Source organism: Vulpes lagopus, chromosome 13 (assembly GCF_018345385.1).
Source record: "Vulpes lagopus strain Blue_001 chromosome 13, ASM1834538v1, whole genome shotgun sequence".
Lineage (NCBI taxonomy): Eukaryota > Metazoa > Chordata > Mammalia > Carnivora > Canidae > Vulpes > Vulpes lagopus.
In genome coordinates this window covers 49,375,735-49,447,823 of record NC_054836.1, presented here as the reverse complement: position 1 = coordinate 49,447,823, position 72,089 = coordinate 49,375,735, and positions in this window count along the sequence as shown.

The window sequence follows — 72,089 nt, the reverse complement described above, 5'->3', positions numbered from 1 at the left end:
TGCCACAGGAATGGAGACACCTTCCCATGGTGTTAACAGGGAGAGAGAAGTACATGAAATACTCAGACTATTTTGAGCAGTATGGCTCTGTCTTCAAATAAGTCATTTGTTGATGTTCAGTATTTGATGAGAAGAGTGGAAGCTGCTCTCACAGACACGGAGGAGATAACAGAAGTTCAGAAACCTCTCAGGCATTCGTCTGCCTTTCTCTCGTGCAGCTGCCAAGACACCTTCACAAAACTCACCGTTTGCTCCTCCTATAGCTTTCCTGTTATGATATGCCTGCTAGTTATATTAGATTTCTTATATTTTTCCCCTTAGGTGCAAACACCAAATATTATTAAAAGTAGAATTAAAAAGGGGGTGCCTGGGTGGCTCAGTTGGGTGAAGCATCTGCCTTCAGCTCAGGTCATGATCCCAGGGCTCTCTGCTCAGTGGGGATCCTGCTTCTCCCTCTCCCTCTGCTGCTCCCCCTCTGCTCATTCTCTCTCTCTCTCTTTGTCAAAAATAAATAAATAAAAAAAATAGAGTTAAAAACTTTGTGTTGTTGGCAATGCTTCACAAGTTTAAGTGATTCTTGAATTTAGATGCAAGACAGACATTAATCACAATTATTATACACAGGTGAATAGTGTATCTTTTACCTTCTGAGAACAATGACATTCCCAGAAATGATTACCATTCTTTGTAGACTTAAGTTTTCTGCAGTTGCTGTTAGGCCTGAGCACTGTGTTTGAACCTGTTACCAGACAGCCTTACTATCTTTAGGTTGTAATTATCTTTTTTTCTGACTAGGGAATTAATCTTATTTGAATTTCTGTCTCCTCTCCTAGCCTGTGAATTCCATGAAAGTAGAATAAGTATTTATGTATTTCTTGTACCCTAGTGCCTGGCAAAATGTCTGGTATGAAGTAGGTGCTCAATCAATATTTGTCACTAAGATTGAAGCCCACAAAAGATATTTTCCCTCTCTCCATAAAAGTAAAGCCGGTAATTTTACGGACATATTTTTGAAATCTTATTTTTTATGATTGTGACAGTTACTGCATATGTCCTATAATTTTGCTCTTTTTTTTACAGAGGGAGAAATAGCTAACTGGTCTTATTATATAAAATATTTCGCCATAAAATTCGAAAGTAAATTGATTTTCTTACATTCTCAGGGCTTGCTCCAGGCATGGGAGCACATATTTTTAAATAAAACACAATTAGTGATTTTCATAAAAGCAGAAACCATTGACTTCATTTTATTCTCCTGTGTGAGCTGATGCTTGGTGACAGTTCCAATCCTCCATGGACTTGTCTAACAATTCTGACTAGGCAACTCTATATTGGAACAGGGTAGGAATATAATTGTGCTCTTGTTAAAACATGCTGTAATGTCAGGCACACTGAATTTTAATTCCCATGGTGGATCCAGATAATCAGGAAATTCTCCAGCTGCAGGAAGATTTTGAAATAGCATGTGACATTTTTACAGCTGGCCATAATTTCATGCTTTGCCACCTTTGATCAAAGTGTCACCTTAAATGAAGGCAAGAAGACAGAAAATGGTACTGTGAAATCCACAATGTACCCAATCCACCTGAATCTAAAGGTAAAACCCACAGACACTAACCATGCTCTTCCCAAAACTCACATATTGAGGGAAGCCAATTAGGTTAGAAAGCTCCCTATAGCTAACAATATATTTTAAACTATCTCTAATATTATTTTATAATTTAAAACTATCACAAGTAAATTCAAAGTATGAAATGAATTGTAGAGAAAGCATCAAGTTAATGGAAAGATACAAATTATTTATATACTGAATTAGTCTCATAAGGCATAAGAAGATACAGTTTCTGTAATAAATAATATATAAGTAAGCATTCCCCAAACTACAACAGTTACCTAACAAGCCAACACATGAGGATCAAGCAGTATGTATTGACTCCTTCCTGTATACAAGTCGTTCTCACTGGGAAATGATCACGGGTTAGTTTAGGAGGATGAAATATTTAGGAATATTAAATATTGAAGATACTATACTACTCGGTGTTAGGGAGGACATCACCTGCTCGCAAACCTCCTAGGTTTGGTACCATACATTTAGTTGTGACTCAAATATTTGCAACCTATCTTAGTCTGTTTTGGCTGCTAAAACAAAACCACAAACTGGGTAGCTTACCACAAACAGAAATCTATTTCTTACAGTTCTGGAGGTTGGAAGTCTGAGATCAGTGCGCCAGCCAGCATGGTTGCGTAGAGGGCCTCTTCCAGGTGGCAAGACTTCTCCTTGTATCTTCACGTGGTGGAAGGGGCCAGGCAGCTCTGTGAGATCTTTTTTTCATAGGAGCAAATCCCATTCACAAGGGCTCCACCATGATGACCTATGTACCTCCAAAGCCCCCACCTGCTAATATCATCAAACTAGGCATTAGGATTTTGACATATGACTTCTAGGGGGACACAAATGTTTAGACTATCGCACGATCTAATAACTGTAGTGTAAGTTTTAAAACTTCATATATCCCTGCTGCCTCAAGATCTCCCAAAATAGACTGTGAACACCCCATCCAAGTGACCAAGTGTACCCACATGATGAGGCAACCCCTGCTGCAAGTTCTTCTTCTTATATTCCCCTTGCTGGGATCTAGTATCATTAAATTATATCCCATCGTGCTTTTTGCCGTTCTGTGAACTCCACTGTGACCCCCACTTGTCCGTGGGTCTTGTGCTTTCTCTGCTCCCCACCAGCTTGTTTGAGCCCACTCCCTTTGTGCTCCCCCCCGCCATGTGGCCCATCATGACTATGCCTCTCTAGAAACTGTGAGTATATTTAACTTAATTTTCTTGTACCTCTCCTTTGTCCCCTCTTGTGGGTACATCTCACTGGCCATCTCATTAAACAATACAATGCAATGATAAAATAGGAACTTAGAGATTCTTCAAAGAGAGCTGTAAGCTACCTATGGATAGGCAATCTGATGAGTTAATTTTACAGATGAAGAATTTAAGACCTACAAGGCAGTGACTTGTTCAAAGTCTCCAGGCTCATGAGTAGTAGAGTAAATATCTTATATTTTTTTAATAGAAAACCCAGTATTCTCTTCTATAAAAACAATATGCTGCTGCTCTAAATATCAAGTTTTCCTGCAACTTTTCATGATTTTTACAACAGGTTGGCTCTATAAATTAAAATAGTAAAGACCAATAATTATTGCAAAGATTGTCCACACATTAATTAAACTCTGGGTCAGTTAATCTGCTCAAATAAACAAGCTTGTATAAATTATTTTAGGATTACTATTTTTACAGTTAATATGTTAAAACCAATGAAGCGGTTGTGTATGCAACTGCAAATGGCAAGGAACTCTTCCCTCCCTTTGCATTTTTTTGTTGTTATCTGTTATAGTGTAAATAGCTACCATAAACTTAATATTTGAAAACAAAAACCACACTTTTATAATTCATGATTTGCTGGGTCAGGAATTTGAGTAGGGCTCATATGTGAGGTGTTTGTTGTTGTTGTTGTTTGTTTGTTTTTCTTTAAATGGCATTTACCAGAGCCAGCCATTCTAGGGTATTCAAAGTGGTAGATAGATGATGGCAATGTTGGTCTCAACTGGGTCACTTTCTATACGTAGCCTCAGAGTCTCTTCATGTGTGCTTTTCAGCAGAGTCACTGGATTTCTTACATGGTGTCCTAGACCTCCTAGAGACTTAGTTGGAAGCTGCCTGTCCTGCTAAAGGCTAAGCCCAGAATTGGCATAGTGTCATTGCTATCACACTCCATCAAGGTAGGTAGAAGGGAAAGTAATGCTGCTAGGAAGACTGCATTGCTAATGTCTTTACCATTATCCTTAATCTTACACAATAAATTATCGGCAAAAAGGTTATATTCAAGTAGCTTTAATAATTGCATTCTTTTCCTTATACTTCTGATTTAGAATTTCTAAGTTTTCTTAATAAATGTTTAATAGGAATTTATACATGTTTTATGACATTCTAAGTTAGCCATGTTGAACTATCACTAAAGCTGCCCTTTTAATCTATGTTTGCAAACTATCAGATACACTAGTTTTTTTTTTTTTTTAAGATTTTATTTATTTTTTCATGAGAGACACAGAGAGAAAGAGAGAGAGAGAGAGAGGCAGAGACACAGGCAGAGGGAGAAGCAGGCTCCATGCAGGGAGCCTGATGCAGAATTCGATCCTGGGACTCCAGGATCACGCACTGGGCTGAGGGCAGGAGCGAAACTGCTGAGCGACCCAGGGATCCCCACACTTTAGTTTTATTTAAGCTTCCTACTTTTAGCAAGATTCACATTTTTGGGTTTTGCTGTCTATTGTTATATTGTAGGGTTTTGATATCATTGAGACTCAAATTCAGTTAAATCTGACCTGAAAAGCTTTTTTCCCCCACAACTCCTTGAGTGTAATGTATCTTTTAAAAGTGATTTTATGCGAAAACTATAGACAGTACAAATATATCATCTCAGATTGAAATTGACAGGAAAGGGAAGACAAAGCAACTATCCAATACTAGGTATATGGATAGAAATGTAGTAATCACTAGCAGGTAGTATATTTTATTTAACTGTTGTCACAGGAATAATTGGTATTAAATAAGTATAATTAGCTAGATTTTTACCGATAAAAGAATGTAGTCTAAGATGGGAGAATGATTGCCAAATCTGGGAAGGTACGCCTCCAAATTCATTTTTTTTTTTTTTTTGCTTTATGAGATTAGTGTATAATCTTGATTGGATATTTATATGTACTTGAGTACATATAAACTCACTTCACCATGAAAATATTATGGAAACTTCACATACTCCATAATCTATATGTAAAATTGAGGTAAAATAGGAGTAGAGTTCTGCTTATATTATACATTGGTTTGGATTGGTAAATGAAATAGAAAGATCAAATATTGCAAACAAGCTTCAATGTGGTTTTACTTTTCAAATGCATAGACAGTTTTTAATTAGTGGCTATGTAACAAAATATCTATTTAGATATTTTATTACAAAAACTCAAACTCTATGTATGATATTTCTCTGACAGAAAAGAACCCTGGAAGCAGTTGTAGCCAAAATCATATTTTCTCACATGGAAAAATGTGAAACCCCCAGAGATACTAATAATATCTAAGAAAGGAGCCAGGTGATTACCAAGGCTAATCAGGATTTCCAAGGACTCAGATAAATTTGAGACTATAATAGGATTACATTCTCTGCTACTCAAGCCATTGATATTTGCATATTACACTGGTAGGGTTTAGAAACTGGGATGGCTCTACTAAGCCCAGATTTGTGCCAGTAACAGAAGACAGAACTTTTCTTGACTTCCCTTTCTGCAAAGAAATAACAGAGGAAAAAATAAGCCACCTTCTAGGTAATTACTTTGAAATCTCATGATTCAATGAGATAGTCTGTTATCAAATCAGAGTGGGGGAAGAGAAAGTAATTTCAAGTGCTAATTATGGGAGATTAAAAATTCAGAAAGCAAAGAATACTTTATTTTTATAAAACTTACCTTTTAAAAAAATTCCACTGTTGAGAAGTCACATGAGGCAAAACTTGGGTAAAAGAAATGTTGTTCTCTCTTAAAAAGTGGGAAAGAAAGATGTTATATTACAACCCATCAAAAATAACACATATTATGAAATTAAAATTACATATCTTATGAAACATATGCATACATAAAAGCAACAAGGAAAAAAGCATGAATTCAATATTACAAACCATTTTCTTAGAGTTAACCAATTAAATTATAGTAGAGCAGAGTCATGTACTATTTTTGACTGAAAAGCATCTAAATGCTAAGTATGATTGCAAGACAGTTGATTGATTTGACCTGCCAAAATAGATCAAGGTGACTGATGGTGTTGAGTCACTCTCTAACCAGTTCTTCAGTAGCACATACACATTGTTCACACAAAAATAACTATTTCACTTTATTTTTAAAACCACATCCCCCCCCAACCCCCAGAGAATCAATTCTAAACACCTGAAAGAATGGTAGCCTACTCTCTCTATTAAAAGAGTCACTAGTTACACGTGGCTATTTCAATTTAAATATAAATAAATTTAAAATGAAAGAAAAATCATGTCTGTAGTTCCTCAGTCACATTAGTTCATTTCAAGCACCTACAGTCACATGTGGCTCATGGCTACCATATTGGTCACTGCAGATATAGATCCTTTCCATAATAGTAGAAAGTTCTATTGGAGAACACTGATCTTGATAATTTCTTTAGTTGGAATTGAGCTTCTATGTAAAATATTAATGGCTAATTAGTCTTGAAAGACCTTTCTAAGACACAGAAATTTTGGACAAAAGATTACTGATATTACTATAGTTATTACTTTCTCCAAATGGATGAGTAAAATACAAATAATAGAATTTTTTTCTTAATAGGCAAAGAATAAAAGCAGAAGTCATAGACTAGCATATGAAAATAAGCACAACATAATTAATAGTCAAAAAAATTATTGCAATAATAATGACTGTTTTTAAAAATCTGTAAGATTAGGGATCCCTGGGTGGCGCAGCGGTTTGGTGCCTGCCTTTGGCCCAGGGCGCGATCCTGGAGACCCGGGATCGAATCCCACATCGGGCTCCCGGTGCATGGAGCCTGCTTCTCCCTCCGCCTGTGTCTCTGCCTCTCTCTCTCTCTCTCTCTGTGACTATCATAAATAAATTAAAAAAAAAAAATTAAAAAAAAAAAATCTGTAAGATTAGCCAAACAAAAAGAAGTGTCCCTCTTTATTCATGGCTGGTATGAATATAAATTCAGCAAGAGATCTGATATCATCCTGTATTGTTAAAAAATACATGTTATGATCCACCTTTATGAATCTATCCGATAGAAATTAAGGCCTTGTGGTTTATTTAAAATTATTTATGGTGGCAAAACTTGGAGACAACATTAAATCAATGTACATCAATAAAGGGATAGTTTGATAAGTTATGGTGCACTCATATAAAAATTATACAGTGGTTTTTAAAAATGTGTTAGATTTTCCTTCTTTCATATGCAGAGATCATACTTTAACTACACAAACCTGATATATTTTTAAGTAAGAAACTGAATGGAAGAACAAATATAGAAAAATAAGAATTATGTATTAGAAGAATAATGAGGAAAAACAAAAATAATTACCAAATATAAAACCAAAAGCTGAATATATGTGCACACACACGCATGAGTACATGAACACATGAACCTGACAAAGTTGTGGAAGGTTAGAGACTAGGCTTTTTTTTTATTATTATTATTAATGAGAGACACAGAAAGAGAGGAGACACATAGGCAGAGGGAGAAGCTGGCTCCCCAATGTAGGACTCGATCCCAGATCCAGGATCAGGACCTGAGCCAAAGGCAGATGCTCAACCACTGAGCCACCCCGGCATTCCACACCGGGCTTTTAATATTAATATTTCTGAGAGTTAAGAAAGGAGTTTATAAGAAAATTATCAATTTTGTCCTTACATATTCTTTCATTGTCTCTCTTCTTCAAAGGAGCATACGTTATTTTGCAATTTTAAAATGTTTAATTAAAAATATTCACTGTGTATCTGCTATAAATAAGCCTGCTCTGCAAATCAGGAATATAAAAATAAATACTAAATAGATTAGACTTAGATGGTACTTTGTAAATTATAAAGTACTTTCAGGGATGCCTAGGTGGCTCAGCGGTTGACCCAGGGCGTGATCCTGGAGTCCTGGGATCGAGTTCCACGTCAGGTTCCCTGTAGGGAGCCTGCTTCTCCCTCTGCCTGTGCCTGTGCCTCTCTCTCTCTCTCTCTGTCTGTCTCTCATGAATAAATAAATAAATAAATAATTTAAAAAAATAAAGTACTTTCATGCATATTTGATCCGTACAAGGACCCCACTGAGGTGGTTGGGAAGAAAAAAAGGATTCCTATTTGAAAATACACTCAGTTAATAAGTGGTGGAGGCAGGATTAGCACCCAGGGTTCTGAATCTCTATTTCATTTTCTTTCTACAGTATCACAGCACCTGCAAGGAACATCCCCAAAGAATGAATTTCATACATGGAGAAACTGAGTCCTAAAATAGTTCATACATGTCAAGTCTTTCCAATTCTACTATTTTAGTACTTGTCTTGAGCATCATCCTGTCTTCTGCAACTAAAATCATTTTAAACATTTCCTCAAAAAGACAAGTTTATAATTAGGATAAAAAGTTTGTGTGTGAAGAATCATAACTTGCTTTTATCAAAGATATACTTTATGTATAAAAGAATATTTAAATGTTGGAAAATTATTTTTAACTGAAGTACAATGTTCCTGATTTTAGTCACTTGCAACAAAGAGTAACACCCTTTTGAAGAGATGGTGCACAGATAAATGCTTGTGTGCTGTTAAAGCTGGGGATATCCTTAGATATCAAGTATTGAGGAAAACACAGCATCTTTTTCAAATAATAAAGATAAAAAGGGAAATGGTAAGCACTGGCAAAGCCAGAAAGGCAGAGGTACAGAAAGAAGGGGGCAGGGGGTGGTGGTGAACAGGATGGCTTCATTTTCGCCTTTATTTTTCAGGTTAGGAAAACTTGTCCACGCCAAGTGCATTTCACTTGCAAATAATGTGGTATAAATGCATGAGGTGCTATTTTGTTATAATGATGAGTAAACTGAGGTCGATTAATGTAACATTTATCTGGAATGAATCAATTCGCATTTTAAAATAGTAATTCATGAACAGCAGCAGAGGCACCTATACTCTCACATGGAATGAATCAATTGGGACATCAGAGAGCTTGGTTGCACGGTACGCTACGCTGCACGGGGCTATCTGAGGTCTGTTTGCAGTATTGATGAATATTGTGATTTTTTTTTTTTAAACTGGCATCTTTGCAAACAAAGGACACCGCAGATCCTGGTGTGAACTTCAGTTGGAAGGGCCTGCAGAGGAAGGCTGCCTGCTTCCCCACCCAAGCCTGCACTTCAGTTCAGCCTCTGTCCGTTTTTCTGCTCAGGTTCCCATTTGCTTTTGGTCTCCACAGTAACGAGGCATATCAGGGAGCTCAGACACTTAGAAATATCATAAGCCAGCTGCTCTCTTACCCATAGGATTTCTGAAAAACTTCCAATGGGATAAATGGGCTAGAGTCCAGAGCCAAAATCCCCAAGTCTGAAAGGACAGAAATAGAAACTAAGAGCAGAGAGGGAAAGAAAAATAACATATTTCATTGACAACTGTTGGTGATTACTGTATCTGGCATCTTTGATTTTTCTTTTCCCCAGGTGATTGGTACCATTTGACACTCGATGCATGAGTTTTGGTATAAACTTTCGTTTGTGTTATTTTGTTCATACATCTGTTTTCAGAGATGGAGATAACTCACATAAGGCATTTTAAAGGAAGTTACATCTGTTGGAGTTGAACATATAATGCCTTTTGAAAGATAAAAAGGGAGAAATGGTGATCTCATGAATAAGAAAGGAAAAAGAAAGTAATTTGCCAAAAGGAACATCTGATTAAACTCTAAAGAGTGCAAGAAGATCTGAGAATATCACATATGTATAGATAAACCAGTGTGGGCTCTTCAACTATAAGGACACATTTAGAAGGATGGCTTATCTGCAATTCCAAGGAACCCAGTATCTTGTCCTGTGGAGTTGGGTAACTAGCTACTACAGATTTCTGAATTCAGATGGGAACTCTGCAGACACCAGTAGCCAAGTAGAAAAGACATGGAAACTTTCCCTACAAGTTTTATAAAAAGTCATTTACAGATGTCATTTAAAATGCAAGAGAGGTGCGGCACCAGTGCTCGGCCAGTAAGGAGGCAGAGGCAGTGGGAAGCTCCAAGAAAAAGAAAAAAAAAAAATGCAAGAGAAAAGGTAAATTTCAGTATCTCATGTGCTGAGTTCACTGTCAAATTTTTTATTTCTATAAGCATGGAAGATAAGTTGTAAGGCTTTACAAAAGCACACAAATATTTGGCTGAAAGTTTGATATCTACAGAATTGTCCGTTAATGCATACAATGCATATGGAAAGAGCATTAGATACTTACTAAAACTATGGAAAAATTTTATCAACATCTTTGGCTTTAACAATAAGAGCTGAAACAATCTACACTCTAATATTTAATGCAACTCTACAATAACTTCTTAGTGCTTATTGTTATAGATGTGAGGGTCCATTCTCCCTATTTCATCTTTTATTGGGTCCTGGATGTAATGTGTCACCTCAGGATAGAATCTGTCCATTTCAGCTTAAATACTCTGAGCAGATTCTGTGGCTAGTTAGACTCTTCTGGACTGTGGTTGCAATACTAAGAATTTTCCACGTAGTGGGATCCGTGCCCCTGGAGGATAGTGGAGACACAGCTGTCTTCTGCCTCTCTGCTCGCTGAGAGTGAGCTGTTGGTCAGTTCCCTGACAAGAGACACATCTCACTTTTCTTCCAAGTCATTTATCTTACTCACCTTCAAAGTGAAGAGAAGAATGCCTACCTCCTTGGGACACTTGGGTGGCTCAGTGGTTGAGCATCTGCTTTTGGCTCAGGGGGTCCTGGAACCGAGTCCTGCATCAAAGTCTCCGCAGGGAACCTCCTTCTCCCTCAGCCTATGGCCTGTGTCTCTGCCTCTCTATGTGTCTCTCATGAATAAATAAAATCTTAAAAAAAAAAAAAGAATGCCTATCTCCTATTGAAAAATATAGGGTAGGGGGAACACAAGAGTCAATCTGTCAATAATGATAATTTATGTTATCATGAGGCTTTAATGTGTTTACATACCTGGCAATTGTAGGTCACTTTATGAGAAGAAGCAGCAAAGTTTGAATTGCTTTCTTAGTTCCTACTGCACTGCTACTTCTATTGCAGATATGAATTAATTCAGTCTTTTAATTTTATGCTTTAATTATGAAGGCAGGCTATATACATATGGATAAAATAACAATCTAATGTACAGTATCTAAATGTGCCATAGATTGGAATTTACAGTTATTGATAAGGTCTGTTAAACTAGTCTAATTACTCTAATTTCCCTTAGTATTATTATCAACATTTAAAAATGCTTTTTTTAAGTTATGCTTATTATTTAATTATTCCCTATGCCCTGTACTGTTCTACAATGACAGAGGTTTTTTTTGTCTTATTCACTTGCCTGGTAATATTATGTATTTGAGAAATATTTGTTGTGGTGCCTGAGTGGCTTAGTCAGTAAAGTGTCTACCTTTGGCTCAGGTCACAGGGTCAGGCTCTGTGCTCAGCAGGGAGTTTGCTTCTCCCTCTCTCTCTGCCCTTCCTCTCTGCTTGTGCTCTCTCTCTCTCTCTCTCACTCTAATAAATACAATCTTTACTAAAAAAGAAATATTTGTTGAATGAATGAAAGAAGGGAAATATGAGTGTGTATTCTACAATAAGAGGGTAGAATGTTGTAGTAAAAGCAACACTTGTGGAAAAAAAGAATGAAATTTATTTTAACTGGAGGAATGTTTGAACAGTAAAGATAGAAAGACTGAAATGCAGGGCACCTGGGTGGCTCAGTGGTTGAGCATCTGCCTTTGGCCCAAGGTGTGATCCTGGGGTCCTGGGATCAAGTCCTGAATTGGGCTCCCTACAGGGCGCCTGCTTCTCCCTCTGCCCATGTTCCTGCCTTTTTCTCTGGGTCTCTCATGAATAAATAAATAAAATCTTTAAAAAAAAAGGAAGACAGAAATGCTCATATGTTCAAAAGACCATAAGGAGATCAATCTGATTTGAGTAGAAGATTCTGGAAGACAGTATAAGGAGACAGAGTTGAAGAATCAATATAGAGCCAGATTACCAAGGGCTTTAAATAATTCAGATTGTACTCTGTAGAATTAAGAGTAAAGGGAACATATGGGTCAAAGGAAACATACCTCCCAGTTTGGGTAAAATGATTACTATATATATATATATATATATATATATATATATATATATACACACACATATATATATAATACTGCTTATGAAGCAGATTAAGAAAAATAACTTTTCTATGTGATTCACACCTTTATTAAATCCTCTGAATAATTTGGAGCCATAAATCCAAATTCATAAAAAGTCAAGACCTTGAACAAATTTTCAATATCTGCAGAAGTAAAGGCAAAACTCCTGGGAAAAAAAGAAAGAAATGCATCATTAATATTTTCCTATCATATTCCATGGTTCACTATATTCTTTTCAAATCCATCTCAGAAGTTCAGAAACCCCCCATAGGCATTGGAATCTGGGGCCCACCAGGCTAGGGATGGTTATGACCTGGAGACAAGGCATTCAGGGAGGGTGTCACCAGCATAGGGGCAAAAGACAGAGTGTAATATTTACTGAAGGACTGCTATGTGCAAAGCCCTGGGCTTCAAAACGCCACCTCATTAACAGACATTTGATGAAGTCTAGGCAAACAGGAACTATGCTACAAGGGTAGGAGTAATGGAGACCCTCAGACATTTCTACTAAGTAAATCAAGACTTGAACTATAGAAGTCTCAAGGGCATAGCATGAGAGAAGACCACAATAAAACAATCTTAAGAGAAAATGGGCAGCTACTATCTGCCTAACATTTTTATTGAGGACAAACTATTGTCCTTCAGTTACTTCTCTTTTTTTTTTTTCAAATAATACTGCACATTTTCTCCAAGTTGTCTTATCTCTATATTTGGGGTGACTGTTGAGTCTTTCAAATCACTCTCAGCCATGTGGCGATGTGACATATTAGTCAACTGTACTTGAGTGAACACAGTTGTTACATGGAAGTTTCACGACAATTGTGATTAATTAATAGTGGAATCAAAAATCATGTAGGAATCAGTTTAAAGAAAGAATGTTAGCCATAGTTATAATTCTGTTAACTCCTGATAATTTTTAAAATTTTATTTCTAGTGCCCAAACTGGAAAATAAGTCACTAGCTGGAAAAATAAACATACTAATTCAATAGCTGAACATTCTTTTTAGCAATGCTTGTATCACAATGCTGGTAGAACAGAAGATGAAATTGTGATTTGCAAAGGTATTAAGAGCCAATCTCAGAGTGTTAGAAGTGCTTCTGTTAATTTATTTTGCTTATATTTTCTTTTAATGTATGCAAATAATGCTACAGGATTTTAGGTACGTGTATATATATGTTTAAAAGAATTCTTTCAAAATGTATAAAGTAAAATGTCTGAGTGATTACTTACTAGAGTCATAGTGCAATTCTTCTTCTTCCCATAAATTAAGTAATCATATATCTTTAAATTGATGGCATTAGATTTGATGAAATACAGTGTTTCAGGAGTTGTGCTAAGACCTCTGTAAGCAAAACTTTACTATACCCTCACATCGTGTCTATTCTGCAATCTATACTATACTCCAGATGTATACAATGAACCATACATGCTAAATCCATTTCCATAATCCTACATATAGTAGATGGCAGTTTCCTTAGAACCTATTAGCATCAAAAACAGAGATCAGCCTTGAACATTCCCTGATCAGACAAAGCTGGTTTCTTTTTTTTTTCATTTAAACAAAGCTTATTTTGTAAGATTAACTTAACCTGGGTCATTTCTTGCTTATGTCCCTGAAAATCATAAGAAAACCTTAATGTTTCCCGAGACTAAAAGGCGATAAACACTGACCAATTCCCTATCATCTATGAAACTTTGAATATTATAACCAATTACTGAGAAGAATAGCCACTGCCTTCTCAATATAGTAGGCTTCTTTATGACAATACACTCCTGAGTCTCATTCTATATTTTGATTTAAGTGATTCCTGTTTATAAACTGTCTTCTTGGTGTGTACACAATAAACATTCACTAATTGCTACTTCAATGATTCACTGGTTTTACTTCAGCTATTTCTGAACTTTTTACAAACCCCTATCCATCTAATTCCAAGATTTCCTCTAAATTCTGGTGGCAGAGGACCTCAAATTTCAGTATGCTTAACCATTAACCAGTGAGTTTGGTAAATATTTAGATTTCTGAATTCCCAAGATACTATGCTTCAATATATATAGTACAGACTGGAATATGCATCATGAACACACCTCTAAATTGATTTTTTAGCAAAAGGTTTACATATCTCACTAATATTCTTCTCTAATGGCTGATGGTGAAACACAAAAAAGGAACCTAGTCAGCCTAGTTGGGGCTGTACAGTCAATATCAGACAATAGTAAGGCGAGTTAGAATCTACTTCTCCAAGTTCCCTTGGCAATTGTATAAGATAAGACACCAAAGTCTGCAGGAAAATGGTAAAGGAACATGTAAACATTGAATGGCACCAGCTGTGAAGGTTAGACAGCTTCAGGGGCAGACAGCCAAGCAAGTAACTGTTCCAGCAGATACAGACAGAGTGTGAATTATTTAACCAAGTCACCATACATCTGAGTTGTAAAGATACTAAGAATAGTAAATCTCAAAATATTTAGAAATTTTACATAGCAAAAGAAACAGTCAACAAAACTAAAAGACAACCTACAGAATGGGAGAAGATCTTTGCAAATGTCCTATCAGATAAATGGATAGTATCCAAGATCTATAAAGAACTTATTAAACTCAACAGCAAAGAAACAATCCAATCATGAAATGGGCAAAAGACATGAACAGAAATTTCACAGAGGAAGACATACACATGGCCAACAAGCACATGAGAAAATGCTCTGCATCACTTGCCAGCAGGGAAATACAAATCAAAACCACAATGAGATACCACCTCACACCAGTGAGAATGGTGAAAATTAACAAGACAGGAAACAACAAATGTTGGAGAGGATGTGGAGAAAGGGGAACCCTCTTGCACTCTTGGTGGGAATGTGAACTGGTGCAGCCACTCTGGAAAACTGTGTGGAGGTTCCTAAAAGAGTTAAAAATAGATCTGCCCTATGACCCAGCAATTGCACTGCTGGGGATTTACCCCAAAGATATAGATGTAATGAAACGCTGGAACACCTGCACCCCGATGTTTGTAGCAGCAATGTCCACAATAGCCAAACTGTGGAAGGAGCCTCAGTGTCCATTGAAAGATGAATGGATAAAGAAGATGTGGTTTATGTATATAATGGAATATTACTCAGCCATTAGAAACGACAAATACCCACTATTTGCTTTGATAGGAGGGACTTGGAGGGTATTATGCTGAGTGAAATAAGTCAATTGGAAAAGGACAAACATTATATGGTCTCATTCATTTGGGGAGTATAAAAATTAGTGAAAGGGAATAAAGGAAAAAGAGAGAAAATGAGTGAAAATATCAGTGAGGGTGACAAAACATGAGAGACACCTAACTCTGGGAAATGAACAAGGGGTAGTGGGAGGGGAAGTGGGCGGGGGTTTGCGGTGACTGGGTGATGGGCAATGAGGGGGGCACTTGACGGGATGAGCACTGGGTGTTATCTATATGTTGGCAAATTGAACTCCAATAAAAAAAAATTAAAAATATTTAGAAATTTTAGAAATAACATCAGTTTGTTTTGTTTATATTTATTTTAATGTTTGCAAAGATTCAATATGATTGTATATATATGCATATATGTATATATGTGTACATATATATGTTCATATGTATATATAGATTTTAAAAGTTTTTTCAACATTCAACAGTATTAAAAAATGTCTAAGTTTCCAAAGATGGAACTGATGACACCTAATTTCCTTCAAAAAGCAATACCTCTATTACTTTGATATGTTAAATCTTCATGTAAAACAACAGTGATGCTTAAAAAATACTGTAAATTTTCAGATAACACCTGAACACACTTACCTAATTTCACTGGCTCTAGTTCTTTTTAAAATTTTTTAAAAGATTTTATTTATTTATTTGAGAGAGTGTGTGCATTAGCATGGGGGCTTGTGGAGGGGCAGAGGGAGGAAAACACTCCCCACTGAGCACGAAGCCCTATGGGATGAGATGTCCAGTTGGATCCCTGGGCCCTGAGATCAAGACCTGAGCAAAGGCAGACACTTAACCAACTGAGCCACTCAGTCACCCCCTCATTGGCTCTACTTCTTAAACAAACAAACAAAAACCTTTGCTCATTAAAATATATTTTAATAAATTCAAAAGAATATCAATGATATCCACAGAATAAGAATATTGACTATTTTCTCCCAGACACAGTATGGACATAATCAGATGGAAGAAAAGAGATACCCTATTTCCTTCCCTGATAATATGGAAATAAGTGAAAGGGAACATGGAAAGACTTTACTTAGAACCCTTACCAATTAATAAGAGCTGGAATCAGAAACAGATTCTGGGACATGTACAAATACCTCCCTCAGTCACCTTTGGGAACCACACCAAACAAAGACAGTCACACTGAATTTAGCTTTTGTGGTAGTACTTATGTTTGGCATGGATAGAAACACGCATCCCTTGCTACCACATAAAATGCAAAATACAAAGTTAATTGACACAGAAGTCAAGCTAATATTGGCTTCTACTCTTTTCCCAACAAGTTTCTGTGTTTCTAAATTAGCAATGTAAAGTTATGACCAACCTAAATATTTCTACTTTGTTTTGTTAGGACTGAACTATTTGAACATGTTAAAACAGACACTTGGACAGAATACAAGCAATTGGATAGAAATTATCTCAAACTTCAAATGGAAAAAAGAAAATGTTCTTAAAAATGTTTAATGCCTCACTAACGTGAGAAAACATACTCTAAATTAAAACGAGCCTTTTTATAAACTCTCAAAATTATTTCCTATGAAACAGAATAAAAAAAGAACAAAATAAATTGTAGAATGTTTGTAATTTTATTCTCAGTGATACTCAAGAAGAAACTACACAATTTTATAAAGAAATGTTGATTAGGAACCATTTCACCGAGTGAAATGAAAAATTGAGTGGAATTTTTAATAGAAGTTAAAACGTAAATGGAATTAAAAAGTAACAAATTGAAATAATAATAATAATAATAATAATAATAATAATAATAATAATAAAGCTAGTGTGAAATAGCAGCCAAACTTAAAACTTTTTCCATAAGAGAAGGGAAAAAAATGATGAGAGAAGATTTAAGAAGCATTTTTTTCTTCATTAATATAATATGGTTACCAGTAGAGGAGTAAGACAAAAATCTTTAAAGCATTGAAGAAATGGAAATTAGAATTTATTTGGCCAAAGTCTAGTGTGGAGCTGTAAGGACAAAAAATGAAGATAATTTTTCCCTGATGGCATTTACCAAATACTGACTCTCAGATTTTTTTCATTTTTATGGGGCAACAGGTATTAAAAATATCCACTTTTTCTGTCTACTATAACTTCCTTACTCCTTCCATTTATCTATAAAAGTCTTTTGTTTGATATAGCTTGGTTATTACAAGGTTATTTTCCTTTAGGGGATGACAGGAGTCTATTAGGCAGATCATCTAACTAGTGCTGATCAGGCGATTCCTGATTGACTGGTTTAAGATTCCATTTCCAGCAGAGCCAATATTAATTAAGTCTTGGATTGGTGATGTGGGGCCTAGCATATGGCATTCCATTTGGGACCTGTTGTTTTGCTTTTAACAGATTCTAGGGCGGGGAGAAAAGTCATCCCAGATATGAGGGTGGAGATACAGGAAGGACTGGGCAGTGAGTGCTTTCTATTCCAGGAATAATGGGACAAGTCATAAAACAAGTGAACAAAATATTTAAAAACTATCTCATTTAAGCCATCTAAGAGTTTCTTTAAAAAAAGATGAATTTTTAAGCCAATATTTAGGAGAAATTGGAAGTCAGAGAGGGAAAAATGATATTGGGGGCTGTTTTCCACCATGCTGACTAGCAATATCAGATGCTATGATGGACAACAGAACTCTCTATAGTCTCATGGGTTGGGGGGGGGCAGGACTTGCCAGACTGAGGTTTGGGAACCTAAAGGACCTCAAATTATAATTAAAGCTGAACTGAAAATAAGCCAGAGAGTAAAGACCAGCTGTGATCATTTCAAGGGCTGATTGTATTAATTAGAATCGTCATCTGCCTGCCAGAAGAAAAAGCCAGTCCTCTCTGAAGAAAATATTATCCAGAGGTGAAATGATCCTGAGAATCATTTTTTATGCAATGTTTTACTTACAAACAAAATCCATTAGGTATATAATGAGACACAATTTGAATACAAACAATAAAAACAGCAACAGAAAATAAAAGCACCGTAGAAGAAGCATGAAGCATTTTACCTTTCAAAACAAAGGATGAGTAATATAGTTAAGATATAAATACACAAGACAGAAGAATTTTGGCAGAGAATTGGCAATATACACAAAAATCAAATAAGTATATAATAAATGATGACAAAATCTCATTGAAGGGGCAGGGAGAAAAGGGGTTAGCCTAAGTAACTTTGGACATAAGTAGAGTCTATGAGACTAAAGGCAATGAAACTTTGCATAGCATTGTACTCTAGTTGGTATTTTTTTTAAAAGATTTCATTTATTTGAGAGAGAGAGAGAGAGAGAGAGAAGAGAGAGAGAGCACAAGCAGGGGGAGGTAGAAGGAGAGGGAGAAATGGGCTCCCTGCTCAGTAGGTAGCCCGATGATACCGATGCCTGGGCTTGATGCCAGGACCTTGGAATCATGATTTGAGCCAAAGTCAGACACTTAAACCACTGAGCCACCTCCATGTCCTGTTAAATCTGTTTTCCTGGGGATATAGGCTAACAAGTCTAAAACCACAATATGTTTATAGTGATATTAAACAGTTAAGTAAATGGATGGTGGATATGAGAGCCAGGTTTCTCAATGTTGTAGTGAGCAATCACAGATAAACAAAGAAACATTATATGTGATAAAAGAGTAAGAGTTGGAGACATCAAAATGAACTAATGACTTAGCTTAATGCAGGTGCAGATGTTACATAGAGAAATATTTATAAGTGCGTGTTAGTACACAGAGGTTAGTATCCATGCATATATTTCTTTGTTCTGTCAGCTAATGGGGCTAGAAGCAAGGGCACATCCACTGCATAGACCTTCATTTCTCATGCCGTTCTCCAAAAAAGAACTAGGACTTGTTGGAAAAATGGCTAATTCTAGGACTAAGCAGGAAATATACAAGACAATCGTGGAAGCGTGTTATAGTGCCAGAAAGTATGAATATGCATCCTTTCCCCAAAAACACGATGTACATAATGACAGGGATTTGTCAAAGAGACATAGGAGCCAACTGAAAGATCTACCAATAGCTAAAGCTGGAACAATCTGGACAGGAAAATAAATAAATCAGAGTTGAATTGTATTCTATGGTATAAAATATCTGTAGGCCTCACAATGATATAAATAAGGGATTGAACTAAATAAATAAATGTGAGCAAACAGATAAGTTTCCCAAACAGAAGAATTCTAAGTAATTTTTTGCTCTGAGGGAGGTGGTCACTTCATACTCATTATGCTGTACATAGTGACTTCCTTCCAAAGAGATCAATATGGGAACAGGAAAAAAGTAACTTTACAATAGAAACATCTAACAAAACTACCTCAGCCTTAAGGTTAACATCATAAGTAATAAGCTGCTGATATGATGCATGAGAATGGCAATTTTCCTTTCTGGCCTTCCATCCCAAAACATGCAAACACACTCTAACTATTGGAAAAGTACCTGGCAAATCCCTCTTGAGGGGCACTCTACAAATTTACTGACCAGTACTCTCCAAAATGTAAAGGTCATCAAAAACAAGAAAATTCTGAAAAATTGTCACAGACAAGAGGAATCTAAAGAAACACAATGAGTAAATGTAATACAATATCCTATAACCGAAAAAAATGGTAAAGACTATGGAAATCTGAAATAAGTATAGATTTAATTAATAATAATGTATCACTACTGTTTCATTGATTGTTTCATATTTAGCATTCTATTAGGATAATAACAATGGAGGGTATATGGGAGCTTTCTGGACCATCTTTACAATTTCTCTGTAGATCTAAAACTGTTCTAAAAGTTTTTTTAAGTTTACTAAAAAATAGAATATATGTGACACCATTTACATTAGCACCACAAAAGAAAAAAAATACTTATGTATAAATATAACAAAATACATATGAGATCTATATAAGGAAAATTGCAAAACACTGATGAAAGAAATGAGACAATGTAGTTAATAATGAAATGAATAATGAATAAATGAAAGAAATCATGCAGTCATATGCAAATGCAAAAAAGCATCTACTTATGAATAAAAATTTCTCAGCCAACTAGAATTATAATAGCAATTCTAAAAAAAAGGAGTAAAACCATGCCTAATAGTTAGATGTTGAAAACTTCTCTAAGATTGAGAATGAGACAGTGATATCCACTCTCATCATAATTCAATGTTATAGTTGTCATGAAAAAGAAAACATTGTTGAAAAATAAAGATTGCTTAGGGATGATATAATTATGTAGATAGAACACCTAAAGGAAATTATAGATCGTGTATTAAACTGTAAATGTATTTGGCAGTGTTGTATGCAAAGGCAACCAATCTGTAACTTTTTTTGTAATTACTCTAACCACAAAGATTGTGATGTATCTTTAAATAGCAGCACTGCAAAAGTGAAAAATAAATTTGGTTTTATTAGGGAGTCAATAAGTTAGGGAACATGTTAAAGGTTTAATTATTTTGAGACCAGAACTAGACAGATTGATCCTGTTTTTTGTTTTGCTTTGTTTTGTTTAATCTTGAGGGAAAGTGTTTTTGTTTGCTTGCTTCTCTTTTGATTATGAGATATATGTACTCATAAAGTCAGAACTAAGTGTCAGTTTTGATTCTACAAGGAAAAAGGTGTTCATATAACAAAACAGAAACAATCTCCTCAATAAACAAAAAAACAACAAACCCAAAGAAAAATATGGGCAAAGGGAAAAAAGAAAATAGCAGTCAATTCTCAGAAGAGAAAATCCAAACTGGTAAATCAATACTTGAACTATATTAAACTTCATTAGTAATTATATGTGTTCAAATCAAAGCTATAGTGAGATACTCTTCACACTAAAATTGACAAAACTTAAAAATAAGGAATATCAAATGTGGTGAGAATATAAAGCAATGAGGGCTCTAATATGCTGCTTGGGGAGGGCAATTTGACTGTTTATAAAGATGAAATAATAAAACAATTATTCAGAAATGTCTCCTCTAGATGTATCTCCCATTAAAAGTCTCACATATTTGCATAAAAGACATATAAGAGTGTTTATAGCCTCCCTGTTTGCAGTCAAAAAATAAAATTCTTGGCAATACATATTAAGATATATTCATAAAATAAGTTTATATTGAAATTTAAGCAAGAATACTAGAACAAGAGATGGGTGGATAAATAGATGAATAGATATATAGATCACAAAACATGAATTTAAAAAGTAGAAGAATACACAGACTATAATACCATTCATGAAAATTAATGAGTGCAGGAGTACCTGGGTGGCTCAGTCAGGTGTGTCTGCCTTTGGCTCAGGTCATGATCGTAGGGTCCTGGAAGGAGCCCCATATCCGGCTCCCTAACCAGTGGGGAGCCTTCTTTTCCCTCTCCCCTCTGCTGTGTTCTCTCTCTCTGTGTAAAATAAATAAATAAAATATTTTAAAAAATTTATAAGTGCAAAATATGTAGATGCATACATACATATGTATGTATGTATATATACACATACTGTGTAGGGTATATTTTGCTGATTTGAAAATATGTCTACAAATTCTCTGACACTTCAACAGGTGGAGCCTAATTTATCTCCCTTTAAATATGGGTAGATTTATTGATCTGTTTCTAACAAATGGAACGTAGAGGAAGTGGCAGTATATGATCTCCAGTGCTAGATCAAGGGGCCATCTTGGCTTCTGTCTTAAACTTGATTCACTTAATCTAGGGGAATCTGGCCACCATATCATGGGGACATTCAATCTGCCCTATGGAGAGATCAACTTGGAAAGGATGTTGAAAGGATCTGAAGGTCGCCCCAACCACCAATAGATGCTTACCAGGCATCTAAGTGAATCAAATAAGAACACTAGAAAAAAACTAGAAAATATATTTACGTAAAGTGATACATTAAGAATTATAATTCAACTGTCTAGATATAATCTTAAAATTAGTAATATAGAATTAAAGGGTAACTTTATTAGTTAATACATCAATATTGGGATGCAGAATCCAAAGCTGCAATTACTGGGAACATTTTGTACAGTGTTGAGAATGCAAATTATTGCAACCACTAATGAATAAACAGTATGGATGTACTTCAAAAAATTAAAAATCGAACTACCATATGACCCAGCTATTCTTTTTCTGGGTATCTACCTTAAGAACATAAAAACACTTATTTGTAGCCAACATATGGAAACAACCTAAGTGTCCATCAATGGATACATGAATAAAGATGTCATGTATATATAACCAAGACCATCATAAATAAAGGTCATAAATGACACAGATAGATGAAATGTTTACAATACATAACAGAGATCAACATCCTTAATATATACAAAAGTCCCATAAACTAAAAACAAACTACTAATGGAAAATGTTTCAATTAGAAAGAAGTAATATACACAACAAATTGGCAATATAAAAGAAAAATCCTAAAAATCTATCCTTAACATTACAAGAAAACTGGGTAATTTTAAATAACAACTAACTTTTGACTGATCATATGAGAGAAAAAGGAAATTATCATGAATAATGTTGATAATTGATAAGGGTTGATAAGGGTAAGAAACTTGGTATTTCCCTACACTATTAAAATAGAACCATTACATGCATATATTTGGAGGTCCATTTGGTAAAAACTATCACAATTTAATGTTTTTATAACTTTTAAACTAGCACTTCTCAGGGTTTCTAAGCAAAGATATGTGTGCAATGATATTCACTGGTGCATGGCTTGTGAAAACAAAACACTAGAAACCATTCCAAAGTCCATTAATGAAGGAATTGCTAAATAAACCATGGTACCTCAGTACCATAGATTACCATGCAGTAATTAGAAACAAAATAGAACCATGCATATATACAGAAATATACATCATAAAGTTATATTCTCAAGTGAATCCCTTAGGAGAAAATAGTGAATGCACACGCAAAGGTCTTCTTGGAAAAAGAAATCATGGTGGTTAACAGCACTGGCTCTGGAGCTAGATTATTTAGGTGTGAATCTTACATTTACTACTTACTTTAAAAGTGGTCTTTGCTGAGCCACTTTAACTTTCCATGTCTAGTCTTTTAATCTGTAAGCCCTGAGGGAAAGTCTTTAGCCCTAAATACTAGTATTTCTTTTTTGGCTCATTTTAGAATGTATGATGAGTACTGAAGAACCTTTATTCTAAGCTATGGACACTGGACAAAGTTCATGGACCAAAAGCAAAGACCTACAGGGTGGGGGAAAAAAAAAAGTCTTGAAACATATCACAAACTGTTTTAAACTGTTATAAGGGGTTATCAATGGAAAGAAGTTTCAGATTAGAAGATACTTTTAAAGAGATACCTAATTGTTATTTTCTTAAATCTGCTGTCTTTGGATTTAAAGTATGCATAATCAAATACTGTGTAATTTACATAGATCTTCCTAATCATGGAAGAAAAACAAATCATAAAAATATAACAGGAAGTAAACAAGATAGTTTCCTACTGTAAGAATTTTTTGTTTTGTTTTGTTAGCACACCACTTTTTTGTTTGTTTTAAGTAATGTACCACATGGCTCCTCCTATATGCAGATGTTTCATTCATTCTGTTGCAAAATGATGTATAAGCAGGACTTCAAAGTCCATTTCAAGCTTATCTAATCCACTAAACAAATTTTGGTTAATTAATTCATCATTTCTCCAGTCTACAAAATTCAACATTTAGAGGTGAATTATTTGTTCTAAATGAAGAAGGCTCATGATTTTATATATATTTGGAAATCCAACTTAAAAGATTGCTGGCTAGTTGTCTTTTATATATATAAAGGGTCAAATTATTTAAAAAAAACCTAAATATTCTCAGAAAAACTTCAAAGGACCAACAAGTAAATTTTATTAGTGCTCATTTTAAAATATTTTTTTGTAAATCTAGACATTTTTATGTTTTAAACACTCAATTTTCTGACAAAGGTGATCAATACATGTATTATCCAATTACACTTATATAGGCATGTACTAGGGACTTAGTGGGTCAAAAATATAAAACACTTCCTATTATATACTGAATATTATTACATGTTTAAGTTAAAATTTTAAGCTGTCTAATGAAAAATAATTTTTAAGGTATCACTGCTTTTAAAATTGCTTTTGAAAAAAATTAAAGTTATAGCAGAGACTATCAGTAGAAACACATTAGTACACATTAATGTATTTTAAAAGGCCCAATATAATATGGTCTATGTTTTGGTTCATGCAGTCCCTGGGTACAGCAAAGCAATGTAAAATCCTAAGATATCAGAGAAGTTTCATAAAAGCATATGAAACTGAAAATTGGAGATTAGTGAGGATTACAATTAATGGCATAAAGATGATTACATCTTTATGTTAAAATAAAAATTTATCATAAAAAATTATGATAAATTACAAATGAATTATTGTTCCTGACTGCACTGGTAATAAAGTTCTTTATTACACTGGAAACATGTTTTTCATCTCTTCTGCAAAATAAGTATTTCCTCTACATGTAGTGTAGATGACTGTACTAAGTCATCTTGCCACAACGTTTACCAAATTGATGGTGGTTAGATATGATTAATAAAATAATAAACTAATCATACAAGGGCATTTGGTTTCCTACTAAAATAATGAATATGAATGTAAAGATGCTAAAATATTTCATCACTTTATGTTAATGCATTTAGTAGTATAGTTTTATATATCCTGTCTTTCTGTAATATAACATATTATTTGAAAATTTATTATTTTTATTCATTTCTATCCACCACTTTAATTCCACTTACCTACAACCTTCATGAAGACAGAAGTCTTATCTCTCTTGTTCACATTATCTCTAATGTCTGCCATTACCAATGTGCTATGTATTCAAGATATATTAATTGCATGAACAAATCTTTTTTCTTACTTTTATTCTTTTTCTATATATTTTATTTCTATTAACACATTTCGCTTAATTTGTTTTCCTCATTCCCCTAATATTCAAATTTGTTAATAAGTGATCTGACCCTAATTTACCATCAGTGCTGCTTATTTCAGCAACGCTAATCTTTAAAGTCCATGTCTATTATTGATGCAGTAGAATTTTTTTAGTCATTCTCCACTAAATCAAATGTCTACACTAACCCACAGCACCCATTCCATCCATGAAACATCTTGACATATGTCTGTGGCCAGTCCTCCAGAACATTTCTTCTCCCATCATTTCCCTGAAGTCAGTTACATTTGTTCTCAAAGAAATTATGTCATATTCTTATTAGAATTCTCTAATGTAATTTTATATTATATTAACCATGAGTGTAAAACAGGGAATTTTTTCCCCTAGTTAAACCATACTTTGATGTGCTTTGAAAGCATCAATAAAGAATTGCTAAAAATAATTTGCTGTTGAGTTACGGTTGAGAGAGGTGTAAGACAAAAAATAATGATCAGGGAAGATTTTGCATACAATTTACATCACATACTGTCATTTTTCTTTTCTTTAATGAAAAACAAATTTGAAAATCACAAATAATGTATTTTAGATAGGATTTATGAAAGCAAAATAATAAAAAATTCTAATCACCTTATCCATCATCAAAGAACTTTCCTATTTATTTAAACACTTTATGAATGTGTACAACACTACATGCATAATTTTTGTACTTCCAACTTTTCCAATATTTAAAAAATTATGATAAATTACAAATGAATTATTGTTCCTGACTGCATTGGTAATAAAATTCTTTATTATACTGGAAACATGTTCTTCATCTCTTCTACAAAATAAGTATTTCCTCTACATGTAGTGTTGTTAGTGATGACATTTAATTCAATAGCCTATGTTTTTATTTGCTAGGCTCATCCCCTTCAACTCCATTATCAATACTAATGCAAAAGCATTAGGTCTATTCTATTAAATGTTTTAAAATAAACTTTTAAAGTTACATTTAATCAATAATAATTGATTAAAATGTAAAAAATCAAGGAGGCATTCAAATCCCTGAGAAAATCTTGCCAGTTGCCTACTAACTATAAAAAAAATATGTACAATAATGAAACACTGTAGCATTGGCAAAATAGTAGACATATGTCAATATAAATGAACTTTCATTCTGAAATAAATTCAAATGTATTTACTATTTAATATACAGTAATGCTGGATTTTCAAGACAGTGGAAAATAAGGATAATTGAATAAATATTCTTTGGGACAACTATCCATGGAAGCAAAATAAACAGATAATCTGAAAATTAAACTATATGGAAAACTCCAGAATCTGAACAGATACTCAATTTCACTATCAATCAAATACATGAGACATAAAACAACCATAAAGCACTTCTTGTGCACTTACGTTGGGAGTCCCCAAGGCTACCACCACCAAGCTCAAGGATTTTCTAGGAAGAGTTACAGAACTCAGCATATAAAGTCATACCACAGCTATGATTTATTTCAGAGAAAAGGATAAACAACAAAATCAAGCACAAAGGGTACACGGGGGGGGGGGGGGGGGGAACCCAGAGGAAACCAGGTGCAAGGTCCCAAGAGTCCTCTCCTATAGCAGTTACATGGGCATGCTTAATTCTCCCAGCAAAAATTTGTAACAATTTATGTGAAATGCTGTCTACTGGGGAAGCTCCTAAGAGGCTACATACACAGGGTTTTCACTGGGAGCTGGTCACATAGGTACTGTCTGCCCAACACATATCAAAATTCCAGACTCCCAGGAGGAAAGCAGGTGTTCGGTATAAACCACATAGTTTTTACAAAACAGTTTAGACACAGTGGATCATTCTTCTCATTACGGGTTGGAAACCCAGCCAAAATCGACGTTTCTAGACACCAGCCAAGGGTCAACTTTGTCATTATACAAAGATATAATGTTGTTATTCACATAGTGAAAATGAAATGTATGTATTTCTAAACTTTAGGGGATGCATGCCAATGTTTCAGGAGCAGTCTCTCACCCCTCTTGGGTCCACACTATTTCTGGTGTTCAGCAAGCTTTTATCCACACAACAATATACATACCAATGTCTCTTCCTTATAGGCTTTGCCAATCTGGATATCAGATCCTCTTTAGCACTGTCCCAAGCCCTTTCCCACCCCAAACACATGTACTTGACTTCCAGGGCAAAGAAGAACATCTATTTAAAACAAATAAAATATAATTTTTTAATATACACTTCACTGTTGCACAAAACTGCTCAGTTCAAGTCAGCTTGATGCTTTTCAATGAGGACTGTATTGGTGAGACCTTATTTAATGTTGGACAATGTGATAAATCAAGGTGATTAAGATTTATTTCCTCCTCCAAGGAATTTACAGTTCAACAACCATCATCAGAGTAAGACAGCCTTTCTCTAGAAATGTTCTGGTGAAAACAATGGTTACTATGCCAAGAAGCAAACATTGTTGATGCAATGTTCAATTTTTCTCTCTAGCAAGACAAGGTATTTTCTTTATTTAGTCTATCTCACTCCTCATTTTGAATGTCTTTGTGTTTCCACATTTAACAGTGGAAATTTAGGACAATCACTTCAGTTTTGTATGCCTTAATATTCCTGTTTTGGCCTTCCTTTTTATTTTTGTTATTGAGATGTAAGTGACATATAACATTATATTAGTTTCAGGTACAAAATGTAATGATTTGATATTTGTATATATTGCAAAATAATTGCTATAATTAAAATAGTAACATTCATCACTACACAGTTCAAATTGTTTTTCTTGTGATGAGAAATTATTAGACTTTCTTAGAAGTTTTCAAATACAATATTATTAATCATAGTCAATATGCTGTACAGTATGTATCCAGGACTTATTTATTTTTTAACTAAAAATGTGTACCTTTTGATCAGCCTCAACCATTATGCCCATTCCTCAATCCCTGGCAACCACTGGTATTTTCTCTGTATCGATAAGCTTGGAGTTTTGTTTTAGATTCCACATAAAAGCGAGATTTTATGTAATTTGTCTTTTTCTGTCTGATTTATTTCACTTATCATAATACCCTCAAGGTCCATCTATGTTGTTGCAAATGGCAAGATTTCCTTCTTTTTTATGGCTAAATAATATTCCATTATAGTATATACCACATTTTCTTTATTCATCAGTTGATGGACACGTAGGTTCCTTTCATAGCTTCGTTACCATAAATAATGCTGCAATGAACACGGGTGTACATATATATTTTTGAGTCAGTCTTTTCATTTCTTCCAGATAAATTCCCAGAAGTGGAGTTCTTGGATCACATGGTAGTACTGTTGTTTTAATTTTTTCAGGAACCTCCACATTGTTTTCCATAGTTGCTGTACCAATTATTACATTCATACCAGTTCCCTTTTCCCCACATCCTTGCCAACACCTGTTATTTCTTGTCTTTTTGATACTAGCCATCAAAAAGTTGACACCTCACTGTGGTTTTGATTTGCATTTCCCTGATAATTGGTGACATTCCTCATCCTTTCATATACCTACTGGCCATCTGTATTTCTTCAGAACAAAGTCTATTCAGATCCTCTGCCCATTTTTTCATTAGATTGCTTGGGTTTTTTGGCTATTGAGTTGCATGAGTTCTTTATATATTTTGGATATTAACTCCTTATCAGATATATGCAAATGTTTTCTCCCATTTTATAGATGCCTTTTCATTTTTTTCTTATGGTTTCCTTGGCTGTACAAAAGCATTTTAGTTTTATGCAGTCTCATTTGTTTATTTTTGCTATTGTTGCCTTTCCTTATGGTGTCAAATCCAAAAAAAATTATCACCAAGACCAATGTTAAGGAGCTTATTGCCTGTTTTCTTCTGGGAGTTTTATGGTTTCAGGTTTTACATTTAAATATTTAACCCATTCAGAGATGATTTTTGTATGTGGTGTAAGACAGGAATCCAGTTTCATTCTCTTGCATATGACTTTTCTATTTTCCCAACACCTTTTTTTTTCCCCCAACACCTTTTATTCAATAGGCTATCCTTTCCCTATCATGCATACTTGGCTCTTTTGTTGTAAATTAATTGTCCATATATGCACTAGTTTATCTCTGGGCTCTCTACTGTTCTAACGATCTATGTGACTTTTTATGCCAATACCATACTGTTTGATTACTACAGATTTGTAACATAGTTTGAAATCAGAAAGCATTATGTCTTCAACTTCATTCTTTCTCCAGATGTCTCTGACCATTTGGGAACTCTTGTGATTCCATACAAATTCTAGGGCTGTTTTCCTAGTTCTGTGAAGAATGTCATCAGAATTTAGATGGGGATTGTATTGAACATGTATATTAGTTTAGATAACAATGGAAATTTTGAACCTGTATATTAGTTCAGATAACTAATGGAAATTTTAATAGTAATTCTTTCAATGCATGACCTCAAAATATCTTTCCATTTATTTGTGTCTTTTTCAATTTCTTTCATCAATGTCTTATAGTTTTCTATATGTAACTCTTTTACTTCATTGGTTAAATTTATTACTAGGTGTTTTAATTTTTTGATGTAACTGTAAATAGGATTGTTTTCTTAATTTCTTTTTCTGATAGTTTGTTATTAGTGTATAGAGACATAACTGATTTTTGTGTATGAATTTGGTATATTGCAACCTTACTGAATTAATTTATACTTCTAACAGATTTTTAGTGGAGTTGCCAGGATTCTCAAAATATAATATGTCATCTGCAAATAGAAACAGTTCTATTTTTCCCTTTCCAACTTGGATGTCTTTTATTTCTTTTTCTTACCTAGTTGCTCTAGCTAGCATTTCTAGTACTTTGTTGAGTAAAATGGTAAGAGCAAGCATCTTTGTCCTGTTCCGATCTTAGAGAAAAGCCTTTAAGCATTCACAATTGAGTATGATATTAGCTTCGGGTCCATCATATTTGGCTTTTACAATGTTGAAGTACTATTTCTTCTACTATTCCCTCAGTTTGTTGAGAGCTTTTATCATGAAAGGATATTGTATTTGGTTGAATTATTTTTCTGCATCTGTCAAGATGATCTTATGAACTTCATCTTTTAGTTTCTTAATGTGGTATATCACAATGTTCAATTTGAAGATGCTCAATCATCCTTGAATCACTGTAATATCACTTGATCATGGTACATAATCCTTTTCATATACTGCTGAATTTGGTTTGCTTATATTTTGTGGAAGATTTTTGTGTCTATGTTCATCAGGAATGTTGGCTTGTAATCTTATTTTCTGGTAGTGTCTTTGTCTGATTTTAGTATCAGGGTAATGCTTGCCCCATTAAATAGGTTTGGAAGTGTTTCCTAATTTTGAAAGAGTTCGAGAAGCATTGGTATCAATTCTTCCTTAATGATTTGGTGAAATTCACCAGTGAGGTTATCTGGTTCTGGACTGTTGGGGGTTTTTGATTACTGTTGAAATCTCCTTATCAATAATTAATAACCTCTTTACTAATTGGTCTGTTTAGTTTTTCTATTTCTTCATGATTCAGTCTTGGTAGGTTGCATGTTTCTAGACATTTATTTACTTCTTGTAAGATTGCCAAATTTTTAGAATATAATTCTTATTTATCATAGTCTTTTGTGACCCTTTGTATTTGTGTAGCATTGCCTGTAATGTCTCTCATTTCATTTTCAATATTGTTTATTTAAGCCCCCTCTCTTTTTTCTTGGTAAGGCTAGTGAGAAGTTTGCCTATTTTATTTATCTTCCCTAAGAAATAGCTCTTAGTTTCACTATCTTTTCTATTTTCCTTTTAATCTTTATTTCATTTATTTCTGCTTTGATTTTGTTATTTCCTTCCTTCTGTTACCTTTGGGCTTAGTTGTTTTCTTTTTTTCTAGTTCCTTGACATGTAAAGTTAACAAGATGTCTCTTTTAATGGAGTTTAAGTTAATAGGGATGATAGATAATAAACATGCAAAGAAAACAAGCCCAGGGTGTGATCCTGGAGACCCGGGATCAAGTCCCATGTCAGGCTCCCTGCATGGAGCCTGCTTCTCCCTCTGCCCTGTGTCTCTGCCTCTCTCTGTTTCTCTCTCTGTGTCTCTCATGAATAAATAAATAAAATATTTAAAAAAAGAAAACAAGAAAAATATCAAATAGTAACAAATGTGAAAGGATAATATAAAAGGAAGACAGTCAGGGAATAGCTTTCTAAATTAGTGGCAAAAATAATCAGATACATGAAATCCAACATAAAAAGCATTCTAGTAGATGGAACAATTGGTGTAAAAACACTAAGGTGAGTTTAAGCTGGGCATCTTTAAGAAACAGAAATAACCCAGGCACCCGGGTAGCTAAGCGGTTTAGGGCCACCTTCAGCCCAGGGCCTGATCCTAGAGACCTGGGATCGAGTCCCACGTCAGGCTCCTTGCGTGGAGCCTGCTTCTCCCTCTGCCTGTGTTTCTGCCTCTCTCTCTCTCTCTCAGTCTCTGATAAGTAAATAAAAAAAAAAATCTTTAAAAAAAAAGAAAAAGAAATAACAGCAGTGTTACAAAAGCAGGTTAGAGAAGAAATGCTATGCATGGCACCAGGGAGGTAGGCAAAGGCTATTATCACACAGAACTTCATATATGAAGGAAAATAACTTGCATTTTATTGTTACCATTGGAAACCCACTGAAAATTATTAATTTACTATTGTTCTTAAGAGAGAACAAAATTTCTTAAACAGATTTGATATTTATGGCTATTAAAATGTTAAAATGTGTTGTATTGTTATATTCTTCAGACTCTTTTTGCATCATATTCTTCTTTGCCTTGGGTACAGCACAGCTGGCTATCTGTCAGTCTCCTGAACTTCCACGATTCCTTGGACTACAGGGCATTTGATCACACTGCTTCTTTTACCTGAGAACTTTGAATTTTAAGTAAATGAGTGGGTAAGATTTAGACATTGTAAGAAACCAACTAATACCTAGATTTATGAAATAGCAAAACAACTGAAAATGAATAAAATAGGAAACTTTCTCCCAACTCACTTTTCACTTCCACATTGAAGATTTAGTGCCCGTGCCACCGAAGTTTCTAGGTCAGCCTTCCTCCTGATGCAAGCCTCTAGGTGTGGCTAGGACCACTTGCGACTTTCAGTCTCAGTGCTTATATATTACTAGATCAGACAATGTTCTGTAAGATAACATCATCTTAGAAGGGGATCTGTGATGATGCATTTTATTCTGAGTTAAGTGATGTGAAAACAAGATGAACACAGAGAGCTGTACATTCTGGAGAGGAGTGCTTACATACAAAAGAAGACCCATAAGTTGCTTTAAATTGTTCCTGACAGGAACCAGGAATGAAAAATGTAAAATTCTCACCTCAGGGCAGCATAGCTGCATTACACAAGTACCTAATACAACATAAGGCCTATTCAAGAGTTACTGAAAACAATTTAACCTAAAATTTTAGAACTAAAGATCTGTGGGAATAGAGAACATAGATACACTGTCAGTAACCTCTGGTCTGAATAGATCTCTACTGCTTCAAGACTGCATAAACTACAGGTAGAGGGAAATGAAAAAAAAAATACTGAGGCCTATATAATACTTCATAATATAAAAGCATGGAACTAGTTTCTTAAAATAGGCAGAAGGAAAGTAAATCTACACAAATATTTACTTGAAGAAACAATAGGACATGTAAAACTATATTCATTTGAGTTTCCAGAGATATTAAAATAACAGTCCAAGTGAAATAAAGTATTAAAAATTAAATAAAAAGGTAACTAGGACATATAAGCAGCAAATGCTTAAAAATTATAGAGGATTAAAAATTAAATGAAAAGGTAACTAGGAGATATAAGCAACAAATGCTTAAAAATTATAGAGGAATGCAGAAAACATACTTACATGAGTTAAAAGAATCAACCAAACACAAATTCAAATCTGCAACTGGAAATGGGACTAAAACTATACTTAAAACATAATAGCTATGAAAGACATGATGGTTATCAAAAGCAGAGAATATATAGTAAATACAGAGAGAATATAGTTCTTTCCTGAATGAACTATGTTTCTAAAAAATGAACTAGAATAAATAAAATATTTAAAAAAACAGAAAAAATATTCAAAAATAATCTCAGCACACATATGTTTGAGTGTATTTAAATTAACCTTCTGACTACAAAACTTTACTACATTCCCGGTTCAAAGAATGCAAAAAGAATCTCAGTTTGACATATTCTAGAAAAGCTTTAAATCTTAATGATAAAGAAAATACAATCATAAACACCCATGCTTAAAAAAATAAGTGACCATTTTTAGGGAAAGTAATGTAATTCTGCTTTATTAATACACTTGCAAAAGCTGCCATGAATGTGTAAAGACAATCTAAAGAGATTTTTGAATATGCAAAATCAGAACACAAGGTAGAAGATGATCCTGCACCAGAAATGTATTAATTGAAAATATGGACTATGGTGGAGGAAGTTAGATTGATATTATGTCATAAGCCCTGATTCTATCTCATATTATTATCTGTGTGATATATTCTATATATTTAAAATTAAGTTTAGATTACTCATTAAATCAACATATATTTTTTCAGCACCAATACATCATGGACTATGCCAGTCAACAGACTGATGACAAAAAAATTGTGGCCAATAGGGTAACAAAATGGCAAAAGGAACAATATTGATACTTAAAGGATGACATAAAAATTAATAATAATTATACAAGTGTATGTATATACACAGATCTTAATGCACTGAGAGAAATTGGGGAGTGAGAGAGTATTATGCTAAGTTTTCATTTTACATTAAGAGGGAGCCATAAGTAATGCAATTGTTCTTGCATACGACAATTTGAAAATCATAATGCAAATCACATGTATTATTTTAAATCTATTGTGTAAACTCTAAATAATTTACAATATATGTAAAATAAAGATATGCATATAATTAATACTATAATTAATGAAAATGATTTAATAGCATGAAAAGTAATATATAAAATGACATACCACATATTATCACATTTTTTTAAAATTAAGTTCCCCATTAAGAGAAAATATCTGTTTGATGGGATAAAAGCAATAGATTGAAGAATATACCATTTATTTGAAAAGTAATTGCAAGAATATATTATTTATTTGAAAAGTATCTAAAGCATAAGAGTAAAAAGGCAAAAATATAAAATGATTTATGAACATAGTTTTGAAGATAGAGGATTTCAAATGTTTTTATACATGATGTGAATGAAATGGGTACAGGTAAATCATATTCCCAAATACTTGTACTTGTTAGCATATAATGAATGTTATATGTTTATAGGTTTTATATATGGGGATTATAGATTTTATAATTTATAACTTCTATATTTCCAGTTTTTTTTTTCTTAAAAGGTATATACTTTAAATTGGGAAAAAGGAGGCAGAATTTTTATGAAAAAACAAAATTTTTTGTCTTATTTACTGTTTTGTTTTTTACAGAATATTTCTCATCTTCCTTGCCTAATTAACCAGCCAGGTCAGTACTTTGTTATTTTAGCAAAGATGAATAAATCTGGGAATTAATGGCTATCAACAGGGAATATTCTTAGATATCATGACCTTGATTTTAATGTCTCTAGAAATATGAGATATTAAATGAGCTGGAACTTGTTTATTTTTCATCATTTGAAGTAATATTTATTCTTACCTGACACACCTGCCCCCAAAGCTCTTGAGATTAATCGTTCTACTTTCCTACCAATTGACAGCTTTGAAGTGTTTATTTCATTTGAAATGTTATGCATACACTGCAACTGTTTAAATAGAGAAAAAAACAACATCACGATTCCAATTTGAGGTACAATTTAAATTTTAAAATAGTTATTCTAATCATTTTTATAAGGCTACTTTAACCAGTCATCAGCTCTCCACTTGTTCTAGGATTCCCATGTCCAGACAGCAGTATTTGTTATTCCTGCAAGTACTCTCCTGTTCCAAAGCATTTCTGATTATTCCAGACTCACATACCCAGGCTAATTTCTTAAAAATCCCTTACATATTTTCCTTTTGTTAAATCCCACCTTAAAATACCATTACTAGTGATTTACTTTTGCTTTTTCTCCCCTCTTTGTAAGAAAGTCTTCCTGCCTCTTTTCCCTTCCATTTATCCCTGAGATCTTTTAATCCTTCTTCTCTTTTTAATGCTGGCAGATTAAATTCAGCCCCAGTTTTTCCCCACAGACATGTATATCCTAATTTATGCCAAAGCTCAGCAGAGCAAAAGGGCTTCTAATACACAGGACTCTCCTGAATTAGAAAGTATTCTATAAGCCTTCATTTTGAAGTCTTATTCCTTCCCCAAAATGAGTATTTCTTCCTAATACGAAGCATACTCTCCTCAAAGGGAGGCAGTGAATTAGGATTTTTCTGTCTCCTTCCACTACCATAATATAGCTCATACCATTATAAAAATGTGGTCCCACATCCAGCTCAGCAGCTCCTGTGACCATGTTAGCACTGCAGATTCCTGCACTGACGAGGGCCCTCGTCTCTATCTACTGAATCAGAAATTTTACTTTTTCTGGTGATTCTGATACACACAAAAGTTAACAACCAGTGAATATAGTCTGCAGTAACATTAAAAAAAGGTAACATGCATGCTCTCAAAATATATTTCTATGTGATCAGGTCATATTAAGAATGCCAGAATAGGGATGGGAATGGGGATGGAGCACTGAGGAGATACCTGTACATTCCAGAGTTCTGGTCATGCTACTCTGAGCTTGTCTCATCCCTACCTTCAATATTCAATAGCACCTTTGAGTCAGTTTACTCTGCTCCCACCTGATTCCTCCGTCACACAGTCTACATTAATTCACTGTTGGATTTGTATAGTCCCAGGCTGGATCCTAAATGTTCCAAAACTTTCTCTGTGCTTCCCACTGACAGAGTTCACCATCTCTTCCAAGAGACTTAATGTCTGTTCAAGGGCTCTTTGTGTCCTTTCCTTAATTTCCTGCTTCTACAGACCTGAACCACTTGGTAATGTCAAAGGACTGGTATAATTTCACAAATCTTTTTTTTTTTTTAATTTTTATTTATTTATGATAGTCACACACAGAGAGAGAGAGAGAGGCAGAGATACAGGCAGAGGGAGAAGCAGGCTCCATGCACCGGGAGCCTGACGTGGGATTCGATCCCGGGTCCCCAGGATCGCGCCCTGGGCCAAAGGCAGGCGCCAAACCGCTGCGCCACCCAGGGATCCCTAATTTCACTAATCTTAATAAGGAATCGGATCAATGAAATAATTTACTGCACATTTGAAACTAGTCTCCTTTTGCCCATTTAATCATATAGAATTGGTCCAACCAATAAACAATATAGTATGACTCCAAAATATTTTTTACTCCATTTTTAAAGTAATTATTGAAATTTTTAGGTTTTTTTCCTCCAAGCCTCTAATTATCATTACTGAATGGTAGACTTGTGACAGGTTTCAAAGACTTGAAGATATTTTGTCCTATACACAGTGATAACAGGTGAGGATTTTGTTTGTTTGTTTGTTTTAAGATTTAATTTATTCATGAGAGAGAGAGAGAGAGAGAGAGGGCAGAGACACAGGCAGAGGGAGAAGCAGGCTCCATTCCATGCAGGGAGCCCGACGTGGGACTCCATCCTGGATCTCCAGGACCACACCCTGGGCTGAAGGCAGAGCTAAACCGCTGAGCTACCCAGGCTGCCCCAGGTGAGGATTTTCATGAGATTGGAGGTATCATGTCCTGAGGAGGGAAAGACAAGTACTACCTGAAGACAAACAAGGTAGAAGCCTTTGATAAGTCTGAGTGAAGAATTATGATAATAACTTGGCCGAAAATTGGCATAATAAAGCTTCAGGCAAGCAGAAAAACTCAAGGAAAATATATAGCACTTCGAAATAGCTAGAATAAAGAGGAGGTGAGAAAAAAGTACTAAAAATTATTCTCAGATTTCTGTCGTACATCAGTAGATGGTGAGGGAACCATTCAATAAGTTAAGAAGTCTTAGAAAAGAAGCAGGGGATGGGGTGGGGATCTTGTCTTCTACAATAACCACCTAAGAGATCTTTTTGTTTCCTTTCTCACCTCTGTTTTGGAGACAGAGGCAGTCATAATAACCTTTGCCAATTATTTATATGTAAAGTTTTGATTATCATATGTGAGAATATATATTGAGAATATATATTCTCAATTCAATATATTCTCAATTTCACATAAGAGGACACTGAAACAGAGAGGTGGATGGCTTATTCAGAATCACATAGTTAATAAGTGGTAGAAATCAAACTTTAGAGTTCAAACCTTGAGCTTTTGCACATTTGCCTACCCAAAACTGAGAAGTGATACATATTCATCCTTGATCAGCCTAACTCTTCCTGGAGTAACTCAGTCTAACAGCAATATTGGACTCTTTCCTGTGGCATACATTTTTTTCTAAGAATTGCTTCTTCTCAGCAGATTCCCAAATCAGGCCTATCTCTCTACAATGTTTGTTCTATTAAATTCCCTCATACTGTACCTCATCATAAACAGTATACATTTTTGCCCCACATTTTAACACTTCTAAACAAAGATCTCTTAAAATTCACGGAATAAGAGAATCTTGGCATAATTTAATTGGCACACTATTTTTTATTCTTAGTGGCACATGCAATTGGTATATCTTACAAATAAAGCCATCTTAGATTCTTTAAAAATTCTCCATGTCCTGATTTTGTATCTTTAGAGAAGCTCGTACAGACACTCATCCGCAGAGCCACCCAGGCGTCCCTATTCTGTTAATTTTTACTTGAATTATTTAAGGCTATAATATGTTTTTTTAATTTTTATATTCTTATGAATCAGAACATATCAAGTGTTTTATTTTTAGTAATTATTTATGTATATTTAATGTAATTGTTGATATGATTAGATTTTAATCTATCATCCTGTGACTCTCTACTACCCTGATGCAAGGGGACCAGGTCTATGATTCAGTGGGTCATTAAGTGGTGGCTATCCCAGGCAATGGAGGTGGCCTGTTTTGGGGTAGGATGTAGAACCTCCCAGGCAGGTTTGCTCTTACTGAGCTGACAGGAATTGTCCAGTGGAAGTTTTAAGCCTTTAGTTGTGAACATTCATCCTGCTGGTAAAAGAAACTGAAGTAAGATAGGGGGAAAAAAAAAAAGGACCCATTACACTCTTAGAAATCAAATAACTTTTAGATACAATGAATATAAATAGAGTCTAAATAAAGGCAGCGTTAGGACATAGTTTTAGCTGCTTTTTATAAGAAGAAGCCTTGCCAGTTTTAGGCTTATCCTATAGAGTTGAGTTTGTTGAAAAAGTAGAGTGTTACCATATATCTTGCAAAATATATTTTTACAGGGCTGCCTATAAATCACATCTCTAGTTAGTCTCAGAACTTCTAAATTATTCAAGTTAAACCTGAATATTTTATCTTGGAATATCTAAAATATCTAATGTTTAATGTCAGTTACCTTTGTAAGATATCAAGAGAAGTTTTATATTTCTTTCTATTTAAATTGAATAAAGTTTTGAATTTGAATAATTTCCAATTCAGAGGTGAAAATCCCAGAAAAAAAAAACCTGATAACTTTGATACCTTAAAATTAGCAATTCAGATTTATACAAAGAGAGTAGAATCATCAATTTTCTTTAAATATAAACATGTATTCTCTTTGTAAAGAGAAAAATGAGCTCCAGAGAATTCTTTAAGTCATTTTGTGCCTTCTACAAGTGGTATAGAACTTCCTTCCTATTAGTTTTGCCAATATGGTTATCATCTTTGTGGGTAATATTTACAATCATCTGCTTGTCTTCTCTCCTGTATTTAGAATGCTTATGAGAGGAAGTCCTTTGTAAGAGAATTTGGTAATGAATATTTTTTAAAATACCAAAGTTGAATTTTTATACCTGACATCACAACAATTAAAAATATTTATTCAAAACAACCTTCTTACCTTCTTCCTGGTGTTTACTAGTCATTGAACATTCATTGTATTGCATGCAGTGCTCTTTTGTTTTCTTTTCCTCCTCCAAAGAAATGGAAATCATTTTATTCAACTTTAGCCAGCAAAGAATTCTCACCAAAGACGTCTGAATTTATGCACACTTCTAATCTTCTGAGGGTGATCTATAATACCTGTTTTCAATTAAAGTGCAAGAAATACCCTGTATAATGCATGTTCTGTCAGAAAAGCAATATGGGAAATGAACACTAACATTTCATGAGGCTGCTACATCACTTCATATTGAAAAGGGAAGTCAATCAGTATTTGAAATAAAATTGTTGATATGCATTTTATGTTAAATACTGCATTACATGTTTATAGAGGAATTATAATAGGGAAACCTACCTCTCAAAATTTTTGTATTATAACTGGTGGCATCCTAGCATGATAGGACCCTAAAAGAAGAAAATAAATTCTGACCTTGTGCACCTGAGTGGGAAGAAATTAATGAGACTTGGAATAAAAGAAATAACACAAAAAGAAGAGGAGTTGCCTTTGCTTACATTCTACAAGCATTTGCTTCATGGAGCAAATAATTAATCAATCTGTTAATAATGGGAGGTGGAAAAGCCTTAAAATGGGTTTCACAAAATAAGCAAATCTTTGTACACCTCCTACCTTAGAAATAAAACCTTAGGATCTTTAAGAGAAAAATGTTGCAAACCTTCTAAGAGGATTCATAGTGTTAGCCTGACAGTCTCTGAGACTTATATTGAGAAGCTTTTGTGAACATTAATCTACTTCCCAATGAGTCGTCTTGACAGATTCAAGAATAAAAATCAAGGATTGGTCAATTGTCATTCTCTCACCTTCCCTGGCAATTCATTTGGCATTGTGCAAACCTACACACAGAGCTTAGCATGAAAGACTCTGTGAAGAGCGCTTGAAATTGAAATGTTTGAAATTTCAAAGGACTTAAATGAAGTTGGGTTATCCTGGCCTCATTTTCCTGGTCAGTGAAGGCTTTTCAGGGAGTGAAAGCCTATATTTTAGCAGTGTATTCTACGTAATTAAAAGAATCTTCACATAAGACATCTGTTTTAATTAAAGCTGGAAAATGGAATGCTTCATTGGAAAAACAAAGCTATCTCCTTTCTCAGCTTTCTAGTCTGTAGGTACTTGCCTGAATTTAAAATCAGAAATGTTTAAATGGTAACAGCAATACATTGGCAGATCTCCCCAGCCCTCTGAAACATCAGAGAGTCATTTCCATTTGAGTGCGCTTACATAATTAGTGTTCAACCCACCATCTACGGCACTGGAGTGTCTAATAATTCTGCCAGAAATAAAACAAAAACAAAATAAAAAACCAAACATCATCATGTGTTAGTTGTACTGTTTAATGCACTAACAACTAAAAACTGTCCCCATCTGGGGATTTGAGTAGACTCTAGCAGGGCCAATGACAGGTAAAGAGAATGAACTGGAGCTGGTGAGAACTTCTGGAGCAAGGAGAGAACAGCAATGGTACTCAGTAAGCATCCTTAGAGAACACTAGCACTAATTCCAGAAACACAAAACCAACAAGGCTGCGAAAAGATGAGAAAAATTCAGATACAGCTGGACCAGGCTCTCCGAAATAGGAGAAGGGTCGTGGGGTGAGTATGAAGCAAGGCTGACCCAAAACATCTACTGCAAGTGTGCCTGGTTACTGTTCTTTGCAGAGGCAGCAAGATTCAAAAGGTGAGGTTGGAGCAAAGGTGTGAGATAGGATAAACAGGTTAAGAAGCAGGACTGAAATCTATAAAATGAGATAATGATACATTATGTATTTGAAATTTATTGCAGTGCCTGGTACAGAAAAGGTTTCGGGGCATTTAGTTGCTGTCATTAAAATTCTTGCTTGTCAAACTCTCAAAATATATATCAACTTGTTTTTGTTACTTCAGTTATATGTTTAATTTGAAAATAAATAGTATCCTCTGATATGCACCTTAGCCTAATCTCCAACAATACCCACTAGCATAGAGGGCACACCTGCTGAGATGACCGGCCTCTTGGATATGGTACCCACATTGCCATCTACTGGAAATTACTTCAAGTTACAGACAGAGATACAAAACGAGCAAGGATGCTGCTAAAAGAACTCAACTTTATGTACAGTGACATAATGGTGAAATTTCTGATGGATAAGAAAGGTACAAATAAGCACTGTGTGATAACCCTGCTTTCATTTCTAAACGAACATGGTCTGCGTGAATTCCTTCATTCAACATGTCTTACATGATTTCATTGGTGCTATCAACACCTCATCACCTGATTATTCTAAATGTTCTGTTTTTTATACATGGCGATATTTTAAACTTTTATTAAGAAAGGAAAAAAAAAACAGGGATGTCCAGGTGACTCAGTGGTGGAGCGTCTGCCTTTGACCCAGGGCATGGTCCTGGGGTCCCGGGATCGAGTCCCACATCAGGCTCCCTGCATGGAGCCTGCTTCTCCCTCTGCCTATGTCTCTGCTTCTCTCTCTCTGTCTGTGTCTCTCATGAATAAATAAATAAAATCTTAGGAAGAAAGAAAGAAACAAAGAAACAAAGAAAGAAAGATTGAATTTATTCCGTAAGGAAAATTATCAGTACTTCTTAAATTCAATTTTTATTCTAAACACTGATATTTTGATATTGTATATTCCTAGTACTCTTTTCATGATGTTTACTCAAAGTAAATAGAAAAGAAATGCCATGTACCATAACAAGTATAATTTAAGGCAAATAACACAGATATTTGAAAACCAAGGAAAATGTAATATAATGCATCAAAATATAGACTTTAAAATTTATAGCTAATAAATTAGGCCCGGCAAGACTGGTCATAAAACCATAACCACGTGATAGCAAACACTTAGAGTAATACCAAGCCTGTGAGGGAGTATGATTTAATTTAATCATAACTAGACAAAGCCTCTTTAGAGGGTTCAATTTCCATTAATTTTTGAAAATAAGATCTTGAGGATGTGGAAATGATTTTTAAAAATCAAATTAAATTCTGGGGGTACCAACAATGTATGGTATTTGTCTAAACAAGAAGTGAGATTTCTTGTTATTTCAAAAATGTGCTGATTCCAAATAAAATGTATCAAAAATTATGTCATTATTGGGAATTATTTTACATAGTAAAGTACAACCATCAGAAAGCTTATTGTATTGGGAATTTTGCATTCTTCTTCACCAGGAATTAGCAAATGTTAAGAAATGAAAAAGTTCAGTATCTATCATTTATCAATATCTGTAAATATTGCAGAAGTGATTTGTATTCGCAACAATGTATATATGCGTCTGCCTTCTGATCTTTGAATTACACTTCTTAAAATATATTGCATCAGTCTTGCAGAATTATATGACAGCAAATATCCTTGAAAGCCTATCTTATTCATCCTGTTGACTTCAGTTGGAAATTGCATGAGAGTCATGCTAGACAGGTGAGTCCTATTATTCAATAACTACACAGTAGCAGAATCCATGATTCTCTCCCAAATAAGTCCATTCTTGAATTCAATGACCTTTGCTATCAAAACAGTCCTCAATATACGTGCCTGAATTTACGTTGCCTTAGGTTAAATCTATTTCTTCAGTGGAAAGAGAGAAGAACATGACATTGTACGCTTAGGATTTTATCAGTGAGTTCCACTGAATGACAGCTAATCACGGGAACCTTCGCTAAAAATCCCTTTCTTGTCAAAATTAATGTTTAAATATTAGATTTATATTATATGCTAGTCTCAGCTTTCTCTATTAAGGAATAAATTTGTTCATTTATCCACAGAGATCCCTTTCTGTATTACAGGATTATTGTTTTTAAGCTTAAGGGAAAGTTTCAGTATCCTGTTTTAGCTTTGACATTTCTGAGGAACAAATTATGAGTTCTTTACCTGGATTTCAGTATATTGATTTTCTTTAGTATTTTGGATTCAGTTTTTTTCTGTAGCAAGAGAACAATAGACTTATCATCCCAGGAGATTTACCCTTGGTCATACATTGGTTAGTATGGCAGAGAAACACTATAGAAAGTAATATCCAGCCAAAAAGTTTGACTTAGAGAGAGAGGCTGTAATACTTTTCCAAAGTCTCCACTCACCTTCCCTAAAGTCCTGAAGACAGTCTCTTAGATATTTCCCATTGCCACAGAACACTGATCCCAAATAGAAGCCTGGGTTTATCGATTGTAATGCCTCTCTCCACCTTAGGAGAGGGTTTTAGGCTTAATGACATAGTTCAATTGAACTGAACCATCATCAGAGTTTGTGATGAAATCTAGGTACATCCAATCAAATCTCTCACTGGTGCTCGTGTCTACATCGGCTTTTATAGCCTTCTTCTTTTCTGATTTAGTGATTTCAGTCTAAGGAAAACGATGTTTCTTCTCCAACTAAATCAAGACTCTGAGTCGGCGTAGCATATAGAAAGTCATTCCCAAAGATGATCTCTTTCAAGAGACCAATAATGTCATATAGTTTGTAACTGATTCCTTTTCATTTTATTCTTTCCTTTTCTATCCTCTTTGGTTTAAATACATCTACTCCAAAATAGAAAAGTGCTTAGGAAGAATAAATTTGGTTAATCTTGCAGATCATCCAATTAGAGTAACAAAAATCACTCACTAGAACAATCCACAGATTCATCCGGTCTGCAAGCCTTTCTATAGCTATGTTGTATGTAGTGCACTTTGTTAGGTGTTACAATTTCATCAATAAATATGTTCCATTATGAGAAATGAGTATTTTGGAAAATAGTTTAATCTGAAATATGTACATGTTTGGCCTTTTCTATTTGGTCCTTTGAATCCTAAAATACAAAATGTATTTTATGTACCCACATGGAGGTAGAGTAGAATTTCAAAATCGTAGAAAGTTATCAATCATAGCAAATGGTTTTCCAAAGTAGTGATGCTAAATTTTACTTCACTAGAAGTGTGTGAGAGACCCTGTTGTTTCAAACTCTTGTGAAAATGGTACCGTCAATCTTTACAGGCATTTGGGAGAGTGTTTAGTGGTGTACTGTAATGGTTTTGACTTGCATCCCCACAATGATTAATGAAGTTCCACACCTTTTCATATTTTTATTAGTCATTTTGAATATCCTATTTTATGAAGTGCCTATTCAAGTCTCCTTCCCAATTTCTTTTGGAGTGTGTTTCTCCTTCTGATTTGTACATTTTCTATATTCTGGATGCGTCTTTTCTAATTATATGAATTGCAAATATTTTCATACATCATGTCTTTTCTTGATGGTTATTTTTGATACAAAATTTTAATGTAATCTGATTTATTGTTTTTATTGTTAATGCTTTAGGAAACCTATTTAAAAATATTTCCCTACCCAAGGTCATAAAGATGTTCTCCATGTTTTCTAAAATCTTTCATGGTTTGCCTTCCAAATTCTGCAGTATACATGCAATTGTTACTTTCTGACATGAAAAAAGGTCAAGTTCTTTTTGTTTCTATACAGATATCCAGTTGGCACTGTCCCATTAGTTGAAACAACAATTTTTGCACACAAATTTATAGCATCACCCTTGCACTATATAAAGTTCCATATATTCACAATTCTGTTCTAATATGTTTGTTCTATTCTATTGATATATTTGTTAACTTAGCCAATACCAACTTTCATAATCATTATTGCTATATGCTGGGAAAAGTTCTATCACCCCTTATGTTTTCAACAGTGTCTGAGCTGGGAAATACCACTTGCATTAGAAAATTGATATCACCCTACCAATATTCAGATAAAATATGCTGTATTTTTCTGGAATAGTACTGAATACAAAAATCTATTTGGGGCAACTAACATCTTTAAGTTATTAAATCTCTTAATCCTTGGACCAGGTATATGCTTCCATTTATTTAGGTCTTTTTTTTTCAAATTTTTATTTAAAGTCTAGTTATTTAACAGATAGTATAATACTGGTTTCAGGAGTAGAATTTAGTGATTTGTCACTTACATATAACATCCAGTACTTCACACAACAAATGCCCTCTTTAATTTTAAAATCTATCTTATTACTTTAAAATCTATCTTAATAATATTTCTAGTGTTTTCTGCAGCAATTTTTCACACACTCCAATGTAGTTGAAATATTTTGATGCTACTGCAAAGGCCATATATACATACATATAACTTCATTTCTACCCTTTGACATTGTATCCAACAAGTTTGTCAAATTTGAATATTAATTATAACAATGTATATATGGATTCTTTCTTCCTTTTCTATGCTTTTGCCTTTTCTTTTTTTCTTGCCTATTGCTCTGGCTAGGATTTCAGGTATGATGCTTATTAGAAGTACAAGATATCTCTGTTTTAGTATTAATCTCTGAAAGAAACATTCAATATTTCACTTAAATATAAAGCCTCTGCAATGTTTTCTATCAATTATCAGATTAAGGAAGTTCTTTCTATTCATAATTTGTTAGAATTCTTAAGTCATAAATATATGTTTAATTTTACCAAGTACCTTCTCCATACTGATATGGGGTATTATATATTTGTGCTTTATTCTGTTAATATGAGTAAGTTAACTGGCTGATTATTGAAGGTTAAACCAACCTTATATTCCTGGAATAAACCTAATTTGATCGTGATACATCATCCTTTTTATATACTACGAATTGATATGCTTTTATTTTGCTTATAATTTTTTAATCTGTGCTTAAAGTTGGCCTCCATTTTATCTTTCTTTCTTTCTTTCTTTCTTTCTTTCTTTCTTTCTTTCTTCTTTCTTTTCTTTCTTTCTTTCTTCTTTCTTTCTTTCTTTCTTTCTTCCTTCCTTTCTTTCTTTCTTTCTTTCTTTCTTTCTTTCTTTCTTTCTTTCTCTTTCTTTCTTTCTTTTTTTCTCTTTCTTTTCTGTTTAAAGATTTTATCTATTTATTCATGAGAGACACAGAGAGAGAGGCAGAGACCTAGGCAGAGGAAGAAGCAGGCTCCATGCAGGGAGCCCGAGGTGGGACTGGATCCCAGGTCACCAGGATCATGCCTTGGGCTGAAGGTGGTGCTAAACCGGTGGGCCACCGGGGCTGCCCCTTATTTTTTAACTTTTCTTTAAAGTGGGTACCATTTTTTTGTTCCTGACTTTCCAAAGAAAATATTTTTTAGAACAGGTTTTCTTTTTCTATGTATTTTATTATCCTGTGTACATATATATGAACCTTAAGTAACATTTTTTTCAAAATAGCTAATATAGGAAGCACTTAGAAAGACAATTTGAGAAATCTTATATTTAAATAAATATATTAACTGATAACTGTTTCTCTAAAGCTTATGTTTCCAAATATTTTTTCATATTGTCTCTCTAAAACAGTGTTTAAATGTATACATGATTCAGAACAGGTGATTTCCAAATTTTCTAAAAATTCAAAGCTCACATGATAGTTAAAAAGCTTTCTACCTTATCCATTTAATCATTTAAGTTCTACTCTTGAGAAACCCACTGTGTAATTTTATGTGGTATAAAGTTAACATTTATGGTAAGACTCAGTGAAGCTATATTAAAGGTAAGTCAACCTTCAGAATCAGAGGTACCTTATTTCCATCATCCATTATGTGGATGATGGTCTTCTTTCTCCCTATAAAATGTGTGCTACATTTTCATTAACCATAAAAATACATTAAAAACTCATAATTATGGCAGTAATGATGCCTTTTAAATAGTGCTAAAAAGTTTAAAAGTACAAAACCTCTCAAAAGACTTATATAATATGCAAAATAAATTATTATGCCACTTCATTTAGTGAATATTAAGTAAGCTTCCTTAGCTACTTGTGCCATCAGTTTATTTCACTCAGCTGAATAGTCTAATAATATTTTCATTAAATATTTATATGAACAATCAAACACTGCAAATGAAGAGCATATCCCTTGACATTCAAGATGGTTTCCAGGCTGATATCAGCAGTTTGTTATGTTGGTAGGGCTCATTTGCTATGGCTGAGAATGATGTTTTCCATTAGCTTCAAGTATCTCACGTCTGACCTTAGAATAAAGGCTATTCATCATGTCTTCTAATTTCTAAATTTTATTTCTTCATTGAGAAAGTACTGCTGATAGAAAATTAAGTGCATTTAAAAGCCGGGGTCATGTTATACTAATTCAGCCAAAGAAACTGATTAGCACAGATTATTTTTCAAAGCAATAGAAAATATACTCTTTGGTTTTATACGTTTAATACAATCCTGTTTAAACAACTTTTATATCAATTAAGTAAAGGTGAATCTAGTACCTGACTTCCAATTTATGTGATTTTTTTTTGATTTACGAATGCATGATAGCTAGTGACTGTTGTAATATTTAATTTGAATTCCTACAAAAGTCATCATATATAATTCTGTATATTTTCCTCCTGAAATAGTTGTCTCATTTTCATGGATACTATTTAAGATTACTTGAAGTTAGTATCAAAATGATCCTGCATATGACAGAATATAAATCCAGAAATCAGGTTCAAATAAACACAAAACTTTTTGGGTGGCTATTTTGAGTACTTAAAAAGTTATAACTAAAACTTAAAGAGGTAATAAATAATTATTAACTGTATCATACACTTCTATAAAATGTGATGTTAGAAACATATAGCCATAAACTTGGATGTATACCAAAAAAAAGTATTATATTTAAATCAAATTAAATATGACTTATTTCATCTCTTAGAGTTAATGAGAAACCAAATCTTGATCATTACTAGGGCTGATGCACAAGCAATTCAGAGCATGTGAAGGCCTTAGGTGTGTTTCATAACTTCAGGCTTCAATATTCTCTGTGTTCTAATACCTAGCTTTGTCCAAACCTGCATAGCCCCAGTGGTCTGTTCTGTTATTTCCATGATATATCTGGGTGTAGGGAATTTTGATAAGAACAGGAGTCCTGGTGTCTAGCATCTAGCTAGCCTTTTGTCACAGTAAACAGGCCAATCTCCCAAACTCTCCAGGGTATTCCAACAGTCTGAATCACTATCCTTACTTGTTCTGGAAACCACAAGTTTTAGACCAAACCCTATTGTTGAAACACCTCTTCCCTCTCATGCTTCCAATTTCCCATCCTATAGTCACTAACTCATCATGTTCTGTATATTTCTTGAGAACACAGTGCAATGTCCTCAATAAATTATGTGGTGTTTTTTTTTGTTTTGTTTGGGGGGGGGTAGATTTTTGGTTTTGTTTTGTTTTTTAAAGATTTTATTTATTTACTTGAGAGAGACAGATAGAGAGCATGAGCGGGGGAGGAACAGAGGGAGAAAGGTAGGGACAAGCGGACTCTGCATTGAGCATGGTGCCTGACACAGGGCTATTACCCAGGACCCTGAGATCACGACCTGAGCTGAAACCCAGAGTTGGACGCTCAACTGATTGAGCCAGTCAGGGGCCCCTTTTGGTGTTTTTAATGACTAAAACAAGACAGATCTAATACCGCAGCTTCTGCAAGAAACATTTATGTTTTTATAATAGCTTGAATGACCATATAATTTGTCATTCAAACCAGAACATTTTGAGAATGGATTAATAGCCACAGTAAGGCAACAGATTTAGCTAGTTGTCTGAGATGCGGCTCCCTGGAAGTGGAACCCTGATTCATATTAGAGAGATTTCTTTCTTTTTTAAAAAAGATTTTATTTATTTATTCATGAGAGACATGCACACACAGAGAGGCAGAGACACAAGCAGAGGGAGAAGCAGGCTCCATACAGAGAGCCCAACGTGGGACTCGATCCCGTGTCTTCAGATCAGGCCCTGGGCCAAAGGCAGTGCTAAACCACTGAGCCACCTAGGCTGCCCATATATTAGAGTGATTTTCTAGGATATATTCCCAAGAAAACCTGGTAGATGAGTGGGGAGAACTCTGATAGCAAAGAAGCCAAGCAGGAATGCCACATCCAGTGAGTCTCACAAAAATAGGGGGTACCGAATCATGTTCAAGACATCCAGCTACATTGGATTTCAAATTGAACAAAAATTAATTTTTTGGTATGTTTATAATATTGCATGGGACATACTTATATTGAAAACAATTTCTTCCTGGGCATCCTGTATCTTTATTTGCTCTATTTGGCAACCCTATCTAAGAGGTCTATGGAGAGAGAAAAAGTTTGGGTGGCACTTAAGAGAGCCAAGGGACAAGTTGGCTAGGATATTTAAACCCCTGCACCCAGCAGTCATTAAGTGCAGCTCTAGATGAACATAAATTCCCAGGTACGTTCAGCTCTCTGAGTGCTGCCAGAGTGGGTCAAAGGAGTCCGAGAGTAGCCCTCCCACAAGAAGACACAAGTGCTCCCTACTGGGATAGAAACTGCACTTCCATGAAAAAAAAAATCTGAGGAAGTATTGGGCATCTGCTGCCCTTATATTAACCCAGGAAAACAGAGATATGTGGCCATCCTAACATAGCTAGCAATCTACACTTAGAGCTTGAAAGAGCTCCTAAAACAGGAAGAAACACTTCTTTTTGGAATCAAATGGTAAGGGGTCCTTCCAGAACACTGGAAAAAGTAGCATACCCTCCCACATACTCACAAATTTACATCTCAATAAATTGCCTTGCCACAAGCATTAATTGGGACATATAATTTCCATTTTTCCAGATATGGAAATCAATTTATTCCCTGAAGACTACTTTAACTTGACAGAAATTAAAAGGTCATGAAATGAAGCTTCTTGCTTTATTTTCACACAAATTTAGCCATTTGTGATATATTAGTATTCCATAAATGGAGCTAGCACGCACATTATTTACACTCTACCTGAAGATTTATTAGAACCTCATGTGGCAATGCCTTCCCCAATTAAAAGTGAAGAAAATCAGGCTATAAGACATAACTTTGAAGAAGCTTCCATTCCCTCTTAGGTTCTGATGGTAATTTCATATCCTAAACTTAATGTATAGGCATCCTAGATAATTAGGATGCTAATGACTATTGGAGTTTTCCTCTTACCCAAAGGATTTGTACAGTTAAATTATTCTAAAAGTTAACTACAGTTTTCTGACTCCTTGGGGTAAGTCAGGAAGTCGCATAATGAAAATTTGCCTCAAGGTTAAAGAAGGCCTTCTCCTGTAATATATATTGCCTAATTATTCAAGATAGAAACATTACCGTTTCACACAGACAATTCAGTTTCTCTTCTACCGCTGGACTTGGTCCTTAATTACCTTATTGAATCTGTTACTACACACATAAGTATGAATGTAGTAGGTAATGGTACATGAAATGGTTAAATGGCAAGGTAATTAGGTTGACATTCTAGAGATAGTGCTTAATAGCACTACATAGCCCATCACGGCGTACTTTAAGCAAATATGAAGAGTAACTTTAAGTCCAGAGCCCTAACCGGGATGTGTATATATACTTTCTGGCAAGCCACATTATATAGAACCTCCTCTCTTCAGAGCAATGAGACCAAAAGTATACAGTGCAGGCTACTGAATGCCTTTGTACAGAGAAATATGGAACAAATTGTTCCTTAAGCAGAAAAATTCTTGGCCCCTCCTGCCTAATTTGATTACATTCATGTTCCTTTAGTTAGCCTCCAAGGTCCACCTTTACCTTGCCCCTGCCTTCTTCCTAATCTCACCTCTTTGTGGTCCCCTCTATTACATGGCATTATAGACACACCCAAAATTAACACCCTATTTTCGCTTCTTCTTCTTCGATGAATGGGCGCCATCTTATTGGAATGTGGTCACTACATCCCCTCCTTGCTTTCCTTAGCTAATAGCTACTTACCCTTTAATATTCTATTCAGAGAACACACTTCAAGAAACCTTCTCTGTTCTTTCATAGACTTCGTTAAGTATTTGAGTCAGTCTCCTATAAAGTACAGTATATACACTATCTTCACGACTTGATGCAGTGGTGTACTTTACCTATTTATTTATCCCATTCCCTGGAGAGGAAATTTTTTAGAGGAGAAGATGAGACCTCTCTGCATTCTCTAAATTTAGCAGAACATCTAGAACACACAGGAGGGTTTCAATAGTAGTCTGCCAAATGAATGAATAATAGATAAACAAATGACAAAGACTCTGGCTGGGTATGAAAACTGAAAATCAATAAGCATGAATGCAGGGTAAGAAGATGTCAAGACTTCTGTTTAAATATAAGACTAGTTCATTCTAAGTTGACCCTTAAATAGGGCTATAATGCAGGTAATTATTAGCTGGTAGATTATGGAATAATTATTAATTCAACTGTTAAATGAAAACATGAAATTCATCATAGAATATTTATAGGTCTATCATTAACAAAGAATGACAAAATACATGCAACTTTTTAATCCTCTTTTAAATAATTGTATTTGTGCATATATGTGCATATATACAATATAAATTATATATATAAAAGTGATTATAGTAATTTTACTCTGATGATAAAATAGTAATTATCCATGTACATATGTCCACATCATCTTATGCCTTAAGAGCTGAAGACAAGAATTAACTTTTTAAGAAAGAAGACAATTGATTAGTACTATCAAAATCAATTAATTAATAATATTAATTAATCAATTAATTAATAATGATGTTTAAAATGTCAGATCAACTGCAAACCCTCTCATTTTAATTTTTTTTATTCCCATGAAAAGGAAAATTTCATTTAGTCTCATCAGAAGAAACAGAGATTGCCTAACACCAACAAACTTAGAACTAGATTCTAGTAATCAAGAGTTCTGCCTATCATCAAAGCATTAGACCATTACTCTCTCTTACTATTTAATTAGAATCTAGTAATTGTCATTTTGCACATAAATTAAATTCTTTGAGGCACATTAGATGATACCCTAACATTTAAATAGTGCTTTTCATCTTTAATATAATTTATAAACATGAATTAAGTAATCTTCCAAAGTGGCTATTTGAAAATTTTATCTCCCTTGAAAGTAATTATGCCTAAAATTTCTACTTAGTGACATTGTACTTAATTTTGCAACCATTACACTTCATAACTAAACTAATCCATCACTTTCTCCCCAATTACCATTTACTTTGATACTAAATGAGATAAGCATTAGACACTTAAATGGTAATTTTATCAAGGACTTAGACCAGTGAACAGTTTTATCCTTCATATTCTAGCTCTTGTGCTTCTAGGGCAACTTTCAATGGTGCAGTTCTATTCCTTGGAAGTAAAGTGGACAATGGTCTTTTATACCTGGTTCTTTAGGAAGAAAAAATATTCACCACTAAAAATATCACTTAGGTGCCATATTACTGGTGAAATGAGAGAGAGAACTGTGTTCTATATTATCTACCTGTTTGCACTGAATGAACAGAGACACATTCAGTAATGTGAGTAATATAAAATCATTAAGAGGATATAGGAGGAAATAGGAAAGAAGAAACATGTCTGAGGATTTCACATTCAAAATTCTCCAAAAAAAAAAAGGGCTATAAACAGCCCTTTGTGCTCTTAGTGTATCCCTACATTAAGCCATAGGCTTACTAGCTCAGTCAACTGGTTATAGACTGATTAAGTCCTGGTCAAAATGGCAGGGTCAGGTAGGACATATTCATATAAAGATTTTAGCCACAGAGAGATGAATAGCCATCACGTTCTCAACAAGTACCCAAAGGGGACAAAATAAGTAGCAGGTACCTGAGGTTTATCAGAAGAAATGCAACACATCTATAAGTGACGGTGAAGATTCAGAGTTTTTCTGTTATAAAAATAATCATTTGTGGAGTGAGTACTTCGCGTGATATGCACTGCATCTATCAAATTATTTTATTTAGTCATTATAACAACACAGGAAGGTAAATATTGTTAACCTCATGTTACAGATAAGGCCCAGAAACTGAAGGAACTCGATTAAGTTTACACAACTAATAAGCACTAAAAAGAAAATATCAACTCAGGTGTGGCTGATAGTAAATCTAGTTAATCTAGTTCTCTCCTCAATTAAACCACACTGCCTTTCATGGTAATTATTATAAAATCAATTAATGATTATAGGTTGATTCTCATGCTTATTAGACATATGCATACACAATAATTTCTCATTCTCACTAACTTGAAGCATATTTCTCTCCTGTTTGGGAGAGGGAAAACAAAAGTTACACATGTTCATGGATATGAAAAACACTATTATTATTACTTTTGGCTCAGAATTAATGGGAGGCAAAATTCAGGTGCACTCAACAAAAACAAGAATCAGGGATGCCTGGGTGGTTCAGTGGTTGAGTGTCTGCCTTCAGCTCAGGGCATGATCCCGAGACTGGGGATCAAGTCCCAAATGGGGCTCCTTGCGGAAGCCTGTTTCTCTCTCTGCCTCTCTCTCTCTCTCTCTCTCTCTCTGTCTCATGAATAAATAAAATCTTAAAAAAAAAAAAAAGGACAAGATCATTAGGAATAGTCAGGGAGTAACTTATCCCTTGTCCTCTGTCTCCCAGGCTGGTGCTTCCTGAATGGTGCCATGCTACCCCTTTGCTGGTGTCCTTTCTACCAGACAGCCAGCATTCTTTTTATAGCTAGAAGAAAAATATTAATAGTTCAAATCATGGGTAAATGAAATATACCCTGATGTTCTGCACATAGCATTTTATTCTCTACAGAACAAATTCCGTGTTCATAAATAACTCTTTAAAACCACATGTAAACCACAATGACACCAAGAAGAATTTAGACCTTTGATCCTAGAACAGAATATTTTGAATATTAAAATAGGTTTCTCACTAGAACTCAGCAAAACAGTAGTAAAATAATAATAAAGGAAACCTTTGATTTTTCTTACTGAGAAAAATCTATGAATTTTCCATATTGCAATCAAATTGTCATTCCATATGAACCATGAAGATGGTGGTGATAAAACTTAAGAAAAAACTAAATAGCAAAATATTTCTGAAGCATATCATGTTCTTCTTTTACTGATACAAATTTTGAGAAGTATCTTTGAACCTATAAATTGAACTATTTGGAAAAAAGACTCCAAATTATACAATGACAATAATGTGATTTGTGAGCATTAAAGCTTTCAAATCGCTCTCTATCCCTAAAAAAGCCTTGCTTCATGTATTTATTATCTAAAAAAGAGGAAGCACTTCTAAAGGAGTTTTTACTTCTATTTAAATGGATATATATATATATATATATATATATATATATCCTGAGAGAATACTCATAAAATTCAAAAGACTGTAGGAAGTGCTTGCTCTCATATAGGCACTAGGAATTCCTGTTTTGCCCTAAGGCTACAGCAAATCTCGTTCTTTTTAAGAAATCTTGCTTTCTTGGCCTATTGAGATCTATTTAAAATGTGTTTTGCCTTATGAGTAATATAGTTTCATCTACTACTTATATCTATATAAGCCACTTTACTCCTGTGATGCTAAACAGCAGTATTAGTCACTCGAGATTTTCAAGCCTATCATCTCTCTGCATTCCTCTGGCTAATACCATTCTCCTTTCCTCTCTTCCTCCCCTAGAAAATAGAGTTTCTATTCAAACAAAACCATAAAGTCATATAAATAATTTACTCATTTCTAAGAAGGAAGTTAAATGCAACTATGTCTCCCCTTGCACAAGGTGAGGGGTCAAATGTAAGATAATTCTAGCAATACCTCAACTATGAGAAGGTCTTGAGTGGAGTCTACTAGCTCAGCAGCATTACATAGCTGGATGGCTGACACAGACATTTCTTCTGCTTCCACACCACATAGGCAAAGGGAAACCCTGGGATCTTGCTACATTCTTGGCCCCATTAGACAACAGTGGCATAAGCCTCTTCTGATCGAGTTGCCACAGGGGTTCTACAATCCCTTTTCTGGGAACTCCAAGACATACTAGCTTTTAATCTTTAGACTTTCCCTTCATTCTCTGCTCTCTTTCTTCCCAGACAGGGCAGGAATTTCAACCCCGGGAACAGAAAAAACGGACGCTGACTGTTCAAAGAAATAGAATCCTTCTGCCATATGGAATAGTTGGAAATATCAAAAAAAGAAGCCTCCATCTGTTTACGTCTCAAAACATTAACCTCATATACTTATTCAAATTGATGTCTTTTCAGCAGATATCTTTGCCTGCTAAAGACAAAAATGTCACAGAAATTGGGAACATTTGACATCTCCATATACTGTAGATGCTTTACAAAATCATGGCTTCAATCTTTTAAAGCACAATATAAAGAACCCGGTGCAGTTCCTGAGACATGGTAAATATTCAATTAATGATACTTATTTTTTGTTTTTATTGTAACACTAGGTTTATAAATATTTTGAATAGGACCTGCCACGAGGGGAATGTGACTCAACTTCAAATTCTGTTTAGGTTGACCCACTTCCCAAGGTACCCCACCTCCAAAGTTACCATTCTTTCATTGTTTCTAGTCTTTTAAACTGAACTGTAATTTTCTTACTCCTTTATTCATAGTCTTCATTCAGCAAATATTCAGTGAGGTGGCAAGCACTATACTAAATAAAGAGAACAAAATACTTCCATAGTATCATGTTAATAATAGCTAACACCACCCTGCCTTCATAGGACTGTAGTCTAGTGACAGGGATAGGTAGTCAACAAATAATTACCCAAATTACTATGATGATATGTGCTAAGAAGGAAAACTACAACAGATCATATCTGTCAGAGAGCTCAGGGAAGGCTGTTGTGCTTGCTCTGAAGCCTAAGAAATGTCTCAGACTCCTTAGTCAGTCAGGAACTGGGTGAGAAGGGAAGAAATTATGCTCCAGGCCATCAAGATGACATATACAAAGACCCTTGGGTAGAAAAGAACATGACAGGAACTATGGACTGTAAGAAGGTAGAATAGAAAGGCCAGGAGAATGTGCAAGATGAGTTTGGGGAGTTAAATATGGGTGAGGCCATTCAGGCTCCTAGGCTTTCCTGGAATTTCGCTTGACATTTCGCTTTGATTCATGGTACAACTGAGGGCTGAAAACATGAGAGTGACATGGACATAATAGAAGATAAATTGAGGAGGGAACATGTGGAAGTAGATTGACCCGGGAAGTAGTACTTTTTGCTGGTACTAAAAAGGTGCATGAACAAAGATGTCAGCTTCCAAGAGGAGCAGAATGGCAGCAGACAAAAATGATGGAATCTGGAATATTTAGGAAGTGAAGTCAACATCACTGCTAATAGATTGCATGAGGGGGAGGTGTTAAGGATGACTAACAGAATTCTAGTTCTGAACTGCAGGGAAGACGTTGGGAAGAATTGTTTTAAAACAAGAGAATGAAGTAGGCAGTGCCTTTTCCTTCAGGGCTTGTTTTACTCATGTGTGTAAAACAGCTACTACCCTGATGGCAGGTTGCCTATGATTTTCTATATATTTATAATTATGTCTCTGCTAGAAAAAGAACAAAGTTTAGTTTGACTTGGTTTTTTCTTCCCACCTCATATGATTACTTTATTATAGAGGAGTAAGCCAATTCATTCATTAGAATCATATAATGTTAGCAATATAAAGGATTTGGGGAAACTAGTGCCATTTTGAGAAAAGAAAAACTTGAAATAGGTCTACAAATATCAGTAAATTATTAATGTATGCCAGATTGTCTCTTTTTAACATGAACAATAAAGATAAATGACCTATCAGTACTTTGGAAGATAAGAATACACTAGAATGCATAGCAGTAGTAGAAATTCATTCTACAAATCCAATGTATACAGTTTAATAAGCATATAATCATCCTCAAGCTTCTAACAGGACTGGATTTCTATTAGTATTGTACTCTAACTTAAGTCCAACCCTCCATAAAAGCATACCAAATTTTAAGTCATTTCTTCCATTCATTGTCATGGCATATGCTGTAAAAAACGAGATGTGGCCCTATATCCAATATCATAATCCCATATAAATATATGTAACTTATTTCAAAGTAATAAGGATGCCTTTTACTAGGAAATAGCAAGCCTAAGTGATTCCTTCTAAATATGTTAATTGCTAAATAACAAATAATGTTGTTTTGAAAATCAATAAATACATATTCTACATATATTCATAACTTTACAATAGTGTAATCCGAGTTAAACTCTATCTCCAAGTCTCACCAAGCATACGTTCTTGCTTTATGAGCATACACATGACAGTTAAATTATGTGTTTATCATTTTTATTGAGAATATTTGACATTTATAGGTTGTGGTAAAAACAAATTGGGTAATTTTGCTGCCTTAAAAAGACAAACCCACCACAAAAATTGGATGATCTCTGCTTTCAAAGGAGAACAGATTCTCTTACAAATGGGGTTTTTACATTTTTCTTTTATGTACATAAAATAAAAGGAATTGCAGACATTGACAAGCTTTTCAACCAAATTTTTATAAGTGGGATACATTAGCTCCTGGCTAATAGCAATTTAAGGGACAAGTCATTCATTGACTTAAATGAAATAAAATCATTAGAATGGTTCTCTTGTGCACAATCTGTGTTGTTCTGCTGAAGCAGACTTATTTTGTATCATATCTTATGATCAAGGTTAGAGGTGTTCTCTGAAAGTACAACCACAGTAGAATTTTGTGTGAGGGTAATTGCCATCAGAAAGGTCTAGAAGGTCTAGTTTTCTCCTTGCATTATAGGCCAAAGAGAACAGTTTGATTTTCAGGTCACCACTTTCTCTTTGGGAAAGCGAGGCATGAATTAGATTCCACAGAATCTTCTACTCACAGCATTTAAGCTACAGTACTATAGAATTCTTGCTAGAGATTCAGGTTCTGAATTGCAAGACAGCATATCTATAAGCTCTTCTGTGCATTCTCAAGGAAATAACCCAAGCTTAAAAGAGAGAGGGGGTTTCTCAGTTACAAACGAAATTATGAAAAAAAATGAAATTATGTTTGTAATTTTGCATTTTTTAGTATTCATCCTATAAATCAGAGAAGCCATAAATGATACCTTCTCTTCAATGGATCATTAAGAGTTGTGACAGTATTATTTAGTGTCCAATTTTCAGATTCCATCCCATCATGATGTAAGACATTTAAATGGGGAAATATAAAAAAACAAAATGGTAACTAACAAGAATAGCAGTTTTAAGGCAAGATGACATTGTTTGTGACTCAGGGCAAGAAGATCTGGAAAAGCACTGATGCATCTAATACAGCAGGGTCTCCTGTTAAACTTGTCTCCACAAATTCCAGTATTTCCACTGCCATCTCTTATTCCTTTCAAGCTGAATATTCCATCAAAAGAGTGGATAAGGCTACTTTTGCTGGGACCTCAGGCCCTTGTGGCTCATTTAATCACATCCTTTCACTTACATTATATACATTAATTCTTTTTATATGTACCTCAAAAAAGAAATGATTGACATATGGAAGATGTAGGCTTAATTTTAACTTTCACCCTTATTTTTTCCATGATGTGTCCTGCTTCTTAAATACTGTAGGATCCCTTTGCATTGTTCAAAATATGGATTTAAAGGTATACTTCTCAGGTTTATTATAAGAATGAAATGAGTCAGCAGAATATATTAATGGAATGTCCATAACATTATAAATCTCATAAAAGGAGAGTAAAAAGGAATTCCCCTAATGTTGTCAAAACTATAAAAAAAAAAAAAAAAAAAAAAAACTCCCAAGTAGTTTTTGGTTCAAAACCAATACAAAAAAAAAAAAAAAATACAGACTGCCCTAAAATGAGCAATAATGAAAATATTATATTGGATAGCCTATTTAACACATCTCTGAGCAGTGCTCAGAGAAATATTGAATACTCTAATGATTTATATTACTAAGCAGAGAAAAAAATTTAATGAATACCCAACCTAAAAAGCTAAAGCAATAAGGAAAGGGAATAAATATTTTGAAAAAGTAATAAATAGCATATATTGAACTAAAAAGTAGAATATAGTTAAATTTCTGAGAAAGGAGTCTGTAGGTAAAATAAAGAATAAAATAGATAAATCCTTAACTTTTTTAAAAAGGGGAAAAACCAAATACACCAAACAAAATAAAAGATGCAAATTTTCATAGAAGATGGCATTAAAGAATTATAAACTATGAAGATTAATTTGCAAATGCAGGTAAAATAATCTAAGATAATCCATTTAAGATACCATACTCATGAAACATACAGACTACCACAGAAGAGAGACATTCGTCAAAGAACAACCTTTCACCTCCCACATCTCCAGACACACAAGCCCATTCAAAATAAAATACTAATCACAGATATTTCAGTAAACTCATCGAATTCTACCAATTACTTAAGCAACATAAAACTTACACTATTTAAATTGTTCAAGAGCACCTTTAACGGATCTAAATGAAGGTGGAAGACAAGCCAAGGAAATAATACATTTTCACTTCTTAGACATAAATCCTGAATTAAGCATTAGCAAGCAGAATAAAGGAGCATAACACAGTGATAATCTATTATTAACTAAAATCTTACTGGATTTGAGTATAACTCAATATTGAAGGAATACAGTTTGCACAATATAGATTCAAATATAAAATGCTTGTGATCGCTTCTTAAGTGTTAAAAAAAGTTTATGATAAAAATTCAACATCCATGTTTGATTTAAATAGTACATAATAAGTTTAAATCATGGGTATTTATTTGACATTAGAAAATGCAGATATAAGTTTAATCATATTTGGATATAAGTCTAGAAATTATTGTATTAATATGGATATAGATTTTCATGTACAAATCAGTGCTTTTGTTAAATTTAGAAACATGCAAGGCAGGACACCTGGGTGGCTCAGTCGGTGAAGTATCTGCCTTTGGCTCAGGTCATGATCTTAGGGTGCTGGGATTGAGTCCCACATAGGGGCTCCCTATTCAGGGGGACTCTGCTCCTCCCTCTTCCCCCACCCCTTCAGATCCCCTCTCATGTTCTCTCTCTCATATAAATAAAATATTAAAAAAGAAAAAGAAAAAGAAACAGTGCAAGGATATTCACTATCACCACCCTTGTTTAACACTATTTTGGACATAACAGCTTATATGATTTGACAAAAGAGAGAAATGAGGTAAAAAACAAGCAAAACCATCGTTATTTATCCAAAACAATATCGTGTGCCTGGGAAACTAAAGTAAATCAACTGAAAAACTATTTTAAAAAATAAGGGCAATCTCTTGGAGGTTGAAATTTAAATTGCCTTCCTCTATCAAAAACTAAAGCAATTTGACAGGCCTCCATTTACAATAGCAACAAGAAAAGATTAAGCCTACAGAAATACATTTAAAAAGTAATGTTCAAGATTCATATGAAATAAATTTTAAAACTCTCTTGTGGAACATAAAAATAAAATTTGAATCAATTAAAAGGCAATATGCTGTTCTGGCTAGAACTGCTCAGTAAGATAAAATGTTAAATTTTCTAAATTAATATTTAAAGCATAATCTGTTACCAATAAAAACCACAATGTAATTTTTAAAACAAGTGAATTATAAAGTTTCTACATATAAACATTAAAAATAAGAAGAAAAAGAATAACAACAGTAACAATAAACTTCTGGATATCCTATTATTCTAGGACTGGTGCAAGATTAGACAGAGAAACTATAAGGAAGGAGAAAATAAATAGTCCTAAATTAGCCCTTCAATACCATATGTACACACACACACACACACACACACACACACAGGGCTTTTGCATAAAACATCACTGATTTTCATCAGTGAAAATAATAGATTATTCAATGAACAGTCGTAGAAAAATTCATATGTCTTGAGAATGCATAAAACTACTATCTCATAGCTTACACTAGAATTAATTCCTGATAGGTTCAAGATTTAAATATGAAAAATAAACTGCAACTGTACTAGAAGAATATATATCTTTAGTGTAAAAAAGATCTTCTTAAATTTCATATGAAACATGAGAAACCATAAAAAAGGTATGTAAATTAGAATAAAGCAGTCTCCTTGGCAATATATTCTATTCCACAGTCAAGAGCAAAAGCAAACATCAAAGAGAAACAAAGCGAAACAACAAAAAAGAAACATCACCAAAATTTTTTGGTAACAAAGGGGTGGTTTCCTATAGAGTTCCTTCAAGGCTGTAAAAAAACAAAACAACAGAAATTAATTGATAATTTGTAAAGGTTACAGTGACAGTTCATGGAAAAAATGTATGGAAATATATGGGAATAATAAAAATAAGTTATCCTTGCCTTTTATTCCAGTATCATAGTGTTCTATTGCCACCCCCCCAAAAGAAAAATTTGGGGAAATCCCAAAGAACCTACTTAGAGTTAACAGGAAAAAAAAAAAAAGCAAATAGTAAAGAAGGGGCAAATATCCAAATCGGAAAACCAGATGCATAACTCTCAAAGCTCTTGTTAAAGGGCCATTTGGGAAAAAAGAAACTATTCTTGGACAATGAGGGGTGAGAGCCCCCAGACCCTCCAACAGTGAGGTGCAAATGGACTTTTCATGTGTGTTTTATAGCTGTGCTACCAATACAATAGCCACTAGCCACATGAGGCTATCGAGCACTTAAAATATGTCTAGTGCAGCTGAAGATTTTAAAGTTTATTTAAGTTTAATTTACCCTTTTTTTGTTTTGTTTTTTTTTTAAGTAGGTTCTATGGCCAGCATGTGGCTAAAACTAGCAACCCAGAGATCAAGTGTTGCATGCTTTATCTAATTTAAATATCAAAAGCCTCACACAGCTAGGACCTACAGTGTTAGACAGAACAGCTAAGAGGGCTTGACACCAATAAAAGACTGGGCTACTCAAAGCTTTCTTTCCATGCAAAATGGAACCAACAATGAAACTTGAAACTTGATTGTCTTTAGAACAACACTGTATAGAAAAAGAGAAAAAAATATTGGGTTAAATATATATTATTTATTGGTTATGGGAATTCTAAGTCAATATATTAAATTAGACATATTTTTAAATTAAAAATAAACTCACAAGAACTAAATAGCTGGACGTTAAGTCCATGTGAATGTGAGGGCGTATGTGTATGTGTGTGTGATCAAAATGAAAACATCCTAAATTCACTGAAATATTCGAAAAGAAGTTTGACATTGATTAACTCAAGAAATAGTAATAAAATTCATAGCTGTATTTCAAGTATAATTAAGAATATAAATAGAAACAAAAATTTCAAATCTAGTACAAGGGAGAAAAACTGAATGGGAAAAAATGTTGATAAAGGAAGTAAGAAAAGTGGAAAAGAAAAAAAGAAGATGACAAGAGAGTATAAAATAAGATGGTTGAAATACATTAAAATATATTCAAAATTATCTTAGTAAATTATTAATAAAATTATCTTAATAAAAATGAATCAACTGAAAGAGACTATTGAGTTTGATTAAAGATCCACCCCAACTTTCTTTGATCATAATAAGATGTTTGTTCCAAACATAAGAACACAGAAAGACTGCAAGGGATGGTCTGGAAATACATATAGGAAAATGGCAACTGAAAGAATGGTGAAGTAGTTGTGATTAGGATAAAACAGAGATTTTAAGGTGAGAAGAATTACTAGAGATAAAAATGGTGACTGTAAAAACATAATTTTAGTCTTAGAAGATAATAAAATTCTAAATTTATTTATTTATTTAAAGATTTTATTTATATATTCATGAGAGACAGAGAGAGAGAGAGAGAGAGAGAGAGAGAGAGGCGAAGCACAGGCAGAGGGAGAAGCAGGCTCCATGCAGGGAGCCCAATGTGGGACTCAATCCCTGCACTCTGGGATCACGCCCTCAGCCAAAGGCTGAGACGCTCAACTGCTGGGCCACCCAGGCTTTCCTAAAATTCTAACTTTAAATGCATTTAATTAAACATCTTATTTTATACAGAGAATAACAGAAATTGATAAACCTATGATCACAATGGGTATTAAAACACACCACTCACAAATTACTAAGAATACAGTGTTTAATGAATGTACACAGAATTGTACTACCAATAATTACAGAAAAAACACAAACAGAAACTTCATTAAAAATTAATCTCCCAAAGTTTCAAAAATATTTTATAGATTATGAAACCTTTCACCAATGCAATGAAATTAGAAATCAATTACAAAAGAAAACTAACACTTTTTAAATGCAAAAATCTATTCCATGGGCATTAAAATAAAAAATACAAAGTTTTAGAAATAAATATCAGGCACATCTTATTTATCTAGAAATAGTAAAATATTTCTTAAAGTAATCCCTGAAATGTATACACAATTTAAAAAATTGAAAAATCTGATTACACTAAAATTAAGAACTGCTTAATAAAAGACACTCAAATGACAAAATATAACAAAAATAAAAAACTATTTCTATCCAAATTACATAACTTTCATTAATAATTAAGAAAAATGTGCAACTCAATAGAAAAATACATATATGTAAGTATTTATATTATTGTTTCCCAGGAGAGAACACTAAAGGACCAATAAATAAAAAAAAGTTTAAAAATGCCAACTTTTGGTAAAAATATGGAGTAAAGATCACTCTCACAAATCGTTGATAGTATATATAAATACACACACACACACACACACACACACAGTTTAGAAACACCATGGCAGTATCTAATAACATCCAAATAGACTGCAAGGTATTGCCTATCGATAAAAATAATCGTAAACACATTGGAAATATCCTGATTAAGACTTTTATTCTCATATCTATGATTAAGTTCTACAAGACTAGAAGTAGATTAAACGTAAGTCAAGTGAAAAAGTCACTAATGAAAATGATATTAACAAAAAATAAATAAAATTGAACACATGACTTGATTAAAAGGTCAAATGTAATCATTCAAGTTTTACCATCCGTAAGAATTATACTACCAATTACTTGAATCATATTTTAAATTAGTAACAGACTTGGCCTCATTTGTTCAAAGACTGAACTATTAACATAATAATTAAACATGAAATTGAATTCTTTACTAATAACCTTTCTATAGTGAAAAAAGAGTTTTAATGTCTATTTTAGAAATTTAGCTCACTGAAGCTCAAGTCTTACAAAGAAAATGTTTTTGTTCCAATAATCCAATTGGATAAAAAATTTGCCAATATATGAAGAGAGATAGCAGGTTCACTAGTAAAAGGTTATGAAAGTCCTTGAACTTATTCTCAAATATAGGTTTAACTTTGTTTTGTTTTTAGCATTAAACAAAAAAATAAACATATGAAGATAACTTAATGAACAATCTGTACTCCTGAAATGCTGAGTCCATAATTCTTTCTCAATTATCGAGAACCTGTCCATATAGAGTAATTTCTGTACTGTTTCAGTATCCTTTTTCAAATTACTATTGTTATCAGAAACATCAGGTTGATATCAATTCTCTAACACTTGTAAATGTGAGTAAATTAAGTATTCTGGTCCAAAAATATGACTGAAAACACACACTCTCTGTCTCTCTCTCTCTCACACACACACACACACACATTCTCAAAAAGCTTGCCATATAATACATTTTAGAAATATTTAAAATGACTTTTCATTCCTTCCTTCTCCTAAATCTGCCTTTGTCTGTAGTGCTTTGAAAACACTTCTCAAATATGACATTTCCAGCAGCAGTTAATTTTCTCTTTTAATTATATAGTGCATATGTACCAAATGGGTGTTCAACTTTCTGACATTCTTCCCATCTATACTTGATGAATGTCTTTATTTGCAAATGGTCACTAGGTTTCTTTATTTAGCACTGTGTTTCATGGAAGATTAAATCTTCCCACTGCCCTGAAGTTACTGCTCTGAAGTTTGATTAGTGATGCTGTCGATGAAGATTTTTCAGACAACCTGTTTTCCTTTTCATATTAAAGCAGCAATCCGAGGTCATATAATGGTTAGAAAAGCCTCTTCTAGTTAGAAACTCAAGTTAGAATGTTTAGATCCAGTTAACTATTGCGCATAAAGTTTTGGTGCCTAGAACAGGCAGATGAAGTAATCAATGCTCATTAATAAGTATTTCTGTATATTTTTGTTTTATTTGACACTTAGAAGAATTCTGTGGTGTAGGACTCATTTATTCTAGAAACATCTTACCCTTCTGGTTTGCTGACAATTCTGCCCTCTGCTAATACTGCTCTTTATTGCCCATCACTCCGTACTTGTCTGTTTGGCCTTCTCCTTCTTTACCTAACCTATGAATTCTGCAGTTTCTTTTCTATTTTCTATCTGAAATGTCCCCCCTACTGATTAATATATGAATTAACAAATGTTGATTAAAGACCTCCTATAAGCTACATAGGATCTCATTGAGTCTATTTATAGACTAATTATGCTTAATTTCATATTTTAACTTAGTATTTCCATTTGAATTCCTTTTCTGTAGTTTGCCTGCCTAAATAATATCTCTACTTTGATATATGATAGATTTCTCATTCTCAGTATATCAAACTAGCATCAAACCAAACAAAATATAAAAGCAAAAAAAAGAGAGAATTTCTCAATGGAAGATGATAATTTTAGTGACTGACAACCTTAGATCTGAAATTTTTATTTCTTTCACAACCTGTTCATGTATTCATCTATTTGTATTACCATCCATTCATTGGTACTGACCAAATGTTGACTAAAAATTGTACTAGAAGATTATATATCATTTCAAAAACACAAAGAACAAGTATAAATAATATCTATGTAGTAGGGTCCAAATAAATAACCAAAATACTAAAAAATGAGCTACACAGATCTTATTCCCTAATCAAAATCACCAAAGCCAGGAATATCTAACTAAGGGACAAAAGAAAAATGGTAGAAATATTATAAATAATTATGTGTCCCAGAAAAAAAAATTATATGTAATTTAGAAATATTTACTATAGAACAATAATAAAGGAATTACATATAAAGGTTGATTGATGAACACAAAATATTGCTTATAAGAAACTGATCAGCAGTAAATAACTATACTAGAAAATAAGAAAATGGAATTAGCCCAGTATCCAACTTGCAAAGTTAAGTATAATTAAAATGAGAATAAACCCATAGGAAGTAGAAGACATAAAAAAAAAAAAGAGCAAAAAATTAAAGTAATGAAAACTAAGAAACTTTACAGAGAACAAACTGATAAATGGTCTTTTGAAGATACTACATTGCTAGACAAACATAATAGATAAAAGAAAGAAAGGAAGAGAGGAATTAAAAATAAGCAATAATACCAATGAAAAAGGTCATATATTTACAGTAAAGTTTTAAAATTACAATAGTACTTTAAGAAAGTTAATAACTTCATATTTAAAATCATAAAAATGAGAATTTTTATAAAAATAGAAATTATTAAAATTGATTCAATAAGAATGAAAGACCTAAAATAGAGAGATTAAAGAAATTATGTTAGTAGTCAAACCTCTAGTTGAAAACTACTAGATTTACATTTTTATATAAATAAGTTTTTGTCAAGATTTCAGGAAATAGAAATTCTTAGACCAAAAGGAAAGACAGAAATTATTTCATTCAATTTTATCTAGTAAATTTGGAGATACACTTACCTCTGACCCAGAAATTCTATGCTTAGGTATATGCCCTTTTTTATAAAAGGCCAAGTAGTAAATATTTTAGGATATGAGGGCTCTATTGTCTTTGTTGTAATTACTTAACTGCCACTGTAGTATGAAAACAGTCAAAATATAAGTCAAAAGATAAAGAAATGGGAATGGCTGTGTTTTAATAAAATTTTATAAAACCAGGAGGTAGACTGAGTTTGGTCAGTGGGCAATAGTCTGTCTACCTCTGTACTAGAGGATGAGTTTCATTCAACCAAAAGATGACAGGGAAATTTCAAGAAAAGAAATAAGCATGTTAAAATATGTAAATGTACTTATAAAACAAAGGTGTTGGGTAAAGACAGATGACTAATACATAAATGTTGCATATTGCATTTAAACATCAGGCAGTACAATTAGACAATAAAAATCAATTAGAGCCACAATAATAACTAAAAAGGAAGTTAAACAATATATATTTATAGATATGATAGCATACTTAAGAAGATTCCAGAGAATCAATGAAAAAACTTATTCAAAAGGTAATTAAATTCAAAGAAATACCAGTGTATATATATAATTAATGCAGAGAATTAAAAAATTCTTCTTTTACACAAACAAGAAACACAACATAAGGGTAAAGAAACCATTTTTACAATAACAACACAAAAATCAGTACTTAGAAATAAATTTCAGGAGAAACATAAGAACCTTTACGAGTACATTCTAAAGCATTCTTGAAAGACACCAAATAAGATTTGGACAAACAGAGGTAGAAGAATCCCTGATTCTTAGATAGAGTCAATTACACACAAATATATGTGGCAACTTGGTACATGACAATTAAGGTACTTCAAAGCACTACTGTGAGGCTATTTTTTTTAAATAAATGGTGCTCTTGGCAACAGGATAATAACTTAGAAAAAGATAAAATTAGAATCGTATCTTAATAATAAACTCTAAAAAGATTAAGGATCTAATTTTTTTTAAATGAAGTAAAATAAAATTACATGAGTAGCTTACTCTTCAACTTTGATATAGAGAATGGTTACTCACCTATGACATAACATTGAGATGAAATAAAATGAAATAAAACTACATGAATGTTTTGCTCTTTAACTTTGGTGTAGAGAACGGCTACTCACCTATGACATAACACTGAGATGTGATAAATGAAAAGACCAATCAATTTGACTAAGCACGAAATTAAAAGTACATTTTATTATATGAAACAGAATTTTAAAACTGGGGGGGGGGATTTTTTACAATAAATACCATAAACAAAGAGTTAATATTCTCATATATAAAGAACTCTTTAAATTGAGGATAAAATGTCAAAAAATGTAATAAAAATTAGGAAAAAGTATGAATAGAAAAGTCACCAAAAATCCCCATAAAAATAAATGATTGTCAAACACACAAAAAGACCTTTAAAACTCACTCGTAACTAGAGAATGCAAAGTAAAACAATATTGAAATACCATTTCTCAGCTATCAGACTGACAATAATTTAAGACCCTGACAATACTTTCTGTTCATGGGATTGAGGAGAAACAGACACATTCATTTGTAGCTAATGTCAATGGAAATCAATACAATCTTTCCAAGGAAATATTTTGGCAACGCAGCAATAAATCTTCAGGTACACTTACTTTTTGACTCAGTAATTGCACTCCTAGAAATCGTATTGTTAAATTCACCTCTAACGATATGAACATAAGCACAAGGTTATTCACTGCAGCACTGTCTGTAACTACTAAGGTGTTGGAAACAATCTGCTCATACACAGGAGGACGGCTGAGTAACTGGGGGAAGGACATACAAGGCTGCGGCCGAGCGCCCAAGCAGAGCTCAGGAGATCCCCTAGTCTCAGAAGATGAAGGTGGAGAGACTGGGAGACCAGAGGAGGCAGGGCTCCCAGGACAGAGTACTGGAGAAAAGAGAGCTGCCTGGACACCTGCAGATGGGACCCCTGAGCACTGATCAACACCTGTGTGTGAGGAAACTACCCAAAGTCAGGGAAAGAATCACCCGGAAGTCTGGAGCCAGAGGTGTTGGAACTCACGTAAGGGTGGAGGGAATAGTGCTTGTTCCCACTGACCCAGCTGGAAAGCCTCATCATGATTCCTGGGGCCCTGGGTAGAATATTCATAAGAGTCTTCCCTCTGTGGTAGAGGAATAATTAGTCCTAAATTGAGCACTGCTCTGATCCCCCCTAACAAATCTTAAAAGGAAGGATGGATCTATTCCCAAGCAATTTATTTGCATCCCGAAACGAAGCTCAAGTATATTTATAGGAGTTATAGGGGAGGAAAAATCTCTTTCTCTATCCATCCTAGTTTCTTCCAGGTGGGGCCCTGTAAATTAGATGGGCCTAAAACAGATTAACAAAAGAAAAACAAACGTATTTATTAACATGCATTGTGCATGCAACGCAAGGGAGTAGACAAGATGAGTAACTCAGAGGTTTGGTTAGAACTTCGGCTTAGGTAGCATCTTAGCAAAGGAATGATACATTTTTAGAGAAGCGACAGGACAAGCAAAAAGGACTCTGGGTCTCCAGGGCTGGCAAATTGTGGGGAGGCAAATACAGGGGAGATTAACGGCAGATGAGGGTAGTCAATAAAGTTTGTTTTATCAGTTCTCTGATGCTGTCTCTAAGCTGATAAAGGTCATAAATTGTCTCCAGTGATTAACCTTTGTCCTTCCTCATAGAAAAGGAAAAGAGGGCATCTTTGTAAATTTGCATCCTGCTTTCAGGCACATGGGGGAGGGCAGACAGCTTTTCTTATATCTGCTTCTTCCCAATAGCTTTCAGCTCAAACTAAGCTTTATGCCAAAATAGTATATGTTGGGGTGGCATGCTCTGCTACCCTACAAAACACAAAAATAACGAGCACCCCGCAAGGTGGGGTGTCTCATATTAGAGAGCAGCAGCTCTGCCAAACCGTAGGGTAGGCCGACGAGAGAGAAAAGTCTAGTTTTAAGGTTTCTGCTTAAGCCATTTGCTTCATGTTATGGATTTAACTGTGTCCCTCAGTAAAATGTATTGAAATCAAAACTTCTAAACCTTTGAAATGGTCTTTATAGATATAATTAAGTTAAAATGCGGTCATACTGGATTAGGGCCTCCTTGAATTCGGCGACTGATGTCCTTATAAAAAAAAGGGAAATTACACAGACAAGGGGGGAAGAAGGCCCAGAGGAAGGCAAGGATTGGAGTGACAAGAGGAAGAGGAAGGCAAGGATTGGAGTGACACATCCATAGCCGAGGAACACCGAGGAGTGGTGCAAACTGTCTGAAGCCAGGAGAGAGGCAAATAACAGATTCTACCTCAGAAATTTAGGGAAGATTCAAATCAATGCTGCCAGCATCTCAGTTTTTTTCACTTCCCCTCCAGAACTATGAGAGAATAAATATCTGCTGTTTTAAGGCTCATACTTTTTGGTCTTTGGTACCTTGCTAAGGCAGCACTAGGAAACTAACACAATTGGCAAGCATGGAATTCTGGAAACTGCTCCTTGGCCCTTTGCTTAATAGATCACTCTCATACATTTTGTCAATGCAAAGGAGACGTGTGGTTCACTCGGAGGGAACTGAATTGTTCTCCATTGTAGAGAGAGGGGGGATTTTTGACTTAGGGAGAGACAACCAAGATGACTGAGAATAAGAAGTCTACAAAGATGAGGCTCTTCAAGGAGAGGCACATTTTTAAGCCCAGAGATTAGGTACAGCTCCTGAGTGACCTTCACGTTCCGTACTGTTCTGTGCTCTGCTCTAACTGCTACTACCCACACCACAATCCTTGGAATGTTGGTCACCGTTTTATATTGTTATGCACTTATTCTCATTTGGGTGGTTCTGTGGGAAGGCTTAATAAGGGCCTGGTAGGGATGAAGAAGAATGACAGTTCAGCAGGAGACAAAATGGAGATTCATGTAAGAGCTGAGTTAGAGACAAATATTTGAAATAGCCCTTTTACCCCTAAATCCCTGGAGATTTGAAAAAGAAAACAGGGCTCCCATGGTATATTAAATGAAACTAGAATGAATTTTAATTAAATAGTAATTGAATTTAAAGGTCATGGTAAACCATCAAACAGGAGTCAAATGAGAGTTCATAGAGTTGATAATTGAATTTCCTAAGTATCTTTTGCTACCAACAACTTTTATGAATTAGCTGGTTTTTAACCATGTTTTATTTTTGAACTGTTTGATTATATTATTTCAATTAATTCCTATCATGTCTAATGGGACTCATTCTATATTTTTGATGATTGTGCTTAGTAGAGCTTTGCAACACTGATTTTATGATTTGACTCTCAAGGAAAAATGTCTAATTTCTAAATAATCATGGCTTTTTTAACTTACCTTTCCCCCCCCCCACCCAATACACCCACACCTCTGGCAACCAGTGATCTGTTCTATGAATTTGGTTGTTTTTTTTTTTTCCCCCCTTCAGGTTCTACATATAAATGAGATCATACAGATTTGTCTTACTTTGACTTATTTCACTTAATATATAATGCCTTCAAAGTCCAATCATACTATTACAAATGGCAGGATTTCCTTCTTTTTATGACTAAAGAATATTTGTGAGTCAGTGTGTGTGTGTGTGAGTGTGTGTATGTGTACCACATTTTCTTTATCCATCAATTGACACTTAGGTTATTTCTATATTTTGGCTATTGTGAATAATGTTACAATGAAAAGGGGGTGCAGATATTTCTTTAAAACACTGATGTCATTTTCTTCAGATACATGCCTAAGAGTGGAATTCCTGAACCATACGATAGCTCTATCTTTAATATTTTGAGGAACCACCATACCGTTTTCCATAGTGGCTGTACCAATTTACATTGCCAAGGACTGCTTTATCTCTGATTCTACATATTAACAGAGATCTGTATGGGATTTTATGGTTCATTCATATGTTCATCTACATAATTTTACTTGTTGCTTAGAAAAATATTTTTAAATGAGATTACCTTTTTCCTACAGATTTTTTTTTTTAAACAGAGATTCAGAGAATGATTTGCTGTTCTCAAAATGCTGGAATGTGGCAAAATTAGAATTCAGATTCATGTTTATTGGCACCAATTTCCTTAGTCTTTCAATATTTTATATATATATTAAATTCTCAGGGATCCCTGGGTGGCGCAGCGGTTTGGCGCCTGCCTTTGGCCCAGGGCGCGATCCTGGAGACCCGGGAATCGAATCCCATGTCAGGCTCCCAGTGCATGGAGCCCGCTTCTCCCTCCTCCTGTGTCTCTGCCTCTCGCTCTCTCTCTGTGTGACTATCATAAATAAAAAATAAAAATTAAAAATTAAAAAAAAAATAAATTCTCTTGCAAAATTTACCCATGACTCTCACCTGCAAGCATACAGTTAATATGGTTAAATTGGCTAGCCAATGATGTTTTGAACCCTAAGATTCATTTGCTTTCAGGATGGAAAGAAAAGTAAAGAGAAAAAAAAAATGTATTTTTCTAATTTGAAGTAAGGTAATTGGGGGGAATCAATGATGATAGTACTAATCAAAATAATTCCCCACACAGATCATTTCAAATTTCCATTCCATTAAAGACAGTAAAAAACTGAATTTCAAGGGTAAGTTATCCTTGAAACTGCAATTGTTATACTTCTGTGTTGTTATACATTTTGACAGACGTTTCATTAATGTTGACAATATACATCAATTGTATAAATATAACTTTAAAGAGTAAATAGAAGGAA